General features: G+C 35.8%; 1 long non-coding RNA gene across 2 annotated transcripts; it reads right to left on the reverse strand.

The window, feature by feature from the left end:
- Window positions 1-10356: 10356 nt before the first annotated feature.
- On the reverse strand, window positions 10357-52639 carry LOC105485536 (uncharacterized). 2 transcript variants are annotated; one of them, XR_011619474.1, is made up of 3 exons: window positions 52429-52639; window positions 51997-52110; window positions 10357-10516 (listed from the first exon to the last, which is right to left on the reverse strand). It is a non-coding gene; the product is annotated as an uncharacterized lncRNA (long non-coding RNA). The 2 variants fall into 2 exon arrangements; XR_011619473.1 differs by lacking the exon at window positions 10357-10516 and adding an exon at window positions 41774-42872.
- Between the last annotated feature and the right edge of the window lie 19450 nt (window positions 52640-72089).

A 72089-nucleotide genomic window follows, 5' to 3' on the forward strand; every position in this document is an offset into this window, starting at 1 on the left:
AACTCCTGACCTCAGGTGATCCGCCCACCTCAGCCTCCGAAAGTGCTGGAATTACAGACGTGAGCTACCGCGCCCAGTCCATTTATGATTTTATCTGTTAAAATATTCTGATACCAACTGTGTTCATAGACTCTAGCTTCTTCATTTAAATAATTTACCAACTAGTGTGAGACAGACTAACAAGTATTCAAATGATAGTAAGGAGCTAAAAACTGATTGAATTGGGATATAAACTAAAAGTTCTGTTCAAATTTATTGTTTGCCTTACTTGTAACACTACACTCATTGTTTTAATTTGTCTCATCAGGTTCAAGTAATGTGTCTTTGTCTATTTTTATTTATGTATTTAGAGATGGGGTCACATTTCGTTGCCCAGACTGCTCTCAAAAACCTGGGCTCAAGCAATCGTCCTGCCTCTGCCTCACAAGTAGCTGTGACTACAGATGTGCACCACCATGCATAACTTGTGTTTTTTTAAAATCCAGAAGTGAAAATAGACAGATGTTGACTGAGCAGTAGGCTAAGAAAAAGTCCATTTTGACCTACACTAAAATAGCACTAAGCCACAATGTCTAACGTGAAATATAATTGGAATTAATCTTTTCATGTCATCACAACTTATTTTATTCTTCAATGTAAATGCGTTGCTTCTGATATATAATAAAACCACAGAAGCAGTGAAGAAAGTATAAAAAATTGATTTATGCTTTTTATGTTTTCTTTCCTTAAAAGAGTGTCTTCCAGACGAGACACTTCAAAATGTAAAATCATCATATATTAAAAACTTCAACTTAAAAAGTATTCAGATACCACCCTATATCTTTCATACAAGTGCACTGAGGTTGAGAAAATTTAATTGATTTTCCCAGGATTACAGAATTAGTGTGAAAAAGAATTGGAAATGGAACTCCTGGGATGAGAAGAATGCCTCTTCAATAGCATGCGTGAATAAAATGCATGTAAAATAGGTAAGAGGGAGAGGGAAGATGACAAGAAAGTTATAGTTGGAAGATTCCTTTTTAGTGTCATTTCTTTGCCAGTTCTCTTAATAATTTGTGTAGTTCTGAAATTGGTAAACCAACATTCATTGAGGTGACAAGGCAATGCAGTTGATGGCTAGTGTCATGGAGGGATGCCCCAGAGTGATTAATTTCTGGATACGAAGGTTTGTTTCAAGTCATTTAATCTAGACCATATTTTTACCACCTACAGCTTCCACCACAGAGAAAGAACAGCCTAGTGTCTTGGTTATACTCATTTTATAAAGTAAGTAGTAAAATGAGAAAGGATTTTACATTTATTAAATCACTAATATGGTTCAGGCACAATGTTAAATGTCTTACATATTTTATTGTGCAAAACCACCTTTTATAAGTTCGACATTTCCCTTAAGCTATGCCTCTACTCTTTGTTTTTCTTCATCATCAAACATCATTTTGTAGTTCTCAATTCATCATGTCCAAATCTGTTTTCAATCAACTGTAATCTTCCTTCGCTTACATGTATTATATTAATATTAGTCTTCAGTTTCCAGTTCTGCACTTCTCAATGTTAATAATGGCATAAATATCGCTGAATAAAGCAACGCATTTACTGTCTCACCTCATGTTATGCAACTTCTAGGTACTATAGCCACATTTGGTTTATATTGCCTGTGGGGAAACATCCTTTTTGCCTACCATAATTTCATATTTTCTTCCTCCAGTCATACTAGCCAATGTTATCTGTACTTCATTGGGATTTTAAATATTAAAATGCTAGGGCCACTTTTTTACATACAGATTTTCCCTACAAGATACTAACTTTTCTCATGGCTTCACATATCATCTAGATATCTCTTCTGAGATTCAGATATGGATATCAATATTTTTATTTATTTGTATTACAATCTCTAAATTGAGAACAAATCCATGTATTCTCCAAACATTTAACTTTATCCACCTCAGTGTGCCTCCTGCCAACACTCTTGGCCTCACCAACATGATGTCACCCCTTAACCATCCTCTGTCTGAGATAGTGAAATGAAATCTCATACCTGGTCAGCCCCGCTTCCATTCTTCTAACTGTTTCTCAGTGGAGTAAGATTATTCAATTGAAAATTAGATCTATCCCTTTTCCCCGACCTGAACACCCATTGATCTTCAAATAAAATGTAAGTTCCTTTCTAGGCATAAAATCTATAACTGGTCTCTACATATCCACACCTTCTTTTATTACACTCAAGCTACACATGCCTTATTACGGCTTCTTAAGCAAGTCACTTTTCTTCCTACTCCTTGGATGATACTATTTATTCTATTTGAAGAATTCTGTCTCTCTCCCCTTCCTTGTTCTTCTCGTGGTTTGCTCCTTCAGACCCTTCAGATTTAAGTCCTCAGAAAACTATCTGGCTTCTGAAAGGCTGCTGCACATTCGTCCATGTGAAATAGATTTTCCCCACGTAATTCTATTTCTTAGCAACCTGTTTATTTCTGTTTTATAATGCATTGATATTTGTAATGAATTTTTTGGTCTTGTTTATTTTGTTGTTATCTGCTGCCACACTAGATTTCAAAAAAGCAACTTGCAAATAGTGGAAGTATGTATTTGTTATTCATTCTAACCTCCTCCACACCTATGCAACAAACACACACTACGTTAATCCCCAGTGAGTCACATTCTTCTATTATCTCTTTACCTAAGTTTCTGTAATTACCAGCAGAACTTAAGACTTGTTTCTAAACAATAGAAGAGGCAAAGATAATAGGATATCACCTCCATGATTATGCATGTTATGTAAGACTCTGTCTTAGTGGACTGCAGCAGGAGCTCCTCTTTCTGCTCTTGAGGAAGAAAGCAGCCATGTTGCTAACTGCTTGTGGACAAAGCCATGATGCCAGGCAGTGTGAGTCACCTCTGGGCTCTAATGGTGATCTACACCCAATAGCCCGTAAATTCTGGGCTTTTCCTTGCAGCTGCAAGGAAATACATTTGGCCATCTCCCTATTTGAGCTTAGATGTGGATTATTCCATTATTGGGTGTCCAGATGAGAAGGCAGTCCGGCTGACATCTTCACTGAAGCCTTGTGAGACGCTGAGAAGAGAACCTGCTTCACAGAAGGGGTAAAATAATGCATTTGTGTTCTTCAAAGCTGCTAGTTTTGTGATAATTTATTATGTGGTGTGATGGTTAATACTGAGTGTCGATTGGAATGAAGGATGCAAAATATTGTTCCTGGGTGTGTCTGTGAGGGTGTTGCCAAAGGAGATTAACATTTGAGTCAGTGGACTGGGAAAGGCAGACCCACCCTCAATCTGGGTGGGCACCATCTAATCAGCTGCTGGTGTGGCCAGAATAAAAGAAGGCAGAGGCAAGTGGAAAGATGAGAGTGACTGAGTCTTCTGGCCTCCACCTTTCTCCCTTGCTGGATGCTTCCTTCCCTCAGACATCAGACTCCGAGATCTTCAGCTTTTGGACTCTTGAACTTTCAACCACAGACTGAGTGCTGCCCTGTCGACTTCCCTACTTCTGAGATTTTGGGACTCAGACTGGCTTCCTTGTCTCTCAGCTTGAAGAAGGCCTATTGTGGGACCTCACCTTGTGATCGTGTGAGTCAATACCCCATAATAAACTCTCCTTTATATATACATCTACACTATTAGTTCCGTCCCTCTAGAGAACCCTGACTAATACACGCAGCAACAGAAAAGTAGTGCAATCTAAACTGCCCTTCGGAGGTAATTGACCAGTATTTATGAAATACTGTATGCATTACCTCTAAACCTACTTAGAGTGAAAGGTTATGAATTGGTGTCCATTGTTTGTTATTAACATATTGTTTCACATAAAGTGTTTTTATCCTATTATCTAAAAATTGAATATCAGAGAGATAATCTTAACCCTTTTCTGATACCATTTGCCACCAAATAAACATTTTGGGTGATATCATATCATTGCCAATAGTTTAAAATAAAATAACATTTGGTGATATCACACATTTGTCAAGTAAGTAAAAAGCAAGTGAGAAAATAGGTTTTAGGAGACTCTAAATTTCTGTGTTATTCCTATATAGTGTAGTTGTTTCCAGGTACACTATAGAGTTGCTTTTCCAAAGGAAATCTGTTTTGCAATGTCTATGTGAATTGGCTAAGTTTTATTCTGAATAAAATGTAGTGTCTCTAGAAACATGAAATAATACTATTTTCTTAATAAATACATGTGTTCTTATTTCAAAATGAAGATTTTAAAAATTGAGGCCAAAAAACGTAAGTTAATGTAATAAACAGCTATTTGGTTAGTGTGTTTTCAATTTTCCACTTTCCAAAATTTTATGGACCTAGAATAAGTGGTCAATTGAAAAGTAAGTTAAACAAAACATTTTAAAATAATTTTCAAAAACCTGTTCAAACCATATTAAAATCAGTAAACTGACTATCTAGTCAATAAAGTAGGACTTTCTCTCTTTAACATTAACAGCTCTTAGACTGGAACACTCAGAATGAACACCAGATTGCAAAACTGACATTTAGAACTCAGCTCAGCTACAACAAAGATATACAAAGTGAAACAGAAAATGAGAATGAGTGAAGGGTAGCTTTTATTGATCTCAGAGAGTGTATTATATTGGCTGCTATAGCTTTGAAATCTCTTCTCAAAATTGATTGCATTACTCTGGTTGTGGTCAAATAGACAAGCTGGCCAAAGACCAAAAAAGTCTCAACCAAAGGATTTATTTTCTCTTATGTGTATAAACTTCAATCTCAGTACAAGAGAAAGTGCAGAAGGAACTTTGAATATGAAAATATATATATAAAAAAACCCTGCATATGTGTAAACTCAATTTTCAAAAAGCCTAAGAACACACACGTAAAACAATATGCTGTTATGATTAAGACATTGTTGTCATTAATATGGAAATAAGGCTATTGTTTTCTGTCATTCACGTCCGTTTGAAGAGACCACCAAACAGACTTTGTGTGAGCAATAAAGTTTTTTAATCACCTTGGTGCAGGCAGGCTGAGTCCAAAAAGAGAGTCAGAGAAGGGAGATAGGGGTGGGGCCATTTTATAGGATTTGGGTGGGTAGTGGAAAATTACAGTCAAAGGGGGTTATTCTCCGGCAGACAGGGTCAGGGGTCACAGGGTGCTCAGTGGGGGAGCTTCTGAGCCAGGAGAAGGAATTTCACAAGGTCATGTCATCAGTTAAGGCAGAAACCAGCCATTTTCACTTCTTTTGTGATTCTTCAGTTACTTCCAGCCATTTGGAAGTTTACGTGCAGGCTTGGGCTCAAAGGCCTGACATTCCTGTCTAATAATGATAAAATAAATTAACAAAATAGTATTGAAGTGTTGAGGCAGCAAAAATTTTGGGGGGATAGTGTGGGGAGATAATGGGAGATGTTTCTCAGGGCTGTTTCAAGCAGGATTAGGGGCAGCGTGGGAACCTAGAGTGGGAGAGATTAAGCTGAAGGAAGACTTTGTGGTAAGGGGCGATATTGTGGGGTTGTTAGAAGGAGCATTTACCATACAGAATGATTGGGGATGGCCTGGATGTGGTTTTGTATGAATAGAAAAATTAAATGGAAGACACAAAGTTCGAATAAGAGAAGGAGAAAAACAGGTATTAAAGGACTAAGAATTGGGAGGACCCGGGACATCCAATTAGAGAGTGCCCAAGGGGGCTCTGCATAATTACTTACTTGGTTGGCAAGTTTTTAGGCTCTATCCTTGAGTTTCTTTTATGTTGTCATATACCAGGACAGATAGATTTAGGTAAAAACAACACTCTTCATTTAAAAATATACAGAGTCCCTTTTTTATTTTTAGCAGTGAGTAAGTCGAGGCCTCAGCGATTTTGGAGGAAAGAGAAATGCAAAGCCAGCAATTGTTTGTTAAAGAAGGATTAGAAACGGCTAGGAGAGAGTGAGTGAGATTGATAGTGTGGTGGAGATGGCTGGGAAGAGGTAGAGGGTGGCATAAGAAGGGGAATGAGAATAAGAGTGAATATAAAAGTAAAGAATAGGACTTCATCAGGGTGAAAGTATTGGAGTGTACCCTGTCATCAAAGATCATCTATTCACTTTAAGAGAGACTTAAGGGTGACGGTTTGAGGTAAAACCAGGAGATATCAGTTATGATGGTTTGAAGGAGAAGTGTAAACCAACAGTGTAAACAAGGGTAGGGTATTTACTAGCAGTTGAGAATGGTGAATAGGAGTATGACTAGACAGAAGATAGTAGGGATGACAAGTTTTTGGGGTGCAGTTCAAATTGGGCTGGTGTCTGGAATGAGACTGGGGCCTAATAAAAAGGAGCATCCATACAGGAGCTCAAATGGGCTGTGCCCTGTAGCATCCCAAGGACAGGCCTGAATTCTGAGAAGGGCAAGTGGTGAAAGTATTGTCCAGTCCTTTTTAAGTTGGTGGCTGAGCTCGGTGAGGTGTGTTTTTAAAAGACCATTAGTCCGTTTTATCTTTCCTGAAGTTTGAGGACAGTAAGGGGTATGAAAGTTCCACTGAATACCAAGAGCCTGAGAAACTGCTTGGGTGATTTGACTAATAAAGGCTAGTCCGTTATCAGAATATATAGAGGTGGGAAGGACAAACCGAGGAATTATGTCTAACTGAAAGGAAGAAATGACCATGATGGGCTTCTCAGACCCTATGAGAAAGGCCTTTATTCATTCAGTGAAAGTGTCTACCCAGACCAAGAGGTATTTTAGTTTCCTGACTCAGGGCATGTGAGTAAAGTCAATTTGCCAGTCCTGAGCAGGGGCAAATTCCCAAGCTTGATGTGTAGGGAAGGGAGGGGGCCTGAACAATCCCTGAGGAGTAGTAGAATAGCAGATGGAACACTGAGAAGTGATTTCCTTAAGGATAGATTTCCATGATGGAAAGGAAATGAGAGGTTCTAAGAGATGGGCTAGCGGCTTGTGACCTACATGGAAGATGTTATGAAATGATGACAGAATAGAATGGACCTGTGAGGCTGGAAGGCGATATTTCCCTTGGTCTAAGAACCATTTGCCTTGTATGGGAAGAGATTGATAGGGTGATGTTTCAGTGGAGGAGTAGGTGTGAGTGACCAATGAGAAGGAGAAAAATTGGCCATGAGGGACCAAAGTTGGAACTCTGGTTGCTTCTTTAGCTAACTTATTAGCATAAATGTTGCCCTGAGCAATGGGATCTGACACCTTTTGATGGACCTTGCAGTGAATGACTCCAGCTTCCCTTGAAAGTAAAGTGACCTTGAGATGAGTTTTTATTAAAGAGGCATTAATGATGGAGGACCCTTGTGTAGTGAGGAGACCTCTTTCTGCCCATATAACAGCATGGAGGTGCAGGATATGGAAGGCATATTTAAATTCAGTATAAATATAGTCAGAAAGGCTACAGTGTGATGTACCAGCTCTTGTTTAAGAATTTTGACTGTACAGTCCTGTACTTTGGCTGTGTGTAATGCAAAGGGTTGGTATGAGTTAGGGAGAGCTAGTGTGGGAGCAGATTTTATGGCTATTTTTAAGGAATGGAAGGAATGGAAGGAATGGAAAGAGGAGTGATGAAAGGACATAGGATCTACAGGGTCAGCTAGGTTTGCTTTTGTGAGTTTATATAACGGTTTAGTCAGGATGGTAAAACTAGGTGTTTAAAGGTGGAAGTACCTAAATATGCCTAGGAAGGAAAGGAATTGTTGTTTTGTAGAAGGGGTTGGGCTTTGGGAGATTAGCCAGACACAATTAGCAGGGAAAGCACATGTGTTTTCTAGAAGAATTATGCTGACATAGGTAAGGATGAGGAAGAAATTTGGGCTTGACTGAAGTAATGGGGGCTGTCTGTGAAGCCTTGTAGCAGTATAGCCTAGGTAATTTGCTGAGCCTGATGGGTGTCAGGGTCAGTCCAAGTGAAAGCAAAGAGAGGCTGGGATGAAAGGTGCAAAGGAATAGTAAAGACAGCATGTCTGAGATCCAGAACAGAATAATGAGTTGTGGAGGGAGGTATTGAGGATAAGAGAGTGTACAGGTTGGGCACCACAGGGTGGATAGGCAAAACAATTTGGTTGATAAGGCACAGATCCTGAACTAACCTGTAATACTTGTCCGGTTTTGGGACAGGTAAAATGGGGAAAATGTAAGGAGAATTTATAGGTTTTAGAAGCCCATGCTGTAGCAGGCAAGTGATATCAGGCTTCACTCCCCTTAAACTGTGTTGTGGGATGGGATACTGGCATTGAGTGGGGTAAGTGTGATTGGTTTTTAATGGGATAGTAATGGGCATGTGATCGGTTGCAAGGGAGGGAGTAGAGGTGTCCCATATTTGTGGGTTAAGGTGGGGGGATATGAGAGGAAGACAAGAAGGAGGCTTTGGGTTGGGAAGAAGGGCAGCAATGAGATGTGTCTGTAGTCCAGGAATAGTCAGGAATGCAGGTAATTTGATTAAAATGCCTAGACTTAATAAGAGAACTGGGCAGGTGGGGATAACTAAAAAGGAGTGCATAAAAGGATATTGTCCAAGCTGGCACCAGAGTTGGGGAGTTTTAAGAGGTTTAGAAGCCTGGCTGTCAATACCCACAACAGTTTTGGAGGCAAGGGAACCATGCCCTTGAAAAGAAGGTAATGTGAAGTGGGTAGCCTCTGTATTAATTAAGAAGGGGACGGACTTACCCTCTACTGTAAGAGTTACTAAAAGAGTCTGTGATGGTCCAGGAGGCTTCTGAGGAGATCGGGCAGTATCAGTCATCAGTCACTAAGCCAAGAAGATCCGGGAAGGAGTCAGTCAGTGAGCCTTGGGCCAGAGTTCCAGGGGCTCTGGGAGTGGTTGCCAGCCAAATTGGACAGTCTAATCTCCACTGGGGTCACGCACAGATGGGACATGGCTTAGGAGGAATCCCAGGCTGTGGGCATTCCTTGGCCCAGGGGCCAGATTTCCAGCACTTGAAGAAAGATCTTGGGGGAGGAGGTCCTGAAGGAATGCCTGACCACTGTGGTTTAGGCGTTTTGAAGTTCTTGTGTGCAGGAAGTGCAGCTGGGTTTTGTCTCACAGCAGAGGTGAGTAATTGTAACTCTTCTCTATTATTGTACATCTTGAAGGTGAGGTTAATTAAGTCCTGTTACGGGGTTTGAGGGCCAGAATCTAATTTTTGGAGCTTTATTTAATGTAGGGAGTGGATTGGGTAATAAAATGCATATTGAGAATAAGACGGCCTTCTGACCCTTCAGGGTCTAGGGCTTAAAGTGTCTCAGGGTTGCTGCCAAATGAGTAATGAACTGGGCTGTGTTTCTATATTTGATGAAAAAGACCCTAAATGCTAAGTGAGTTGAGAGAGGTCAGATAAAGGAAAAGGAGCATTAACTTTGACTATGCCTTTAGCTCCAGCCACCTCTTTAGGAGAAAATTGTTGGGTTGGTGGGGGAGGGCTAGTCACGGAATGAAACTTTAAGCCAGACCAGGTGTGAGGAGGGGATGTGATAGAAGGATTATAGGGTTGGGGGAGCAGAGACTGAGGAAGAATTGGAGCCTGATTCAGCCTGGTGGGGAGTGACCTAAGGAGCAGTCTGGGGAGGACGGAAGAGGTCAGATGGGTCATTAGAAAAGGAAGATTGAAAAGACTCAGTGATGCTTGGTGTTGGGACTCAGGGGACAGGCAGGAGGGAAAGAAGGAAGATTTGGGATGAGTTGCATTGGGAACAGAGACTAGGGAGGAACCGATGTGTAAAAGAATGCCTGCACATCAGGCATCTCAGACTGTTTGCCCATTTTATGACAAAAATTATCTAGATCTTGTAGGATGGAGAAATAGAAAGTGCCATTTTCTGGCTATTTGGAACCATTGTCGAGTTTGTACTGGGGTCAAGCAGCATTGCAGAAGAAAATAAGGCATTAAGGTTTTAGGTCAGGTGTGAGTTGAAGAGGTTTTAAGTTCTTGAGAACACAGGCTAAGGGAGAAGAAGGAGGAATGGAAGGTGGAAGGTTGCCCACAGTGCAGGAAGCAAGCCCAGAGAAAAGAGAGGGTAGAGACACAGAGAGAAGGGTTGTGGGGTACTTGCTCCCCCAGGAAAGTGGTACTTGCCACTTAGGTGAAGGATCAAGGCAGGCATCCCTGCAGTGATCAGACACCTCTGAAATGTGGCAGAATAATCCAGCAGTCGTCTCTGCAGTGATTAAACACCAAGGGAAGACTGTCTTCCCGAGTCCGTGACCAGCACCAGAGTTTTGCGTTCACAGATAAAATACGTCTCCTCTGTTCCTACCAGAAAAGGAAAGGAACTGAAATTAAGAGACGGGAGAGATTGAAAGGTGGTGCCAAGATTGAAAGCAGAAAGAGTTTGAGGGACAGTGAGAGAAGTTGGAGAAGAGAGTAAAGAGAGTCCACTTACCTAATTTAAAATTGGTGAGATGTTCCTTGGGCTGGTTGGTCTGAGGACCAGAGGTGGTAGGTGGATCTTTCTCATGGAGCAAAGAGCAGGAGGTCAGGGGATTGATCTCCCAAGAGAGGTCTCCCGATCTGAGTCATGGCACCAAATGTCACGCGAGTCTGTGCACCTGGGTGCAAATGGGATGAGTTCAAAAAGAGAGTCAGCGAGGGAGATGGGGTGGGGCTATTTTATAGGATTTGGGTAGGTAGAGGAAAATTACAGTCAAAGGGGGTTGTTCTCTGGCAGGCAGGGGCAGGGGTCACAAAGTGCTCAGTTGGAGAGCTTCAGGAGAAGGAATTTCACAAGGTCATGTCATCAGTTAAGGCAGGAATTGGCCATTTTCACTTTTTTTGGGATTCTTCAGTTGCTCCAGGCCATCTGGATGTCTATGTGCAGGCTTGGGCTCAGAGGCCTGACATTTTCTATTTATGATGTTCATGTAGAAAGCTGTATATACATATATACACACAAACACACAGCTGTGTGTATATATATATACACACACACACAGCTGTATATATATACACACACACACACACACACACATTTGTATATATGAAATACATTGCATTGGGGTCATGAAAGAAAACAGAATATAGAATATTGACTATAAAATTTATATTATCAAACTTTTCAGGCACTATTTCAAAAATATTTGCTTCATGAACTTTCATGACTACCATGCTCTTCTATGACTTTCTAATTCTCTGCCAAATTTTTTGTGGTTATTTCTTTCTCTTCAAATACAATCCTGAGTAGAAACTCTAATATGTAAAAGTGCTAAAAATGACACTGCTTTAGTAGAAACATTAGCATTTAAATGAAGTGACTGACAGTTTGGCCTTTATCTCCGAAGTGACCTCTGAATTTTGAAAACTGTGTAAAGTTTATTTTGTAAACAATTATTTTGTAGCACTCAGCTTATCCCTAACATTTACCAATAAATTTTCTTTTCTTTGCACTAGTTCTGTCTCCTCAACTTGACTGTAAATTTCCTATAAACAAGAAACAAATCTTCATGTGCAATTGCCATAGAATCTGAAATCTGGACGAACCATTTCTCTAGAGGCCTGAGAGTACTTTCATGGTAACTAGACACCTCAAACTTCAGGAGGTGAACATACACAGAGAATAACACAGCATTTTACTAAGTGCAAATTGGCACCATCAAGTGGTGAGGTCATTAAACATATTCACCCTCTTCTTCAGCTTTCTAGCTTCTTCCTCCCATAATGCACAATCACCACTCATGCCATGTACCTTGCAGAAGAAGTATTTCAGTGCACAATTTACCTTCTTATATGTGAATGGTTGCTTAGGCATCTATTTGAGTGAGCCATGGGTTACCCAGATTAAATATCATTTCTGGGTATGCCTATGAGGAGGTTTCCAGATGAAATTAGTAATTTAATCAGTGGGTTTAATAAAATAGATTGTCGTCCCCAATGTGGTTGGTCATTACCCAATCCTTTCAGAGTCTGAATAGAATAAAAAGTCAAGGAAAGAAGGAATTTGCCCTTTTTTGCTTCCTTCCTGCCTGCTTATTTGAGCAAAATACATCAATATTTTGCTGCTTTTGCACTGGGTATATGCCATCATCTCCCTTGGTCATCAGGCATTTGGATTCAGAGGATTACAACACCTACTTTCCTGGGCTAGTAGATGGCAGTTCTTTGGACATCTCCACTTCCATAATCAACTGAGCTAAAGCCTCATACTAAATCATTCTCTGTCTCTCTGTCTCTCTCTCTGTCTCTCCCTCTCTCTCTCTCTCTCTCTTCTTTCTCCTTTTGGGGAGCAAAGAAGATGGCCAACTAAATGCAGCTGAAAAGTACCTCTCCCACCGAGAGAAATCAAGTATCAAGTAAACCATCATACTTCAAACAGATCTTTTGAGGGAAAATAGAGTCAATATAGAGGCAATGCAGACATTCCCCCAAACCTGCTCTGACTCTGCCCAGTTCAGAGGACCAGCAGGTTCCTGAGGAGGTGTGAGTTCCCTATTGATCTAACCTTTAGCTCCAGATGGCTCTAGGGGAGCGGAGAGTGCAGTCCACCAGAGTCTGGCTTAGGTCTAAGGAAACACAGGCATGGCACCAGTGATTGCAGAGGAGTCCCACAAGGCTCAGGAATGGACTTGGTGAGGCGATTATCTCTTGCCCCTCTATTTCCCACTCCAGCTGTATGTACTCCATATGTACAGCTGAATGTACTCCAAAATACAAGAGACACAATGCTGATCAAAAGACTATTTGCCAGCCCTTCATCTTAAGCACCATTTACTGTATCATAGCCTGAATTACCTCACCAAACAAAATTGAATTCCTTTAGCCCTCAACACTTGTAAAACCTAATGCAGGAAACTAGCCACAGCTAAGAAATTGTACAGAACCTTCATTCTCTGAAAGTACTCAGAAACGAAGCCAATCAACTTTACACAACACACACCTCCGTCAAATGCCCAAGAGAAAAAAACAAATTGAAGCAAAAAAACCACCCAAACAGTCATTTCCAAAACAAAAAGAAACACAAGCCCCTCAAATGAAAAGAAATCAGAGAAAGAATTCTAGACATTCATAAAGTCAGAGTAGTTCTATACCTCTAAAGGAGTACACTAGCTAAACAGATTGCAATGCCTGAAAAGACAGACACAGAATTCAGGATCTGAAAGAGAAGTTCAAAGATATTTAAGAGCAGGTTGAAATCCAATCCAAGGAAGAAAGTAAAATGATTTAAGAGTTGAAAGATGACAAAGTCGTTTCAAGAAGGAACCACACTAAACATCTGGGTTTAAAAAATTTACTACAGGAATTTCAAAATACAAATGGGAACCTTAACAACACAATAGACAAAACTGAAGAAATGATTTAAGACTAGTCCTTCGAATCAGCCCAGTCAGTTAAAATTAAGAGAAAAACAATTTAAAACATAAGCAAAGCCTCCGGGAAATATGAGATTTTGTACAAAGACCAAACTTACACATCATTTGAATTTCTGAGATATAAGAAGAGAGAATTAGCAACTTGGAAAACATATTGGAAGATATAACCCATGAAAATTTCCTCATTCTTGCTAGAAAGGTCATCATCCAAATGCAGGCAATTTAGAGAACCCCTCCAAGATACTATATAAGACAACCATTCCCAAGACACATGGCCACCTGACACTACAAGGTCTATATGAAATAAAAAATATCCTAAAGCCAGCTAAAGATCACTTACAAAGGGAAGCTCATCAGGCTAACATCACAATTCTCAGCAGACACCTTATAAGCCAGAAGAATTTAGGGGCTCTTTTCAGCATTCTTAAAGAAAAGAAATTCCAACCTAGAATTCCTGTCCCACCAAACTAAGCTGTATAAGCAAAGTAAAAATAACATCCTTCCCACACAAGCAATTGCTAAGGACATTTATTTTGACTAGACTAGCCTTACAAGAGATATTTATGGGAGTGATTAACACATAAATTAAAAAAAAATCTACACTGACAAAAACATACTTAAGTACATAGCCCACATTCCTATAAACTACACAATTGAGACTACAAAGCAACCAGCTAACAATAGCACAATAGGATCAAAACCTCACATATCAATATTAACCTGGAATGTAAATGGTCTAAATGCACCACTTAAAAGGCAAAGAGCAGGAAGCGAAATAAAAAATAATAAGACCCAACTGGCTGCTGTCTTCAAGAGATCCATACCACATGTAATAAATCCCATCAGTTCAAAGTAAAGAGATCCATCATGCGAATGGAAAACATAAAATAACAGGGGTTACTAGTCTTACATCAGATCAAACAGGCTTTAAATCAATGACAGTAAAAAAGAACAAACAAGGGCATTACATAATGGTAAAGGATTCAATTCAACAAGAAGACTCAACTATCCTTAATATACATACATCCAACATTGGAACACTCAGATTCATGAAACAGGTACTTCTAGACCAACAAAACCACTCAGACAGCCATACAATAATAGTGGGAGCCTTCAATACCTCACTGACAGCATTAGACAAATGAAGGCAGAAAATGGGCAAATGAATTCTAGACTTACATTTGACACATGATCAATAAGACCTAACACAGATCTACAGAATACCTCACCCAACAACCACAGAATATACATTTTTCTCACCCACACATGGATCATACTTTAAGTTTGAACAGGCTTGGCCATAAAGTGAGTCTCAATAAATTTAAAAAAAAAATCAAAATGTTACCAAACATATTTTCAGATAGTAGTGGAATAAAAACAGAAATCAATATCAAGAAGATCTCTCAAAACAACACAAGTACATGGAAACTAAATATCTTGCTCCTGGATGGTTTTGAGGTAAACGCAAAATTAAGGCAAAAATAAAAAAAAAAATCTAATATGATTAATAATGACAGGCCATATTAAAATCTCTGGGATGTAGCTAACGCAGTGTTAAGAGGAAAGTTTGTAGTGCTAAAAAACACCTACATCAAGAATTTAGGAAGATCTCAAATTAACAATCTAACACAGCACTAAGAGGATTTAGAAAAATAAGAACAAACTACCCCTAAAGCTAGAGGACAAAAATAAATAAATAAATCAGAGTAGACTGAAGGAAACTCAGACCTCAAAAGTTATACAAAGGATCAAAGAAACCAAAAGTTGATACGTTGAAAGGAAAAACAAGGTCAATAGACCACTAAGTAGATTAGTCAAGAAAAAAGAGAGAAAACTCAAATAAGCAAAGTCAGAAGTGATAAACATGACATGGCGACTGAACCCAGAGAAATGCAAAAGATCCTCAAAGACTATTATGAACACTTCTATGCACAGAAACTTGAAAAATCTAGTGGAAACTGATGAATTCCTAGAAACAGAAAACTTCCCAAGATTGAGTCAGGAGAAATTGCAATCCTGAACAGACCAAAAATTAGTTCTAAAACTGACTCAGTAATAAAAATTCTACTAACCAAAAAAAGCCCTGGATCAGATTAATTCACAACTAAATTGTACCAGACATACAAAGAAGAGCTATTAGTAAGCCTACTGAAACTATTTCAAAAAAAAAAAAAAGGCCGGGCGCGGTGGCTCAAGCCTGTAATCCCAGCACTTTGGGAGGCCGAGACGGGCGGATCACGAGGTCAGGAGTTCGAGACCATCCTGGCTAACACGGTGAAACCCCGTCTCTACTAAAAAATACAAAAAACTAGCTGGGCGAGGTGGCGGGCGCCTGTAGTCCCGGCTACTCGGGAGGCTGAGGCAGGAGAATGGCGTAAAAACCCGGGAGGCAAAGCTTGCAGTGAGCTGAGATCTGGCCACTGCACTCCAGCCTGGGCGACACAGCGAGACTCCGTCTCAAAAAAAAAAAAAAAAAAAAAAAAAAAAAAAAAAAAAAAAATTGAGAAGGAGGAACTTCTCCCAAACTCCTTCTATGAAATTGGCATCATTCTCCTACCAAAATCTGGTGAGGACACAACAAAAAGAAAACTACAGGACAATATGTCTGATGAACAGAGATGCAAAAATTCTCAACAAATTACTAGCAAACTGAATTTAGCAGCAAATCAAAAATTTAATTCACCATGTAAGCTTCATTCTTGGAATGCCAGGTTGGTTTAACATATGCAAAACAATAAATGTAATTTGCCACAAACAGAATTAAAAACAAAAATCATATGATTATCTCAATATATATAGGAAAACCTTTGATACAATTCAATGTCCCTTCATGATAAAAACCCTCAATAAACGAGGCATCAAAGGAACATACCTCAAAATAATAGGAGCCATTTATGACAAACTCACAGCCAGAATGATAATGAGGAGAAGGTGGAACTATTCCTCTTCAGAACTGGAACAAGACAAGGCTGCCCAATCTCATCACTCCTATTCAACATAGTATGGGAAGTCCCAGACTAAGTAATCAGGCAAGAGAAACAAATGAAAGGCATTGAAAGAGGAAAAGAAGCAGTCAAAATATCTGTGTTCTCTGACGATATGATTGTATACTTATAACATACTAAACACTCTACCAAAAGGCTCGTGGAAATAATAAATGACTTCAGTGAGGTTTCAGGATACAAAAATCAATGTACAAATATCAGTAGCATTTCTATACAACAGTAATGTTCAAGTTGACTGCCAAGTCAAAAATGCAATCTCATTTACAATACCTATACAAAAATAAAATATTGAGAAAAACATTTATCTAAGGAGGTGAAACATATCTGTTAGGTGAATTATAAAACACTGCTGAAAGAAATCATTGATGACACAGACAAATGGAAAACACTCCATACTCATGGAAAAGAAGAATTAATATCAATCAAATGGCCATACTGCTCAAAGCAATCTTCAGATTCAATGTCACTTCTATCAAACTATTAATACCCCTTACCACAGAATGAGAAAAAACTATTCTAAAATTGATACGGGACCAAACAAAACCCCAAAACTACTCAAAGCAATCCTAAGCTACAAAAACAAAGTCAAAGGCATCACACTGTATGACTTCAAAGTATAATACAAGTTATAGTAAACAAAACATTATGGTATTGGTATAAAAACAGACACAGAAAATATTCCAGAAAATATGATACTGTTGTGGGAGAATGAGATGACTTCAGCTGTTGCAACAATGTTGGAATAAGTCATACATACATTTATCATGTTGAAGATGGAGGGCACAGAATGAGAAATATGGATTCTTATTTTAATAATATTGAGTTGGAGACCAGCCTTGGCCAACATGCTGAAACCCCATCTCCACTAAAAATACAAAAAATTAGCCGGGCATGGTGGCAGATGCCTTTAATCCCAGCTACTTGGGAGGCTGAGGCAGCAGAATCACTTGAATCCGGGAGGCGGAGGTTGCAATGAGCTGGGATCACACCATTGCACTCCAGCCTGGGCAACAAGAGTGAAACTCCATCTCAAAAATAAATAAATAAATAAAATAATAATAATAAGGTAATCGAACTGCCAATTTAGCCATTATCTTATCTCAAAACTCCTAGTAATATGACATAATATATTTTTTCTGAACTTTCAAATTAGATGAATTAGAATTTTCTGTTTTATGTAGACGAAATCAACAGATATCATAATCTATCAGGTATATGTTTTAAAAGTTGACTAGAACAGATATAAATATTTTTTAGATACAGAGATGCCAATGCACTATGTTAACACCAGCAGATATTGAATTATTTAGTTTGCCAAATGGCTATTTTGATAATATGGAAGATATGTGATTTTGTTTCTAAAAAACATAAATAAAAATAACTCAAGAAAATTGTATTTATTCAGAGGACACTTGATATACTGAACTCAATTAAGAGATGACAAATCACCCCCAAGGAAATAATTACCACATATTGTTCTAGGTAATTAATTTAAGACCTTTGAAGAGCATCTTTTTAAATCTCTATCATTCATATAATTTGTCTCAATCACAATCATTAAAATTATTATTTTAAACTGCCATGTGAAAGAACTCAATTCACCCACATTGGGCCAGTTTTCTTTCCTTATTCCAATTATTGTTGTCAAAAATTCAATTAACCGGCCGGGCGCGGTGGCTCACGCCTGTAATCCCAGCACTTTGGGAGGCCGAGGTGGGCGGATCACGAGGTCAGGAGATGGAGACCATCCTGGCTAACACGGTGAAACCCCGTCTCTACTAAAAATACAAAAACACTAGCCGGGCGTAGTGGCGGCGCCTGTGGTCCCAGCTCCTGGGGAGGCTGAGGCAGGAGAATGGCGGGAACCCGGGGAGCGGAGCTTGCAGTGAGCCAAGATGGCGCCACCCACTCCAGCCTGGGTGACAAGGCGAGACTCCGTCGCAAAAAAAAAAAGTTCTGTGATGGCAAAGACTTAACAATTTTATAGAAAAACTAAGATACCCATGGTTAAAGATTTCCTCATGTGATTTTTTTACCAGACCGCAAACATACTATAAAACACAGTAAAGATAAATACTTTCATAAAAGGAAAGGGGGAAGAAATGGAAAGAAAAATTGGCAAAGCATAATATTTAAAATACTCTTGTGAAAAGTTTTATAATTTTTAGCATAGAGCTTATTATTAGATTAAATAAAACAATGAATTTGTGAAAATATATTTAATAATCTAATAATGTAAGAAGTATCAAATCAATTGCTTCTAAAAATTATGCTTTCTAAACTATTAGCAGAGTGATCTTGATAAAGTCTTAGAAGTATAAATGCCTTTTGTGATTACAATATTTCAGTGACTTCCTGCAGCTCTAAAAGTGTGAAAGATGAACTCATCTCCAGAAACAGAGGGATACTTTATGTTTTGGAATGTCCTGTCCTCTCTAGCCTCATCTCTCATTACCATGCCCCTTGTATTTCATACCACAGCCATCGTAAACATATTTGTCAAATAAAAAATAAATAATATATTTTAATAATGTTTTAGTAAAAATATTCAGAAAGTTTTTCATTGACCCAATATTATAATTTTTCTGTGTTTGTTTCTCTCATTTGAACCCAGATATAGGCTCTAGAGGACTTTCATGGGATCCTCATTGCTAATCCTCACCAGTATTACAAAGGTCATAATTGAAAAGGATTCTACATGATAAGCAAGGGTTCAGAAAGTGAATGCTGTCATAATTCTTTATATGCCCATACACAGTCATATATACTAACGAAGGACTTTGGGAAATGCTACCCCCAAATATGCCACTTTGGTATATTTATTACTTCAAGCGGATGCCATCTGAATAACAGTAAATGCAGGGAGAGGCTATCTCTGAACTCCCCTTCTCGACTTAAAGACAGATCCTCCAAAAGAAACTCAACTGTCATCAATCTCCTCCCCAAAAGTTACATCAACTAAGGAAGATTAACTCTTCAAATCACAGGAGAACAGACTAGCACCCACACTTTGAGAGAAACTATCATTTCTTCTTTTAAGGGTTTATTCATCTTTTCTAAAAATCATTTCCCCTCAGCTAAATTCCCTACATGCTCCCTCCCCTTTCCACTATGAAGAGGGCATATGAACTCCTAAATCTTACTTTTGTTGGCGTATTCATATAGTAAATTTGCAAACCTTTTCTCCTGTTGATCTGCCTTGTTTATTTCATTGACTTGGTTACTGAAGCCTCAGAGGTTAAAGGGAAAGCCTTCCCTCCTACATCATATATAACCATAATATGCAATTATTTTAAGAGATAATATGAAGTTGGTAAGGAACTGTGGTTAAAATAAAGTCAGCAACTCATGACTAGATGTCTAATTTAAAGTTATTGAGTGATTACTCATAGAGATAAGACAATTATATTATGTTTATTGTGATAATTTAATTTGCTCTTTAATGATTTAGTAAGTGTAAATTAGTAGAAATTAACCCTGGTAACCTCATTCTTTCCCACTACTTGATCTGGAATATCAGTTATAACTAATCTATATTGTAATTTCCCTACCTTCCAAATAGCCTCCACAGTTACAAGTAGATGAATCAATGCTAATTAGGAAAAAATATAGCTACTGATTATTTCAAATAGTTCATTATTCAGATAAAATGGGCTCTGGGTGACATAAGTAATGGCACATGTATACATATGTAGCAAACCTGCACGTTGTGCACACGTACCCTAGAACTTAAAGTATAATAAAAAATTTAAAAAAAAACTGAGAAAGATACCTGAACACCATTCTTCAGATAATTAGAGTGTTAACTATAAAAATTATTAGTGATGAGATAACATGGTTTTTGTCAAGTGTATGAAATTTTTTTGGGCTATTACAGTCTTATAATTTTAGAACTGGGTCCAACACTTGCATATTAGTGGTTTGCAGCCTAAGGGGAGTTTCCTTCAAAAGAGTGTTTGAAAAATAGAAAGAAGTTTTTGATTCTCACAATCACATTTGGGTCCCATTGGACCTGACTGCTCAGGTGGCCATTGTGCTAAGTGCCGGCACTATGCAGTAATGCACCTCACAACTAAGAGTCATCATGCTTCAAATGCCAACTGATAAATCACAAATTTAGAGACCAGGAAAAGAATAGAGTTTGAAGATAAATGCTACAGGCTTCACGTTTGTATTTCCTTCAAATGCTTATGCTGAAATCTAATCATCAGTGTGATGGTAGTGGAAAGTGGGACTTTAAGTTGTGAGAGGAGAGTACTCATGAATGGTTCTAGCCCCCTTATAAAAGCAGCCCCAGATAGCTGCCATTCCTTTTTTTGTCATGTGAAGACACGGCTAGAAGACACTGTCTTATGAATCAGAAAGAAGTTCCTCAACACTCATCATATACGTCAGCATTTTGATTCTGGACATCTCAGCCTCCAGAACCATGAAAAATAAAATGTCGTTGTTCATATGTTGCTCAATCCATGGAATTTTGTTAATATAGCACAAATGAACTAGGACAAGAAGAACAGTGGGAGAAACAGGATTGGAACTGTGTTCTGTTTCAGCGGGAAAAAAAAAAGACATTTCAGTATTTTTTTTCCTATGAATAATATGAATAGAGTAAGATCTAAATAAGGGTATCGTTACCTTCAGAGGGAAATTTTGTACTCCCACTCCATTCTTCAGCTACATATGAAAATTTTAAATAGCTATAGGTACCAAAAGTTTCAAATTCCTCTAGTCTGGTTTTTGTCTCCTGACTTTGGCCTTCACTGGATACTCTGCCTTCAAGGGACCCTGTGACCTGCAGCCCTTTCTGCCCTTTCTGCTACAACTGTTGTTTTGTGCTGGAGTCCTGCCAAGGTAATGGTAAGATATGAGGGTTAGGGCTTGGAGCTGTGACATTCACAAGTGTTTCTCCAGTACTGTTGTTTGTTTGTTTTTCCTCATGCCCACCCCCACTCCCTTCCCTGGCTGCAAGACTTCCAATGTATTTTTGAAGCCTTGATACCTGTTGAAATGATTTTTTCCTCCTCAGGTAAAACAGCAAGACTGAAAGCAGCTGGAGGCAGAGAAATGTCCTTTCCCAAAGCAGACCATTTTTATAGTGAAGACTCTGGATCTATCTAAAGGATGACTCTTCTCCTCCTCCTTGTCAGATCCAGGAAAGGATCTTTCTCAGATTCTTACGGGTATGGCTCCTGCAGGTAAAGCCCACAAAAGTGTAGGGGCTGCAATAAGACTACATCACCAAGAAACTTTTTTATTCTTATGCTTGTCTGCATTCAACATTTATATGGTCCTATTAGTTTATGGCTCCAGTGACTTCTCCTCTGGATAATAGATCTCAGTTTCTGTATATCTCCCAATTTTAGAGTAGTTGAATGTCCTATAACATCTGCTTCTCAACAGATACAAGAAAAGTTATTTTAAGTTTTATTCTTGAATAACCAAGAGTGACAACTTTTAAGCTCTTTGCTTGTTGGATTTTGTCGAAGCTAGAATGAAAAGCTGTTTGTTTTCTGACTGCTTATAAATTTTTTTCCTCTTGCCAGAGAGAATTAACAAGTACAATTCTGACATTCCTCAGTTACTTATGAAAACTATTGTCACATCTTAAAAAGAAGTAAAGTACAGCAGGTGTGGTGATTCACGCCTGTAATCCCAGCACTTTGGGAGCGTGAGGCGGGTGGATTACCTGAGATCAGGAGTTCAAGAGCAGCCTAGCCAACATGGTGAAATCCCGTCTCTACTACAAATGCAAAAATTAGCCAGGCATGGTGATGCATGCCTGTAATCCCAGCTACTTGGGAGGCTGAGGCAGGAGAATCGCTTGAACCCAGGAGGCCAGAAGGTGGAGGTTGCAGTGAGCTGAGATCTTGCCACTGCAGTCCAGCCTGGGTGACAAAGCAAGACCCTGTCTTAAAAAAAAAAAAAAAAAAAAAAAAAAAAAAAAGCAGCAGCACAGTGTGGGCATATGAAATGTAAGCTAGCTAGCTCAACAGCTTGGGAAAATCGTCATAAGAGAACTGGCAAGCAAGTAATTGGTAACAACATAATATTAAAAATATAATGCAAAACACAATCCAAAATGGGTGTATGGAACAGGCAAAATATCAACTTATGTGGGAAAAGATAAACCGCAGATGTTACTACAGCTATGAGACTGAGGGTGGAATTCAATAACAGCAATTTTCAAGCATCCATTATAAAAGTGTTCCAACAAATTGCATAAATACTCTTGAAATAAATTGAAAGGTTGAAGTCTAGTAAGTAAATACATACTGCAACAAACAAAATGGAAATTTAAGACTTTTAAAATATAATAACTTTAAAAAAATAAAACCTTGAATATATCAATAGCAGCATAGCAATAATGGATATAAGACTCACTAATCTTGAAGATAGATTAAAAAAAATCAATTAAATAACGGATATAGAAAGGTAAAATAAAACAAATAAATAGTTTCAGAGACTTGGAGGAAAACAACATAAGGTCTAATATCTGTGTTGTTGATGGTCCAGAGATACAAGCAAAAGGATATGGTATAGGAAAAAAATATGTGAAAAAATAATGCCTGAAAACTTCTCAAATATGATAAAATTTATAAACTTGCAGATTAATGAAGCTCAGAAAGGCCCAAACAGAATGAAATCCCCCAAAAACCTTCCTGAAATATCGTAACTGTGATAACTAATATTGAGTGTCAACTTGATCGGCTTGAAGGATGCAAAGTATTGTTCCTGGGTGTATCTGTGAGGGTGTTGCCAAGGGGATTAACATTTGAGTCAGTGGACTGGAAGAGGCAGACCCACCCTCAATCTGGGTAGGTACCATCTAAATAGCTGCCAGAACAACTAGAATAAAGCAGGCAGGAGAAGATGGAAGGGCCAACTTACTGAGTCTTCCAGCCTTCATCTTTCTCCTGGGCCGAATGCTTCCTGCCCTCGAACAACAGACAGCACCTTTTGGACTCTTGGACTTACACCGGTGGTTTTCTAGGGTTCACAGGCCTTTTCCACAGAGTGAAGGCTGCACTGTCAGCTTCCCTACTTTTTAGGTTTTGGGACTGAGACTGATGCACCACTGGCTTCCTTGCTCCTCAACTTGCAGACAGCCTATCATGAGACTTTGCTTTGTGATCGTGTGAGTCATTTAATAGACTCCCTTTCACATATGCATATATATGACTCCCTTAATAGACTCCCTTTCATATATGCATATATCCCATTAGTTCTGTCCCTCTAGAGAACCCTTACTAGTACAATAATTAAACTTTCAAAAACTAAAGGTGAAATGAAAAAACTAAAGCTAAAAAAGGGAAACAGAAAATTCTCAAAAGCAAAGAAACATCACACACTATTTATAGGAGGACAATGGTTTGCATGAATATAAATTTCTCATCAAAAACGGTAAACCCAGACTTCTATATCCAATGAAAATATACTTTATGAAGAGCAGTTAAATATATTATCAGATGAATGAAAACTAATAGAAGTTAATGTCAGTATAACTGCTCTATAAGAATTGCAAAAAAAAAAAAAGGGTTTTCAGATGGAAGAAAATGATATGAAAAGGAAACTTGGAATACCAAGAATTAACAACAACAGCGGAAATATTAAGTATCCAGTTAAATATAATAGGCAGCTTTTCTACTCTATAATTATTTGAAGTCTGTATGGCTATTGAAACCATAATATAAGAAAATTTTCAGTAGATAAATATATATTTATGTATATATTGAATATAAAAACGTGTATGTATATATAGTGTATATATATGTAGTGTGTATATATAGTGTGTATGCATACACATACACACATACACACACACAAAAACAATATATAAATGAACTAAACACAAAGGAGGGAAAGTAATGGGACATTTTTAATTTCAAGGTTACTGCATTCTACTTGATGTACTAAAATACAGATTGTATGTAAAGTGTGAAGTATGTATAACACTTAGAGCAAACTCTAAAATGTTTGACTGAAATTTAGCCTGGAAAGGGAAAGCAGAAGAACCACAAGTGTGTGTGTCTGTATAAATATATTTATATTTATAATATTATATTTAATTGGTGAGCTTAGGTCATTATATTTTAATACACTTTGTTGTTTGATTTATTATTTTCTGGTTGTGTCCTCTCTTTATTAACTAAATGTAATTAGTTATATTCACTATCAATAATTTAATTACTAATTAATTAATAATTTAATTTTAATTTATAATTAAATTTTAATTATTTATTAAATTTTAACTATTTTAATTATTAATTTGATATTAATTATTAATAAACACGTAGATAGCTAATAAAAGAGCTTCAAAATGCAAGATGGAAAAACTCACAGAACTGAAAGGACAAATTTACTGATCTATAATTATAGATGTAGGCTACTTTTCTCAATAATATATAGAATAGTAAACAGAAAATCTGCAAAAGTATAGAAGAATTTAATGGCATCATCAGTCCAGGATTACAATTGACATGTGTTGAACACTTCACCAAACAACAAATAATGCACTTTCTCTATATTCTAAAGTTAAACATTTAAAAGAATGAAAAAAAAAAATCCTGAGATATTCTCTGACCATAATGGAATTAACAGAAAGGTAATATAAATATATACAATCATTTTGAAATAAAACAACCTACTTCTAAATAATTCATAGGTCACTAAAGTAATTAGAAAATACTTTGAACTGAACAAAGATAGAGCCATAACCTATCAACATTTATGATTAATGTTTAGAGTAGAATTTGTATTATTAAATGCTTATACTAAAAAAAGAAAAGTCTGGTTCAATAATCTAAGCTTCCACCTTACAAAACTAGTAAAGAAAAGCAAAATAAACCCAAGTTTGCAAAATGAAGAGAGTAATCAAAATGGAAGCAGAAATAAGATAAATTGAAAACAGAAAAACACTTTGAAAAAAAATCAATAAAATAGATGACCCTCTGACAAATGAATAAAAAGAAAGTGAGAGGTCAGGCACAGTGGCTCACACCTGTAACCCCAGCACTTTGGGAGGCTGAAGTGAGCGAATCACAAGGTCAGGGGACCGAGACCATCCTGCCTAACATGGCAAAACCCCGTCTCTACTACAAAAATACACAAAATTATCAGGGTGTGGTGACACAGGCCTGTAGTCCCAGCCACTCAGGAGGCTAAGGCAGGAGAATTGCTTGAACCTGGGAGGCAGAGGTTGCAATGAGTCAAGATCATGCCACTGCACTCCAGCCTGGGTGACAGAGCAAGACTCCGTCTCAAAAAAAAGAAAATGAGAAGACACAAGTTGACAACATGAGGAATGAAGGATGTGATGCTACTACAACCCTACAGACATTAAAAGTCTACAATTAATACAATTAATAACAGAACTTAATTATTTTTAGACATCCATAAATTACCACAAGTCACTCAAGATAAAATGGATAACCAGAATTATCCCATATCTAGTAATGCAATTAAATTTGTAATTTTAAATCTTCTCAAGAAATCCTAGCCAACTATTTTCCAAAATGGCTATATTACTTTGCCTCAGTGCCTAGGGACTCAATGTATAATAATCTTCCTTCCCTAGAAGTAAGTCTTTTTTAAAAGTGTATTTGTTGGCATTTGATTTTTGTTTTTTGCCGTCGTTTTTTTCATTCTTCCCTCCACCTTTCTGCAATGATTTCCCACCAGTCCCCTGGGGGTAGTAGTACTTGCCATTCTTTCCCCACACATTAAGGCTTTCCTACTTTCCCCACACATCAAGGCTTTCCTACTGTAGTAAAGGCAAGAAAGCAATGTTCTGGTAACATTTTTTTTGCCTCTTCCCAATAGCTGCTTTTTTATACTGTCCTGCTCTCCAATATTCAGTCTTCATCAGTGTGTCCTATTTCCTAGCTCAACTCTTATTTGACCTCTCCCTTTTTAGGCACCATCTCTCTGGACTTTGAGCTAGTCAGTTGCTCTGTAAACTCAGGTCTCTGAAGGGTTAAATAAATCGTGAATTTGAATGTTGTCCATTTTTTTCTTTGTGTCAACATGAGGATGACTCTGTTTCCAGTACTACAGACTCTAGGGTAAAAGTCTGAGGCTGAAACTCTTTCTTTTACTAATATATTTTATAGATCTTTCTCTACTTATAAACATAAATCTTCCTTTCTGTAGTGCTATATAGTATTTATCAATACAGATTTATACTATGTAATGTAACCATTTTGTGAGTGATGGACAGTAATTTTTCTCAATTTTTAAATCAAGTATTGCCTCTACAGATATCTTTTGAAATATCTCTGCATAGTTATCTCAATAGAATAAATATATGGAACTTAGGGTATTGGCATCCATAGCCCAACTTATTTTCCCAAAATACAGGTCTAATAATGTGTTTCCTTCAATAGTCTTCCAATGATTTTCCTTAAAATTAAATTAAAATGCTTTTACTTATATATCTGTATCCAACCTAACTTTCTGCACTATCTTCTATTTCATTTACAGTATTATTCTATCATTAATATGAAAAGAAACTCAATGGTTCTTGTTTTAGAACAAGAAGTCTTCACACTTATGCTATAATATGATTTTAATCCCACACAGATTTTCTCATAAAAAATTGATTCTGCATTTATGCTTATTGTTCTTATTGTGAACAGACATAAGAAACAACTAGATGAAAAACTGATCGAATATATTGTGACACTGATATTGAAGGCATGTTCACTAGGCTGTTCACATACATTTATGTAACGGTTATCTGTTTACCAGTAGAGCCAGGAAAAGTTTCTTTTCTTTCTTTTTATGAATGTATTTACTTCCTTTCATGAGATGATGAGAGAACTATAACTTACCTCTTTTCCATTTCTGTTTAGATTGATAGAAAGTCTTAGTGAAATTTTGTGTTCCAAGTTATACTACCAGCCTAGATTTTATTGGTACCTCTTTCTATAAAATTATCGACCAACTACAATATTCAAGACACTATGTTAATTATAGCATGTACAAGTGAGTGTAGCTCAAATCTTTTGTTCTTGCAGTACTCATTTACAGCTAGCTTGGGGAAAAAAATGACCCAAAAATCAGAAGCAGTGGAATACAATATAATGCATAAGAGTTCAGGAAAATGAATTACTGTGGCCTGGAAGAGTTTTAAAAAATATCAGCAGATTTTATATTTCATAGTGAATAAATTAAGAGGAGAGGATGAGATTAGGAATAAGAAACAGAATATGAGCATCTCCAAGACATGTTTGAAGGACAGCAAGATGACTTTTTATTCTTATAAGTAAAAATTTTAAAAATAAAATACAATTTGGCTTTGGTTATAATTAATAAAAATTATTTGTTATAATAAGATTTCAAGGACCAGAATCTTATAAAGTCAAATGCTGTTAATTTTCAAAGCACTAGGCTATAAAATATCAATAAGATAACGTAGAGGAAGTTATAGAACATACATACTCCAGAGATTATGAAAGAACAAGAAATTAGGGCTAATTATAAATAAGATACATTAAATGTACACGACTGTAATTCTTATTATCTTCAATAAGGCAAGGCAATAAGTAGAGATTTTCTACTTCTTTTTTTTTTTTTTTTTTGACAAAGTATCACTCTTGTCATCCAGGGTGGAGAGTGCAATGGCATGATCTCGGCTCACCACAGCCTCCACCTCCCAGGTTCAAGCGATTCTCCTGCCTCAGTCTCCCGAGTAGCTGGGATTATAGGCATGTGCCACCACGCCCAGCTAATTTTGGTATTTTCAGTAGAGACAGGCATTTGCCATGTTGGCCGGACTGGTCTTGAACTCCTGACCTCAGGAGATCCACCCGCCTTCGCCTCCTGAAGTGCTGGGATTACAGGAGTGAGCCACCGTGCTCAACCGAGATTTTCTACTTCTTCAATGCAAGTTATTAGCTGGAACAGGTTTTCAAGTATTAAACAAAAATACTTTTGCAATTTCAGAGGAAACTAAACTCATCTAGAAGCATATCAAATATATTTTTTCTTTTAATTTATAGAACATGTATGATGCAGAAAAGGTAACTTGTGCATCAAAATGGTGAATGTGTAAAATCAGACTCTTGCATAATCAAGTATGTTGACTCTTGAATCAACATAAGAAAACTCAGGTTCCTTAAGTCCCCTTGCAGACCACATTATAAAGTGTGCTCTACTGATTAAAACACAAAGGCGACACAATGCTTTGACTGATGGATTGACTGCTTTCAAATATGAAGAAGTAAGACGAAATGTATAAGCGTTAGTTAGATGACTAGTGGTAAACCTGGGAACCCCAGGATAAGACATTTTGGCATCCTCGCATATGCAGAAATATCCAACAGAAGTATGACATTGAAAGCTAAAGGCATTCATATCATTTGTATCTTTGCAGGAAAAGCTGAGACGTTCATTCTTTTTAGATATGAGCTACCAATGGCCTCAATTCCATAAATAGCATAAGAAAAAATACAGGAAGACTGCCATAAATATGTCACAAGTGAGTACAAACTAGTTAATATAAGATTTCATTTTCCATGACATTCAAAATATCTAAAACTACACACTTTCTGTGCAACAATTACCTGGACATGAGTAGTAGCTGCCTCCTTTACAGTGGCAAAAATATATGTTTAGCCATACTCCTCCGAACATTGTGTACTGCACATCAGGCTTGTTTCATTCGGTTATTTCATTTTCCTTCAATTCTACTGTTTTCTAGTCTATTTTGGTATGTGTCTTTGTTGCCCTGGGTTTAAATTCATCCTTGTGAATATTTTAAAATATCACCTTGGTGTCAGTCAGGGTGACATGATCTATAGCATATAGCAAAATGAGACTTGCATAATAAAATACTCTAAAGGAAATGGTCTGTGGGACACAAATGTAGATTTTCTTGAATATAAATGTATATACTGTTTTCTAACCTGGATTTTACACAATAGGTTTAAATGCCTAACATTCCTGAAGAGGCTACTTTGCAATAGGTGCTAGGCTAGATGCAGATACACAGATAAAACAGACTTCCCCGTGCTGATAGTATGTGGGGCTATAGAAGAAAACACCTAATGCAAATGCAACAGAAGGGTGCAGTAGTACCATGTTATCAGTACTGGGAGGAAAGCAGCTTATTATGCTTAAGTGAGTGTGTGGTTTGGGGCAGGGTTTCAGGTGAGAATGTTCAGAAAGGCGTCTCAGAGAACGCAACACTGGGACTATCCGGAAGAACTACAATTTTAAAAAGACAAGAAAGCAAAGGGCAATTTGGACAGAAAGAACACTGGTGTCCCCTGATACACTGGTCATAAACTCTCAATGATAAAAAGGTGATGTTGGTATTTGCACATGACACAAATGAAGATTGTTGAAAAATAAAATAGCCAATTTACAAACTATTCTATTTGCTAAATAACAGCAGCAGTTCTCATAATAATGGTTCTTTTCTCTGAACATGACGATTCTTATTGGCTTCTTGATTATTTTTAAAATTCTCCAAATGCACTTAAATAAATAGTCATTAAAAAAGAATCATTAGGAAACTCTCACTAACTATAAACCAAATGTCTTATTGTACTATTTTCTAAGCTTCTTCATGAGAACAGTCTTTTTCTGCCTCTCTTCAGAAATTGTACACCTTTAACATTGTTGCATATATAGCATTTCCAATTTTTAATTAGATTCTTGTTTAAAATAAAAGACATGGTAAGGGAAAAAATGACATTTACAACCTATTTCAAAATCTATTTTACCTTCATCTGTTACTTGTATTTTATTATCAATATAAGTTTGTTTGCAAAGCAATGCATTTTAAAACATCCCTCCTTTACACTTCTTTCTTTATTAAAGTCAGTAGTACAGAGGAAAAAAAATCAAACTGAAAGCCTCAGGTTTTTTATTTTATTTTATTTTATTTTATTTTAACTGCAATGTCTTTCTTTTAGCTATGTTGAAATTCATTAAAGTGATTGTACCAGAAGATTTGGCAGAGTTAATGTCAGGCTTTAATTTATCAGGGTAAATTTTGTAAAAAAATAATGCTGTGCTTTGTCTAAGAAATGCTTTGACATTTTATGTATGATTAAAAGCTAACGTGATTTAGTTTGGAAAGAGAATTATGGAACATATTGTGTGAAAACAGATTCATGCCATAAAATGTTTTAAATAAAAAAAAAGTTGGTGTAATGCTTCTTTCTCTTAAAGTAATATGTTGATTTCTAATTCCCTCTCTCTCCTCCTCCCTCTCTTAAGATGTGAATGCTTAAATTAGATAAATTCAATTATGCCTCAATTTGTCTTTTGCCTTTCGAAAAACTAATTAGAAGTTATTGAGTTAAAAACCGTTAGTGGTTTCAAAATATATTAGAACTGTGGAATTTAAGACACTGTTGGATCCATAAACTTTCTGACTTCGAATCTGCCCATGCATATGTTGTTCATTGAAGCAAATACATCCATTATAAGAATGGTGTATACATATCTAAATATTTTAATGATTAGCTGAGGTGAGTCTAAGAATGGAAGTGGAATGAAAAGTTTAGGCAGAGGTAGCATTGGGTACATAAACTTTCTGACTTTTGATCTCCCCATGCATATGTTATTCACTATAAGATATCCATTATAAGAATGACAAATACATGCCTAATACATTAAGGATTAGCTAAGGTGAGTCTAGGAATGGAAATAGTATAAAAAAATTTAGACAGAGGCAACATTGGGACAGTGAATTCTATTTATTTGTTGATGCAATTTGTTGAGTTCTTAGTGTGCATGAAGCACAGTTGCAGAGTCTAGAAACAGAGTAACAGGCATAATTTTTGAACTCACAGAGCATATGATCCAATAGAAGAGACTTGATAAAAATGATATTTTAGGCTGCTGGCCATTCCTCATTTTTATGATGGAAGTATGGAGGCTTTGGTTCTTCCCCAGTGGGTAGATTCATTGAAATTTGCACAGAACATACCTGAAAACATGAGGTAAGCATGGAGATGTTTTAAATGTCAGGCATGCATGACACACATTAAAATGATACTAAATCTCTCCTAGTCCAAGGGAGCCCAGACCCCCAAAACACTAAAGTCATGCTCTGGTGTTTTGTTTGCTATCGTTTAAAAAAACTGTCTTCTCATACATTTATTAAAATACCATACTTATCAATTTTGATAAACTATAAAGTAAATGTGTCATGAACAATTATAGAATAAGTGGGAATTCTGAGTTTTGGACAATAGAGAAGGTTATTGAGGGAATGATATTCAAAACTTGCAGAAGGAGGAGCCATTGTTTAGTAATAAATGGGCAGGAAGGCATGCTAGGAAGAAGTTAGCCTTTGAGAAAAATCCAGAGTAAAATGGAGAACTGTGCTTTGGAGGAACTGATGGAAGACCATACTGATGGAAGGAGAAAGATAGGCAGGAGATAGATAATAGGCCAGGTTGTATGTGTATATACGTATATACACTGATATGGATCGGCTCTCTGTCCCCATCCAAATCTCTGTTGAATTGTAATCTCCTGTGCTGGGGGAGGGACTTTGTGAGAGATGATTGAACCACGGGTGTGGTTTTCCCCTTGCTGTTCTTGTGCTAGTGAGTGAATTCTCAAAAGATCTGATGGTTTAAAAGTGTGGCACTTCCCTCTTTGCTTGCTCTCTCTCGTGCTCTCTCATGTGCTCATGATAAGACATACTTGCTTCTCTTTTGCCTTCCACCATGATTCTGTTTCCTGAGGCCTCTGCAGTCATGTGAAACTGTGAGTCAATTAAACCTCTTTTCATTATAAAATGCCCAGTTTTTATAGCAGTTCTTTATAGCAGTTCTTTATAGCAAATAGTTCTTTATAGCAGTGTGAAAATGGGCTAATACATAACACATATATGCACAAACATGAATATATGTATGCATGTATATTTAAAAATAGCAAAAGGAAGCAGCAGCTCAAAGATTTTAAATAGTGTCATGAGATGATCTCGCTTGCATTGTGAGTAGATCTCCTGCTGGCTGTGTGAGAAATGGATTAGGAGGGCTTAGAGTAGATGTGAGGAAAAGAGAAAGGAAGCCATTGCTGTAGATGCTAGTCTCTTAACCTGAGGATAATTAGATGGATGTGAAACACATTTAGAAAGTAAAAATGAAAAATTTTGATGATGATTGCATGTAAGAGACAGAGAGAGGCTGTAAAGATTGTGTTTATAACTCTAACAAAGAAAAAAATCTGTAGTATGTCTAGGTCAAACAAAGTATGTTTTGCTTATCATAAGGTATATTATCACTTTGAAAAAAAATGTTAAGTCAAATAAAACTCAAAATCAAAATTAGGATATGGTTCTCCGTCTGGTTAATGTACCATAGGTCCTCTTAAGAAATGACCTGGGTGCACTGGCTACTTGTGAAGTTGAATACATTATTAAAAAAAAATAAAACTGCACAAAAATTCCAATGGACACACAAGTATGGATACAGTTTTTTTTTTTTTTAGATTCTCCATCAGCAATTTAAAAAATTCCCTGTTTATTGAGGTAGCTTTTCAACACAAACAAAACAAACCAACAATATAAAAAGTAGTCACAATTTTTTACTGCATCTCTAACAAAGTTAGCATAATAGAATTTCACAGTATCTTCTGGTCTAGTCAGCTTCCTTTAGGCGTGTGCCATATTATCATACCTATGCCTTATTCATTTTTGTATCCACAGTGCCCACAGCCTCCTGGACACATCAGTGTGAAACGTTAACTAGCATTCAAGTGGGGAATGTCAAGTAGCTCAATCAAGGTCATAAGGCTAATTAGAAAGATTTTTTTTAAAAAAAGAAAAATAGGTGTTTTGCCTCCTTTGTCTTAGTGTAATATTCTTTCTGATGGGCTTAACCCATGAATCAACATGCTCTTCCCCTCCTCATTTAGCCAACTCCTATTGCTATGGACATATTCCTGGGAACCTCTGGAATATTCAGACTTTTCTTGGAATGAGATAGCCTGACATTGGTTTGCGTTATTTTACAATAAATAAACAATAAATAAATAAATATTGGCCTTCATCTTGCTTCATTAAACCTTTGCATTTATACCCCTGTGAATATGAAGATTAGTGTTTTATAGTTATCGGGCCTTGAAAATTTTGGATTTATCTACAGCCCCTTTCAGTAGCTGTTAGTCTTCTGTTGTTCAGATGTCCCCACAGTCTGACTTCGCCAAGTCCTGGGCCTATCCTAGTTACTAGTCAATGTATTCAATTGCCCTCCTCTCTCTACCACAGTTTGACCTGCCTCAGAAATGGAAAATCTATGACAGTCTATAATACTTTAAGGTAGAATTGTATACTAATGGTGACAATTAGATTAAGAATCGCCTGAATAATGAATGAAGAAGAAAAACTCTTATAAAGTCTTCAAGAACAAGGGATTATGGCTGGAATAAATAGTGCGCCTCACCAAGTTTATCAAATGTGCAATATATGCTACTTACTTTTTCAATAAATAACAGTTTTCCTTTTTATAGAATACCATCCCCTTCTCTAAGATTCTTTTCACAAATTTAGTGCTTATATTACATTCTGTTTTTGGCTTGGTGGCTAACTAATACCAGCTGAGATCTTAACTGATAATTCAGATAGAAATGAATGATGTCTAGGAGTATTACTAATCAAAAAATATTTTTATTTTAAGAGAACATATTAAATTTTAATGAACAAAGCCAAGGAACAGGATTTCTGGCCCCATAGGCTGTAACTTTTAGGCAGAGAGAAATTTTCTCACTTATCTTAGATTCTTTTATGCATTTTAGGCTTAAACTAGAAGGCTACATTTTGTGGTTATTTGAGATGGATTAGGATAATGTCAGACTTCCTTAAGGATATACCTACAAGTTGCATAGAAAAACTTTTAGAAAGAGACTGAAGTGGGTATCTAGAAAGAGATGACAATCCCTGAAATGTTAAAACCTCCTGGATGATAATGTTTCATTTAGGAATATTTCCTGTTAGGGGAAAAATAAATCCATATAAAATAATTTGAAGTATGGCAGTACTTCTGCATTACTGGTAAAACTGGTAAATATAGTTAGTTGATGAAAAATAGAAATTGACTCATTTTAAACTGTTCCCTTATATATACTGAATCATTCCAGGTGATTATAAAATGTTATGTCACATCTTTCACGTTTCTTAAAAAAAAAAAAAAAAGGTGAACTATTTTAAACTAATGCTGTTAATATACCACAAGTTAAAGTAAAATTCTGATCACTATGAACAGCATTTCAAGAATATAAATGTTAGATTCATTCATTGTTTCATAACTTAATGAGAATTGATCCAATATATTTTTCCTTTGTCTAAGGTAACATTTCCTATTCCATTCCCTACTGCATTGTAATATGGCACCATGGTGCTCGATCATATTTCCTGTTTACCTCCAGCAGTTACCAGGACATCCTGAAATTAAACCATGATAATGTATACTCTATGCCTTTACATTTTTTCATTCTCTCTGCAATATCATCACTTCCCCAATTTCACCTTCTTTGCACAGGCTAGGGTTCTATGTCTATCTCCCATCCCAGAAGAAACTGAAACAGGCAAAACCTGAGTCTTATTTTATGGATACATAAAAGAAGCATTTCACAGCTACTTAGCTGTTGATGGTCTTTTCATCCTTGAAGTCTTAATACATAATTTTATATCTAATAGCATAAACCTTTATGAAAAGATTCATTCATGTTAATAATTATATCCTGTAAATTTTTATCTTTTTTTTAATAGGCAATTATTTTATATTCTTGTTCTGTACCTGACATCACCTAGAATAATGATTGAATGTTTTTTGATAAATTACTCTTTATCTTCTGGAGCACACATGGCTTTAGCACATGCAATTCAGTATAATTATTCTTTCTGTACCTAGCTGTATGCTAAACTCTGAGAGGAATTAAGAGACGTAAAATATGCTCCTTTTGCTTATGGAAAACAAGTTATATTTGGAAAGAATATTACATAGCAGAGAAATAGTCAATAACAACATATTCTATTCTTGAAAAATCCTGGAGACAGTAGATGTAAACTGTTCTCACCACAAAATAACTATTATAACTATCTGATAACTATGTGAGGTAATGCGCATGTTAGTTAGATTTAGTCATTCCATAACAGATATACACTTCAAAACATCATGCTGTATATGATAAATACATATAATTTTATCTGTCAAATTTTTAAATTAAAATGTAAAAAGAACAAACAAGAAAAATTCCAAAAAGAAAAAAATACAAATATTATATAGTTAACATTTTATTTCTTTAGTATTTTTAATTTACTTAGGAAGTATTCTCAAAAATATTATTGAATTTAATTAATAAAAATATTCTAACATAAAAAATGTGTATTTTACAAATTGACACTGAATTTTTTTAACTTAAGCAACTTTATTAATTGTACAAAGGATTTCTAATTTAAAGTAAGTTTTCTTTTTTTTTCTGTGATAGAGAAATTATAATTCTAAAAGGATTAATTTGTATTACACTTTTGCTTTAATATATTAATAATCTAAGAATGTACATAAGTATTCACTCATTTTCCAGGATTCAAATTCTGTAATCCCCATGAAAACTTGAGTAACTAAATACCATCATTGTTAAACAAAATTTTTCTTCCTTGTATATAATTAGCACTATTGCATCAACCTATGGTGATTTTACCTTTACCCTGACCTTTATAATTTTAGAAAATATGGTCAACATAATTTTTATAATCAAGCGTAGTACACTTGAAAATCTGTATCAAATATCCCCTTAACCTTCTATTTTGTAATCTAAATATGTATCATGGTTACTGTACATTTTTTCATAGGACCATTTTTTCTTATCTTTTTAATTATCTTGGTAATCTTTTTTACACATTTTGAAGTGGAGGAAACATTACTGAGATAAATTCAAAGTACATTACAGGCTGGGCATGGTGGTTTACGCCTGTAACCCCAGCACTTTGGGAGGCCGAAGTGGGCGGATCACCTGAGGTCAGGAGTTTGAGACCAGCATGGCGGACATGGTGAAACCCATCTCTACAAAAACACAAAAATTAGCCGGGTGTGACTTTGGGTGTCTGCAATATCAGTAATGGGGAAGCTGAGGTGGGAGAATCACTTGAACCCGGGAGGTAGAGGTTGCAGTGAGCCAAGATCACGCCATTACACTCCAGCCTGGGCAACAGAAACTTTCCAAAACAAAACAAAACAAAACAAAACAAAACAAAACAATTACAAACAAAACTTACTTGGGTTTTTCAATATATTACAATACTTTTTAAAATAAAACTTTATATTACATTTTAATAGAGTACACATTTTTAAAAAATGTTTAGAAAAAAACAAAAACCCAATCAATACCCACCAAACGGCTACTAAGCTGAAGATACTATCCTATGGGTCTTGAAGGTGCAATTAAAATTTAGATGCACTCTTACTCAGAAAGTATTTGTATTTTAGTCCTGGTAACATAGTATAAAGCAGCAAAAAGGTAAATTGAAATATAAAAATAACATAAAAAGATAAAAAAGAGTGGAGGTAGGAAGGGAGAAGGGAAAAAGTCAAGAAGGCAGTAAGATTGTTTTTGCCAAATCAGTGACTCTGCCAGAACAGTTAAACAGTCCAGAGTTGAGAGCTCCCAGGAAAGGAGAGTATTAAAAGTTTCTTTTATTGTTTTTATTTATTATTTATTCCATTCCTGTGTTGTTCTGATTACTCAAGACCTAGTTCTTCAGTGAAGATGTCTTCTCTAATCTCTCTCTGAATTCATGATATTTCTTCTTTCCACTCTTCACTATATGTCACCCACATTTTCTCCTCTAGAAAAGCCAAACTCATCCTTGACTCAACTGTTTGTGTGGTCACCTTTACTGAAACACATCTGACTTAGATCCTCACATAGTTGAATTATCTTGCCACTCTTTTTTTCTGCTCAAATTCCATCTCTTCAAAATCCTTTATTTTCCCACTTTATCTAATTTTGTCAGCCTTATTACTACCACTGTTATTCTTTTCTTATATTTAATGAATAAAAAAAAGCTGGAGTAGCATTCAAAAAAGTATCTTTAAATAAACTAAAATGAGCACATAGCAAAATTTACCGATTTTTTTTTTCTTTTGGTATATGGTCTATGAATTTTAATAAATGAATAGATTTGTATACCCATAAGTATAATGAAGATGTGAAATTACTCAAAAATCCACAAAAGTTCTTCATACTTTTTATTCTTTTGCAGTCACACACTCCATCCATCCCAAACCTCAGGCATTCCCTGTGCATTAATCATCACTATCACTGCCCATCAGAATTTCTGTTAAGTGGAATCAAATAGTATGTAACATATTGAGACTGTTTTCTTTTGCTCAGTGTAATCTCGTTGAGATTTATATAAATTCTTATTTGTATCAATAGTGCATTCCGTTTGATTCATGAATAGTATTCCATTGCAAGTATGTACAATTGTATGCATATTATTTGCCTGTTTAAGTACATTCATGTTGTCCAATTTTTAAAATTATGAATAAAACCACTATAAACATTTATGTGCAGATTTTTGAATAGAAACAAGTTTTCATTTTCTCCAGAGTACATGACTGAAATTTATATAGCTGTGTCGTAGAGTACCTTCATCTTTCAATTTGTAATAAAAATTACCAGTTTTTCAGAGTAGCTCTATCATTTTATATTCTCACCAGTACAGTAAAGCATGAGACTTCCAATTGCTCTGTATTCTCACCAATATTTGGTACTGTCTCTATATATTTTTTAAAACTTTAGTTATTCCAGAATGTGACTATTGGTATCTCCCTGTGGTTGTAATTTGCATTTCCCTTAACTCAGATGATGTGGACCATCTATTACATGCTCATTTACTATCCTTACATCGTATTTGGTAAAGTGTCTTTTCAAGTATTTGTATACAGTTTTAATTGAGTTGCTGCTTATTTTCTGAGATTAGTCCTTGTATATTCTGGAAAAGTCTTTCTTACATATGTGATTTGAAAACATTTTCTCCCAGTATGTAGCTTATATTTCATTCTCTTTAAGGTTATTCTCTCTTATATTGTTCTGATTTTATTTTTCATAAAACTTGACATTGTCTGAAATCCTTATTGCATTCTATACTTTCCAAAACGTATAAACTTTATGTTTGCAGATAACTTCTTTATTCCTACAGTGATGAAATACTGTTAGCATTATTAGCACATAATTATTAACAAATATATAAAAATGAATTTAGGAATACATCCTTGACTGCCCCAACAAATTACCACAGACTTAGTAGTGTAAAAATAACACACACTCCTTCACAGTTCTTGAGATCAAAAATCTAAAATGGGTTTTACTGGGTCAAAATCTAGGCTTTGGCAGAGTTGTACTCTCTTTGGAGTTTCTTGAAGGAAATCAGTTTCTTTGCATTTTTCAGTTTCTGGAGGATGTCCTCATTTTTTGATTCATGGTCCCTCATCACATTGACTTTTGCCCCTTGTTTCTATTGTTACATTCTTCTTATACTGTAGCCAAATCTCCCTCTACCCTCCTCTGAAAAGGATACTATGATTACATTCAGAGCTAGCCCAGACAATCCAAATTAATCTATCCATCCATCCATCCATCCCAAGATTTATAACTCAGTCATATTGGCAAAGGCCCTTTTGTAATACAAGGTAACATTCACAGCTTCCACAGATTATAACTGGATATCTTTAGGGTTCATCCATAAGCCTATTATATATCCCAAACTATGGTGATCCTTCCCTTACTTAGATTGCATGTGATTATACATTTTAACAATTTATGATCTAGTTATTATATGTGTCTTAATAATTTTTTTCTCTCTAGTGAGATTGTCTCTTAAAAACCAAGTTTGCACCTGCTACATTTCCAGTAATCAACAAAGTAATATTTTTAGACCAGACAACGGATTAACAATCTGAAAATCAAGCACCTGAATCCTTAGTAAAGCCAGCATTTATCTAGGACTGCAAATCTTCCTAGGCTCCAAACTTATGAGTTGGGATTAATTTTTACAATAAATTTTATTTCATTGTTTATTTTCCTCACCTACAGACTTCTTTCCTTCCTTCTATTTTTCCTCTTTATATCTATCCCCTTCTTCTTCCTTTTTTCTCTCCAAGATATGAGACAAATTCTAGTTATGAGTGTATTTTTATTTGTTAGACTTGATTTACAATTGATGCTATTATTCCTTTGACCTACCTCCCCAAAAAACAGTTTCATAAGAATGAACGTTTATTATTTTTTCTCAAGAATATCATATTTCAATTTCATCAGATATCTGACTGTCCCTATATAATAAATACAAATAAAACAAAAAATGCTTGGTCTATAATTTTCATCATTCGAACTATATTTTCAGATATCACAGAAAGTATATTTCAAGAGTATTAGCTTACATAATTATTATGTAACCTATTCTCTGTCATCTTCTAAACTTTCTTAATATAGGTAATGGATGTGTTGTTGAAAAACAATATGATATAACAGTAAAAATGACCTTTCACACATTTCTAATGTAACCATAAATTCATACTATTTATTTCAATACATATGAATCTAATTTTCACCTTTGTGTCAGTGAGTATGCTTGTATAAAGAAATAAAAGAGAAGTATGATTAAAACATAATTATAATTTTATCTATTAAAAAATAATTTCAAAATCATTTTTAAATGTTATCACTATTGGCCTTTGTTATTGGCAATCTCAAGTGAGAGAATTTTGTATTTTTTAACAAAAATTTACTTTCTACTGTTTGTATATCTTTGAGTGAATTGAAAGTTCAGAGCATTGAATTTCAAGAAATATCTAAGAATATTTCCATCCCATATAGGGTTATAACCCCAGGAATATATTTTTCTATATTAAATGAAAATTTAAAAGGCAAAAGTCAAGTAAACAAGATTTTAGAAATGAATGAATAATCAAATAAAAATATATTCATAGTTAGTTCTTCTTCTCAATCTGTCATCATGGTACTTAACAGATGCATTGTCTGAAGTGGTATGAAATCACTTGGTCATATAATCTAAAATATAAAATGTGTAATGTCATACTCTTTTTTCTTCAACAAACAGGAATCCTTCATTACATTTTAACTCACATTGACAAATTCACATAGTCGAAAGTATTATTTGAATAATTTCTTCCCAGATGTTACATAAAGTTTGAAAAGTTGTCCCATTAAAAAGGTATAGAACTGACTTCTTGAGTAATGAATACAACAATCTCAGCAGATGGAAGAGCAAATAAAATTTGACTTTCTTAAAAAATTGCTTTATACATGATATCTAACCATTTTTATTCTTCTTTTTAACATCTGAAGTTTAAAAAATGATGTAGCTACTTATTTTGGAATCCCGTAAATACAGCAGATAATTCTTAAAATGCCAGGGAAAATTACAAGTATGTTAAGGTAGTTCCTTAAGAGAAAAAGAATAATCCATAATTAATTTCAATTAGAAAACTGATTTTTTTATGGAGTATATTAACAAAAATGAAGTAGACAATCTTATTTTATATTTAAATTAATTTAGATATCTCATATAATTTTTAAAGAAATATATACTCTCATTTCTGATGGATATTAATATTCACAGGGTAGTTGTACCAGAATGTGTATTGTTACTTCCAGTCAAAATCAATAGAAGACTTATGAATTCATTAAATGTAGGATGTGCGTCCAAGTGTTAAAAAGACAGACAGTTGGGTTATCCTCATAACAGTTTAATAGGGACTATAGACTTCAGGAAACTGGAACTGTGTCTTATCAATTGTGCATCTCCAATACCTCTTACCGCAAAGAAAGAAGTGCAGAAAGAGAGAAATAAGACCTACTGGGAGACTGGGGCTCAGGTGTAGGAATCAGTCATAAGGGAGAAATACAGTAGGCAGATCTGAGATTCCATTTCTGAGAGGAAGACACAGGAACCCAGGAATTTGGTTCAGGTTTTCTGAAAAATTGGTTATGATAGTCAAGATAGAACTTGTACCAAAAGTATGTTGCAGTCCTAAGGTTACATTACTTCCAGTGACTCAAACCCAAATCAATCACTCAGTTCGGGAACGAGACTTAGTCTACACCTTGTATTGACTTCAATGGATCAGGGAATTTGCCATCAGGAAAAGTTAAAAAGTAAATAAATAAATAACCACAGTGTGTTAGATTAAAAAAAACAAACACACTTTGGAGTGCAATCGTGTTTGTGTCAGCGCACACAAAGGAAAGATCACCCTTGAGAAAGTTATTTATATTCTCTCTGAATCTCAGCTTCTTCTTTTATAGAAATTGAGTTAAGAAAAGATGTAGGTCAGAACTCCTTCAGGACAAATAGCTCTACTCAATATAGCTTAAAGAATAATAATAAAATGGTGACGGGAGGTGGGAGTGAGACAAATAATCTGCTAAACCACTTGTAGAAGAGAAAGATGTGCAATCCTTTGTGTAAAGAAAATGAAAAACCTAATATGATCAATTGAATTTTTTATTTTCTCTCCAAAGTCAACACTGAAATTTTAGAAATATACTTAGAATTTAGACTTGTCAGTACAAAAGCGGCTGAGGAAAACAAGCCCACCAAACTGTACAATTTTCTCTTATTTTTTCTCCCTTTCCATTAACAATTTCAATGATTAGCTATATGATATGACATAGAATTGACAACGATTTCTGAAAATAAATATTTCAGAATTCAAAGCATAGCAAAGAACAGAACGTATTCAACAGAAATTTATACGTTGTACTTTTCTACACAGCAAAATGCTACATAAATCTTCCTTTTGCTATTACAAGGTACAATAAAATGCAAATGAAAATTGCTTTCACACAAGGTAAAATACAGGAAGCTTGCAGGAGTAATAAGTGATTTTTGCAGTTGTTTTTGAGGGTTTTGTGTGTGTATGTGTTTTTGGGGGGCTCTATTTGAAGATAATGTAAGAAATAAACAAGGTACTTCACTGCTTCTTCAGGAAAATTTCTCACCGTACTTTTTTTAAAGAAATAATAATTTCTTATCAGTAATGAAAAGTTCTATGTTGTGCTATAGAATATTTAGTGTCATGTCACAAGGCTCCATCAATCAACTTTTCATTTTTACTTAGCCAAAATACATGCATAGAAGTGTTTTTGAGTGTGTGTATATGTGTATGTGAAGAGAGAGAAAGAGAGAGCGAGGAAAGGAGAGGGAGAGAGAGAGAGAAAGGTAGGAAGGGAAAGAGAAAAACAAAAGGCAAGAAGCAAGCATGGAGGGAAGGAGCTAAAAAGAAACATAATTACAAAGAAACAAAGAAATCAATTAAGATTTAAGAAACCTGATATTGGGCCTGGCTGGCTGACTCCTGTAATCCCAGAACTTCAGGAGGCTGAGCTGACGGATTACTTGAACTCAGGAGTTCCAAAACAGCCTTGGCAACATGCTGAAATCCCATCTCTACTAAAAATACAAAAATTAGCCGGGATTGGTGATGCATGCCTGTAAACCCAGCTATTTGGGAGACTTGGTAGGAGAATTGCTTGAATCCAGTAGGAAGTGATTGCAGTGAACCGAGATTATGCCACTGTACTTCAACTTGGGTGACAGTGAGGCTCTGTCTCAAAAGAAAACAAAAAGAAAATAAAAAGAAACAGATAGTGGAAACAAATGAAATACTTTTGGTTTTAAAAATGATTTCATTAAAATTATGTGACTGAAATTGTGAAAATAAAATTGCCTCTGAAATATAAATCTTTAGTGATTATTTTATTAAAGTAATATGTTTCAGAGACATAGGATACTTCTTTATAAATACATTATTTTCAAATTAGGCTACATTGTGAAATGAATAATTTAACTTCTGAGAAGAAAACAAAATGTTAGCTAGAAAATATGAAACATCTGCAAAGTGAGAGACCTTGAAGATCATACTATCAGATAAATATCTTTTATTTTTTGGTAAAACACTCATGGAAACACAAAAGAAAAAAATGTAATTTTGTAGTATAATACAACTTTGACTACTTGAATGTTGCCTAACTTATTTTCCTATATGTAATAAGTCTTTTGAGTACCATTAATTATAGTGATAGGGCACTACTTTGGGGGGCAAAGAAGGAAAACTACCTAGGCTTCAGCGTACAACTCGAATTTGTTTCACTTCTTAAGACTTACATAACTTGAAAAAAGGAAGATATTTTATTCTTAGTTATTTTATTCTTGATCAATTGTAAATTAAAAGATGAAATTACTATATATTTCAGAGAACTGAAGAGCTATCTTCTTTGGATATCTTTGTGGAGCTCTTTTGCATTTCATGTTCCTAAACATAATAAACAATTTTTAATGTCAACTTACTTTGCTTTTCTGCTGCATTCATTGCATTCCTTAGTTTCTTGGCTCTTTAGATACCTACATACAATGTTAACCAGTCCACCTCCTTTTCTGCTCCTCCCTCAATTAACCTACTTTCAAAATACTCGGGACTCTGTTGTATGTCCCGGACCCTCTACTGACCCATTTCCACACTTTTACTCTAACTACATTATAAGCCAATTGCTCCTGCATTTGCCTGGTATCTATTGCAAAACTGAAGAAACTAATGTTTATTTATTTCTCCAACGACTCTGCACTTAGCTGAAGTTCTACTCAGAACAGTTTGATTTGCCTCCAATTTGTGTATTGCTCAGGCTTGCTCCATGCTTCCTCATTCTCCTTGAACTGACAGTTACTCAAGGTATTGTTCCCTGATGGTAAATGGCAAAAAGAGCAAGGTAACAGCATTGACTGAGAAAGCATCTGCTTGTATTACCTTTCTTACTGTTCCATTGGCCACAGCAGGGCATATTGACCAAGTCTAAATTCATTTGGCTAGGAGTACTTAACTCACTTATTCTACCAGGTCATATGGAAGAGGAGGGAAGTGAAGAACAATTCACAATAATCCAGTATACAATTCACCTATATCTATACCCATTTTACTAAAATTTACACTCAAATATCCAACTATGCTATGTAACATGTAATACGCATCTAAAATAAAGTGGCAAAAATCAATTCTTGATTCCATCCCTACCTAGCTCTTATTTTCTGCTACTAAATTGTACCATATCAGGCCCAAAGTTTATCTACAGTTTTTTTTCCCTCAATTCTTGCAATCATTACTGTCTGCTTTATCTCAAAAATATATTGGAAATATCTCTAAATCTCTTTATCTGTATTGCTACCACTCCAGTCCAAATCAACTTCATTTCTTTTCATGACTGTACCAATGTGTTTCTAAAATAATTTCCTAACATTCTTAATCTCTTAGGTATAAGTTGTTCTCTTTATAGTAGGCATATTGGATTTTTAAGGCATTTAATATCTAATTAACAAATCAAATGTATTGGCATTCCTAGAAGTCAAACAGTGTACACATTGTTAGGAAGAGCAAAAAAAATGTATTTTGTAAAATTTTACACTGTTAAATTTGAATATCCTGAACAGTAGTAATTTAAAGTTTTAAATACCAGAAGTATGAATAAAATAATGGTGTTCCCTCATTAGACCAGATAAACACTGAAAACAACAATAACAATAACAAAACATACAAGCCGTAGTTTGGGCTAGGAGCTGTGCTTTCAATTTGCAAAACTGATATGTCAATAAACCAAAATAATGTGAATTAATAAGAAACCTAGAATTATGTATTCATCATTTTGCAAAAAAAAAAATTTTTTTTTCATCTAGTCATCTATTTAGCTCTAATGATGATTAAGGTGCTTAGAAAATAATATTGTAGAAGCAAGAAATAAAAAATAAAATTGGATGAGTCAGACTAAAAACAAGAATCTGAAAATACCATATACTATAGGACCCAAAATAAAACAAAAGAAACTCTATTATTACTATAAATGATGTGCCTCTGTTAAACAACAAGAATATGTGGCTTTTATGAAACATAAGATATAAATAGTGAGGAGAGTGTGGTATGGAAATATAGAATGCGCTATAAATGAAAATGATAGAGAAAGAAAGGTTGCAATGTAAAATGTAAGACAAGAGTTAAAACCCACAAAGAAGTGGTGGAATTCACGTTAGGGAAAAGAAAATTAGTACAGATCAAGAAGACCTGTGATGTTTTCTGAAGATGCAGATAATTCAAAAAAAGTTACAATGATAAACATGATGAGTAACACGGCAAATCTAGACAACAACAAATGGAGAAATTATACATGGATCGTAAGTGTACTGAATAAGATTTCAGTTCAAAGGAATAGAAATATCAAAGATAAAAATGAAGACTGTTACCAATTAAATGGCTCACTGGATGCCAAACAAACATTTAATAAAGAGTCCTATTGGCATCATTTTTGGAAACATATAGAAAAAGAAACCTGAAAAGGAAACATGAAAATATAGCAGGCTACATGGGGAAAAAAGATTATTCTCACAATTCCCTGCTTCATTAACAAATTTAAGAATAAAATGTATATTGGGCCGGGCGCAGTGGCTAACGCCTGTAATCCCAGCACTTTGGGAGGCCAAGGTGGGCGGATCACAAGGTCAGGAGATCGAGACCATCCTGGCTAACACAGTGAAACCCCCGTCTCTACTAAAAATATATTTTTTAAAAAATGAGCCGGGCGTGGTGGCGGCGCCTGTGGTCGCAGCTACTCGGGAGGCTGAGGCAGGAGAATGGCGAGAACCCGGGGGCGGAGTTTGCAGTGAGCCAAGATATCGCGGCTCACTCCAGCCTGGGCCACAGAGCGAGACTCTGTCTCAATAAACAAGTAAATAAATAAAACTTTAAAGTTATTTAAATGGTTCAACAGCCTAGAAAAATATAGCAATCCATCCAATTTATTCTATAAAATAGCATATTCTTAATATCCAAACTGGATAATATTAGCACAAAGAAAAAACTATTGTGCAACTATTGATTAAATGAGTTGATGTATAGAAAGTGTTTAGAAAATTCTTGACACATAATTTCCTGGTACCAATTATTTCAGTTTTGAATTGAGTACATGTCATGTATTAAGGCAACAGAAAAACCTATTCAGAAAATGAAAGGCATAGAAAACCTTTCATAATCTAAAAGAATAAAAAGAGCCTTAATTTCTGCATTCAGAATAGAAGGGAAACTGTGTTATGTAAAAGACAAAGTTGTAACATTTAAAACATTTTCGGGTAACATGGAAAGCTTGATGCCTAAGCCATTGCCTCATTATGATTATATTGTCATATTCAATTTTAAACTGCAGAAGAAGAAGAACATATCCAAAGATTTTATCAGGAGGGGTAAAATGTTTTTATAAAGACTGAAAAGGAAGGGCAGCATAGATAAATGTAATTAGGAGTAGGCATAGATAATATAATTAGAATTGCATCTATTTGATAATTGCATGTGTATTCAAAATATTTCCCACAATGGAGACCTCAGACTAAGATGATTCCAGTGTTGAATTCTATCCAATAGTTCAGGATAACAAAACATTATCCTTGGACAAATCCTTTTTTATATATTTTCCAACTTCCTCTCCTACTTTATTTTCCACATCGTATTTATCATTCTCCCTGTGAAGTAGGCACCACATGTTTTATTAGGTGATTATGGCCATTCAATATATTACTTTGGGTTTAGTTGGAACAGACTTAATATTTTGGAAAATTAATTTTCATTTTTCAACCCCACTGTAAAGGGTCAGTACTTATTACCTAAATCAATGAAAGTAACTGGGTGTGCAATTTAATAATAAAATAACTACTATTTGCCTCTTTGGCATCATTAGGATTGACTGTATACTTTTTAGGTATGTTGAAGTACACTAGTGTTTTATCAACATTTCCTTTTTCACTAAATGATAATTTTGCTTTTTCCTCATTTGGATCATGTATTACAGGAAGTTAAATAGTCTGTTCAAAATGAGAAGGAAGTTTCTAACAACATGATATTTTTTTTCCCTGATAAGAGCCATGTACAAATCATAAGTTGATCAAATCAGCCTCTCATTGCTTCAAATTTATTTTCATCTATTCCAAGGATTGGCAATTTCTCCTGACATAGTGGCATTACATGGTTTGTAATAGAAAATATTTCACTCATATGTAAGTGAAAAAATATAACATAACGTTGGGTTAAAAAAAAAAAAGAGTAAGCTTCATGCCTTTACATGATTGTTGTAACCCTGATTGTTTTCTTTGTTATTGGTATTGCTTTCTGTTTGCTCACTTGATACTGTTTTTTGCATTTTTTTTTTGAGACTGAGTCTCGCTCTGTGGCCCAGGCTGGAGTGAGCGGCGCCATCTTGGCTCCCTGCAAGCTCCGCCCCCCGGGTTCCCGCCATTCTCCTGCCTCAGCCTCCCGAGGAGCTGGGACCACAGGTGCCGCCACGCCCGGCTAGTTTTTTGTATTTTTAGTAGAGACGGGTTTTCGCCGTGTTAGCCGGGATAGTCTCCATCTCCTGACCTCGGGATCTGCCCGCCTCGGCCTCCCAAAGTGCTGGGATTACAGGCGCCGCCCCCACGCCCGGCTAATTTTTTGTATTTTTAGTAGAGGGGGGATTTCACGGTGTTGACCAGGATCGTCTCGATCTCCTGACCTCATGATCCGCCCGCCTTGGCCTCCCAAAGTGCTGGGACTGCAGGCCTGAGCCACCGTGCCCGGCCCATTTGATACTGCTTTTACCTATGGCTGGCTAGGATCACTTGGGCTGACTTCAAAATCACCCCATATTCATTCCCAGGGTAGGATCAGCACATGATCTCTACTCTGAAGGAAGTATACCTTAAAAAACAGGAGCCAGAATATCATATGAGATTCAGTTTAGCGGAATGCCATATAAATTCCAAGCAAATTCTCGTTTTATATAGCAGAAGTTTGATTTTCTCTTACATAAAGGAAGTCCAGAGAATATCGGTCCAAGGCTGGTGCCATGAAGGAATTATGTTCCTTCTCTCACGTTCTGTCAGACTTTACTGCTACTGAAGTAAAATAACTGTTCGACCTCTAGGCATCACCTTGTATTCCATCTAACAGGAACTGGGGGAGTGGGGAAGGAAAAATAAACGGCCTTCTTTTTACAGACACTTGCTAGAAATGTTACATAGTACTTCAAATTACAACATGATGGCCAGAAAGACTGATGAACATAGTTGTTGAACTCGGTGGCTATGTTCTCAGCTAAAAATCATCCTTCAACTACTCAGGGAAAAGCAGAGAATAGATATCAGGAAACAACTAGCAATTCTGCCCCAATGCCACACACGTAATCTCTTTCTCAAGTGTTAATCACATAAATCCATTCTCCCAGGAAACAACAGTGTTAAGTAATGCACCCAGATCAATGGTCCACAGTGTTGAGGAATGTTGGAAATCTTTACTAAGGCTCTATTATGGCTCCCTGTGGGTTTGTCTGTCTGTTTGTTTGTTTTCGTTTTTAGTTGTGGGGGTACAGAGTAGGTATACATGTTGAAAGGGTACATAAGATGTTTTGAAGCAGGCATGCCATGTGAAATAAGCACAACATGTAGAATGGGGTATCCACCTTGTGGTTTGATGACCAACAAATTATACATGTATATACAGGCGGTTCTCTAGGTGACCTTGGACCAACTCAGTTCTCCCTTTTCTCACTTGCAGTTCTCAAGAATGACTGTAGAATATTCCGGGAATGCAATATCCTGAGATAAGGAGGAGCTTATTGGAAGACTCTAGGCTCTGTTCCAGCTCTTCACTAAAAGCAGCATGTTCCTCAGTGTTTTAGCCCAGCATCTCACATGTGCCAGAGTGTAAACCCCAGGTGGGCAGTTCTCCAGGGTTTCTCAGCTGTGGTACAAATGGAGCACATATAGATGTGACTTTATCTGACCCAGAGAACTTTCGTGAGCCTGCAGGACCAACTCACAAGGAATCCAAGGCTTTTGTCCTCCCTTGCTGCCTAGCTGTTAAGTAAAAACCCTACTTAATCTATCTTGTGTTGCTGTGTCTCCACCTCAGTGGACTCAGACAAGTTGATAACCAGTGTACAACAAGCCTTCTTCACAGGATACCTTATCAGGAGTGTTCAGGACAGTGCCTGAAAGATAATAGGGAATACATAAATACTTGTTAAATAATTTATTATAACTGGAGATATAAATTATCACCTATTTCTTGAATAGGTGTAATATAGAATTAGATATCAAAGCATAAAAGAAAACTGTTCAATTCAAAAAGTTCACTTCTTTTGACACCATTTCACTAAGCTACAATTCCTATAGAGCCAGGAAAATTGATGCCATAGATGTGTTTTATTAACATAGAAATATGTATGCCATAAATTTTGGGAAAAGATTTTTATAAAGCACATGTCCAAGTATTTTAAATACTTTCTATTTCTCTCTAACACAAACGGGAATTGAATGTATAGTAAGGGTGTTGGTATAAGATTTAATATTAAAAGTAAAACAAACAAACAAAAAAGAAACAGCTTTTGTATGTCTCCAACAGAAAAACCCAGAACCACCTATAAAGTAATCTTGCCCAAACTTTCAGACTTGAGTTTGTTCAAGAGCCTAAATCCAAATATCAAATTATAGAAATAGAGAACACAGAGGAACACTACATTAGAAGATACAATCAGCAAAATATGGATTGTAGTAAACTATATGAAAACATCCCTGTTTCTTCAACAAATATGTAACAAGAATGACAAACAAAAAATGGAAAGGAAGCCTAAAGATTGTGACCATATTTGGAGCTTGATTCAAAAAATACAATTAACTGTAAAAACCAAATCTGTAATTTGTATGAGATAATTGAAAGTTTCAAGACTGGATAATAGATGACATTAATAAATTGTTACAATTTTTTTATGTGAAAATGGCATTTAGATTATGTTTTAATGATAGAGTTATTCTATTTTAGATTATTTCTGCTGGTGTGGGGAAGCCACTTTCACTGGGGTTGGGGAGGTCCATTTCACTGTCAAACAATGCTCACCAGAATTTAGGGGCTCAGGGTTCCCATTTTCATCAGGGTCATTTCATACATTTCCATCTCAATTTACAGGATCCTGTTATGTCCCAATCACTGCTCTCACTTTCACATTAGATACCTTGTGAGGCTAGGAGTTTAACCTGCCTTGTAATTCAGCTAGTGGCAAAATGAGATTCTGCACATGATTTTCAGCAATTTCAGCCCTGTGGCTATAGGAGATGAGGTTCTACTTTAGGGCCCAGATATATGCCTTCAGGTCATTTATGCTGCACTTACACTAGGAATTTGAAACCCTGAGCTCATCTTTTTTTCCCCCTACCACTTCATACAGTGATTTTAAGGGCAACATGCTAACCTAATTATATTCCTCAGTTTTCCAAAAAATGTTCTTAAGTTGTATGTACACAGTCACTCAGCTCCTTCTTATAAGTGGCTGATTAGGAGTATTTGGTTAAGATATTCTGCATATCACTTATACCAGTTTACAGCATGAACAAACAGTGCTTTCTTGACAAGCGGAAATAAAGTTATCAATGTCTTTAAATCTAATCAGATTAGTAAACAACTTCAACAAACCCCAGAACCAATTCAGAAAGCTCATCTTCAACATTTTGTTATCTAGAACCACTCTTGACAACAAAATCTATATTATTCATTGTTTTTGAGGAAAACCAATATATTATATAAACACAAAAAATATTATTTGAAATTGGCTCATCCAATTATACAACCTGGGAAGTCCTGTGGTTGGCTGTCCGCACACTGGGGACCTAGGAAAGCCAGTGGTATAGTTCTAGTTTAAGTCTGAAGACCTAACACCCAGGAGCACCAATCATATAAATTCTAGTCTGAGCGCTGGAGATTGATGTTGCAGCTCCAACAGTAAACCAGAGAGAGCAAACCTGTGCTTCCAGAGACTTTTTGTTCCATTTAGGCCCCCAGTGGATTGGTTAATGCCCACCCACACTGGGGAGGGTAATCTACTTTACTGTTAATTCGAATGCCAATCTGATGTAGAAACTCCCTCAGACACAAACCTGAAAATAATGTTTAATCAAATATCTGGGCACCCCTTAACAGTCAAGATCACAGATAAAATGAACCATTGCACACATAAATGCTGAAATATTTAAGGTGGAGTCAAAAAGAAATGCTTGTTAGGAAACAAATTTAAAATCACAGTATTGTTAAGATACAATGCATATAAAGTATAGATTATTTGTTTATTCAAAATTTACCAACCATCCATTTCTTAACTATAGTTGATGATAGAAATGAAGATGGGGTGGTTTTAGATAACAAAAAAGTGGAATAATTTCTTTGTACAAGAAAGATACTGTGCAATTGCCTCACAGAGTATCCTATTTATTCTAAGTACAAGGTGCTATTACATCTTGAATTTTGAAAACAAAAATAACACCACATCACTCTTCAACTTTGTTTAAGAAACAGATATCAAAATAAAATATAATTATGGGAAAAAGTGTTCATTTCATAACAATTATTTTATGTCTGCTTTTAAGATAGAAAAAGTTCATATAAAACATAAGCCATAATGCTAACCCATTTATGTTAGGCAAAATTCTAAAACGGGCTCAAAGATTCTGGCCCCCTGGTATACATGCCCTTCCCTCAATAAAGGAAAAACTTGTGAAGATGATGGCATTTGAAGTAACTATGTTACTTCGTAAAGGAGAAGAGATTTTTCAGATGTCATTACTGTAACAAATTGACTTCCAGTAATTACAAAGGTAAATTATCCTGTGGACCTTACCTCCTCAGATGAGTGCAATCCCCTCCTGAAGAAGAGATTCAAAGGCTCAAAGAGCCTATGGAGGGGGCAATGTGGCAAGAAACTGAACTCTCGGCCTCTAGAAGTTGAGAGTTCCTGTGAGGGAGAGAATGGGAGCCTCAGTCTTACAATCACGAGAAATTGAAATGACGATAGGATTTTTAAAGCAGGCCTGGAATGTCAGCAAAGAATACAGCCCAGCAGATATTTAGATCACAAGACCTTGCAAGACAGCAGATAATCAGACTCAAAGTCCTGACACTCAGACACTGGGGGTTAATAAATTTGTGCTGTTTATGCTGATAAGTTTATGATCATTTGTTTTGGGTTTTTAAAAAAAATTTTTGATAACTTGTTAGGTAGCAACAGAAAATAGAGATGGACTTTTAAAGATATTCCGAACATATTGCTTACCATTGACTTTCGGTACTACTTTGAGAATATTTTGTTTGTAATGTAGTTATGTCTCAGTCTCCATGAAGAATTGGGTTCAGGACTTCCTGCGAATATTGAAAGCTGCAGATGCTCAAGTCTGTAATATAAAATTGTGTTGCACCGGCATATAACCCTGGTGCATCTTCCTGCATGTTTTAAATAATCTTCAGATTACTTGTAATATCTAATACAATGTAAGAGTTATGTGAATAGTTGTTATGCTATATCATTTAAATAATAATGACAATAAAATAGTTTGCACATGTTTAGTACAAATGCTTTCTTTTCCCCAGCTACGTAGTAACTATAGTTGGTTGAGCCCATGGATGTAGAACTCACAGATATGTAAAGCCAACTGTACTTTTAAGAAAAGTGTGTGCATTTAGACGGGCCGAGCAAGATGGATGCACAGAACCCTCCAGTAGTCATCCCCCTCACAGGAACACCAAATTCAATTGAATCTGTGCAAGAAATGCCTTCAGAAAAACAAAGTATCAGGTGAGTGATTACAGTACCTGGTTTTAGAATCATATAAAGAAAAGAGGCCGGGCGCGGTGGCTCAGGCCTGTAATCCCAGCACTTTGGGAGGCCAAGGCGGGCGGATCACGAGGTCAGGAGATGGAGACCATCCTGGCTAACACGGTGAAACCCCGTCTCTACTAAAAATACAAAAAATGAGCCGGGCGTGGTGGCGGCGCCTGTGGTCCCAGCTCCTCGGGAGGCTGAGGCAGGAGAATGGCGGGAACCCGGGGGGCGGAGCCTGCAGGGAGCCAAGATGGCGCCGCTCACTCCAGCCTGGGCCACAGAGCCAGACTCCATCTCAAAAATAAATAAATAAATACAAAGAGAAAAGAAAAGAAAAGAGGTACTGAAGGGGGTAGGAAAAGTAGTCTTGCATTGCCTTCACCACCCCTCTCACACTCCCCCAGAGGCAAGTGGAGAGAGAATTTGTGTGCATGGGGGAGGGAGAGCGAAGTGATTATGAACCTTTGCATTAGAACTCAGTGCTGCCTTGTTACAGCAGAACACGACACAAGGCAAAATCCTGCCAGTGCCCATTGTCTGGACGGAGGGAGGAGGGAAACAAAGAACAAAAGGGACTGAGATGGCGTATTTCCAGGTTCTTCATCACCAACTTTCCCGCGCCCGGGGAAAGACACAGGTCAACTGCGCAGGTGCAACCTGACGTCCGACCGAGGAAACCGAAACCTACCTGGCCGCGCCTACCACGCAGCCCCCAACCCGCCCATGTCCGGCCTACTGCCCTCCCACGCCCAGGCCCAAGACATAAAGCCGCTCCCGGCAGACACGCGGCGCGAACTTCCTCGGCCCCTCCTCGTATGCGGACCCAGGAACTTCGCCCGAGAACGCCGGAGACCGGTGAACTTCGCCCTTTCTTCTTTCACATTGGCTAGCTAATAAAGTTTCTTTTTACTTTGCCTACTAGCCTTTTCTCTGGCGCCTGCTCTGGTGGTCGCACAAAACAAATCACCCATGAAGGAAGCATTTAGAAAAGCCTTAGCCAGAAAAGATTCTGCTCCAGCCATAAGAAGCTGAGTTCTGGCTAGCTCCACCACTGGCTGACTAAAGTGCCCTGGAGTCCTAGAGAAATGTGAAAGGCAGGCAGGCCACAAAAACTGCAGTCCTCGGGAAAGTCCTGGCGTTGGGCTTGGCTTGGAGCCAGGGGGCTTAGGATACAGAGTCCGGTGAAACACAAGCTGTGGCAGCCAAGGGAGTGTGTGCATCAGCGCTGTCCCAACACTAGGCAGTGCAGCTTGGGGAAATACTTCTCTGCTCGAGGAAAAGAGAAGGAAGGGTAAAGAAAGCACTTTATTTTGCAACTTGGGTACGAGGCTCCGCCATAATAAAATAACGCATCACGTAGCTTTCTGAAGCTCTTTATTACAGGTGCCAACTCATATATGGCAAGTCTAGACCCAGCCTGGGAATCTTCTACCCGAAGAAAAGGATCCAGCAAGCAGGATTGTCCACCTGCTGACTAAAGAGCCAGTAGGCCTTGAATAAACATCAGCGGTAGCCAGGTAGTAGTCCCCTTGAACCTTGGGCAAGATCCAGCACTGCTCTGGCTTCAGATGTGACCCAGCGTAGTCCTAGCTCTGGTGGCCATTGGAATGCTTGCATCACCTCTCCCGGAACTCCAGACAGCCAAGCACATAGACACAGGCTCTTTCTATTTGGAGGAAAGTGAGCCAGGACTATAAGACTCTGCCTGGTAATTCAGGGAATTTCCCGGATCTTAATCAAGTCCACCAACCTGGTAGGAATCAGCAAGAGTCACAGTGATACTGGGCTTGGATCATGCCCTAGTGCAGGTGTAGCTACACTGACCGTAGACTAAGATCACAACACTCAATGTCCTTTGAATATCTGGAAAGTCTTCTCAAGAAAGATAAGTATAATCAAGCCCAGACTATGAGGACTAGAATAAATCCCCAATTCTCCAACGCCTGGACATCAGTGAGCATCCATAAGCATCAAGAAACCCAGTGCTGGGTACAGTGGCTCACAACTGTAATCCCAGCACTTTTGGAGACAAAGAGGGGATCTCATGAGGCTAGAAGTTCAAAACCAGCCTGGGCAAAGTAGAGACCCCATCTCTATAAATATAAATATAAAAATAAACAATTAGTCAGGCCTGTTGGTGCCTGCCTGTAGTCCTAGCTATTCAGGAGGTTGAGATAACAGGATCACTTTTGCTTAGGAGTTCAAAGTTACAGTGAGCAATGATCATGCCACTGCACTCTAGCATGGATGATAGAGCAAGACCCTGGCTGTAAAAAATAAAATAAAATACATTTTTTAATAAAAGAACATCCAAGGAAACATGACCTTACCAAAAAAACTAAATGTGTCCTTTAAATTAAACAACATTTTATGTAGAATTTAATTTTTCATTAATCAAACACAATGGAGTGACATTAAGCCTTTAGTTGGTCTTTGTCACCAAGGTAAATGCATTGTTTTTTTAAAAAAATTATTTCAATCTTGGCTGGGTGCGGTGGCTCATGTCTGTAATCCCAGCACTTTGTGAGGTCGAGGTGGCCAGCTTACTTGAGATCAGAAGTTCGAGACCAGCCTGGCCAACATGGTGAAACCCCATTTCTACCAAAAATATAAAAAGAATCAACTGGGCATGTGGGTCCCAGCTAATTGGGAGGCTGAAGTGGGAGGACTGCTTGAGCTTGGGAGGTGGGGGTTGTAGTGAGCCAAGATTGGGCACTGCACTCCAGTCCTGTGAGACCCCATAGCAACAAAATAAAATAAAATAAGAATTGTTCATAATAAAGACTAACAGAACCTGAAACATGAAGATAATCAACAATCTGTTTAACCAGCATTTGCTGATTTTAGAAACATTACTTTAGAGCCATATTTATTCTGAAATGATTAAATACCTAACAGTGGGCTAGAGGTTTCAGATGGAATAAAAATGAGTAAGGTAAAAATCTCCATCTTTAAAGTACTTGCTAGTTTAATGGCAAAGACAGGGGGTGGTGGAGAGATGAAAATAAGACAAAGCAATGACTCTAAATGCAGATATTTGTAGGTGTCATAAAACAAGAGGAATATAGAGGAAGAAAGAACAGAAATTCTCCAAAGATCAAGTAATCTTGTTATACAACTGATATAAAAGAAATGAAACAAAAGGGACATAACATATAGAATAAAGCAATGGGCAAAATTCTTGTTCTTAAGGCTCTCACTGTGAATAAAGGAAGTGAGGAAGGGGAGGCAGATGAGTTATAACAAAGAATGAGAAGTCTTAAGAAATGACATGTAGAGTATAGTTAAACAGATGAGGAAAGTTGGGAAGCAGGTTTAATTAAGAAGACTGTATTTTTGGTAGGTTTTTTAAAGTATGAGATGGAATTGGTCAAAGAATTGACTATTACAAATGGAGGAACAAAAGTGTCTTCAGTCTCCACAATGCAGAGAACTTCATGTTGGATATGTTAGTGACATGAAGGTGATAACAATTGAAAGTTAAGCTAAGGTAAGATTTTAAAAGTCTGTGAGTGGGAAAGCATAAAAGCTGGTGCAGTTTCAACGGCAGATGAGAATACATAATTAAGAATTAAGTTTGGTTTTAATTGCTCTCACGTTGTTTAATAACAGACTAATAAGCCATATAAAGTATACTCAGTAGGTCAAGGGTGCAAATGAGTCTATAAGGCATCTGTAATGGTCTTCCTTGTTTCACAAAAAGGCTGTCACTGGGAATTAACCAGATAGCATTTATGGAGTGAGAAATCTGCCAAAACTAAGGAACCAGGAATACCAATAGGATAAAGGTTTGGCTCTGTCAGCAATAAAGGTTCTATCTAATTATCACATAAAATATTCCATGGTGTGTGCTGCAGTTAAATTTACCTGTTTTGTTTCTTAATGCACCACTGGGACTTGCATAGTAGACTGGGCATATCCTCTCACCATTCAGGTTGCCAATTTAAGGCATAAAAGTATTATTTAAAATGCTATCATCTGAATGATATAGTTTGAACAGTTAGAAATATAGTGACATGACCAATTTTATCTTCTGGTAAGACAAAGCAAGCTGTGTCATCTACTAATTTGAAATGGAACAGGGGAATGGGCTGAAGATAGACACTGAATTGCAAAAATAACGCATGGAAAGGTCTAACATTAAGCCAGTGGAGGTGAAAATGGAGAAGTTAGATGTGAAAGTCATCTGTGAATGTGAAATGATAGAATGTAATGAACATGTGGATAATAAAGGAAGAGAATAATAATTCTTGTAGTTTGAGAGAATGGGTGGGTCACTAGTAGAAAATCTATTTTCTTCAAAAATGTTGGATTTGATAAACACCTTGCAGAGAATAAATCTATGCAATAGTATAACTGTAGTACCACCACTTTGGTTGAAACTCTGGCACTAGCTTTACCATTTTCCTGTGTGACATTGAGCAAGTTACTTGACTTTCTTGTGTCTCTATTTGCTTAACTAAAGTAGACAATAATAATTTAACTAGTCAAAACTTTTTAGGACATTAAATGAGATAATATATATAAAACATTTAAAACAGCAAGAGAAGCTTAAGACAGAGGAAACATTCTTTTGAGATTTGAAAATTAATGAATATGAAAATGAGATTATAAGATCACTAGTGGTTGAATGAGAAATACGATAAATAACAGAACTTATATAAGCTTCATATTTAAGAATTTCAGGTAAGAAAGAAAAATATTTCAAATTAGAAATTAAAAAGTTAGAGAATTAGGATGAGAATCACGAGAAAGTGATAAAAAGCCAGTGGGGAGGCCATGGACTGGTAAAAATGCAAAAAAAAAAAGGGTTTTGTGAGAGAAAAGAAGCAAAATATACTTCAAAAATTTGGACTTACTCTAAAACTATGCAATATTCGGTAATGTATCAGTAAAAAGAGCAGTTGTTGAAACTTAGGAATGCAATCTCTAGTAAATAATTTTTTAGCATATTGGTAAGCCGAATAACAGGTGATGGTGATATAATATTTAAAATCATAAAATGAACAATTTTAGAAAGAAATGTGAACAACTTTTATATGCCTTGGCATCTCTTCCAATAGTGGAAATACTGTAGCTGTCGTTTCAGAGTTGGGAAAATACACACACAGGAAGTAAACAAATTAGATAAGCAAGAAGGAATAATCATTAAGAAATACAAGATTTGAGGAGGGATTTTTTTGGAGGTACTGTATTTGTCATTTTTAATATTTATTTGAATATTCTATTTAACAATTTATGTCCTAAAATTTGGATCACTGATTCAGAATACACACACTGTTATATTTTGTCTTTGCTTATATAATGTAACTGATGGTACATAGCATAAATATAGTAAGTGCAAAAATCTTTTCATATCCAAAATAACCAAAAGTTAATATTTGGTTCACTTTCCCCAAATGTCTTTCTCAAATAGTCTTAATTAGCAATGTCTAATTCTATTCTTTTATTTTTTTTTTCCGGTTTTAAAATAAACAACCCTATTAAGATCTTTGCACTGAAAATCTTTAAAAAAATAATCACTTCATTAGGAATATTCAGGCATTCATGAAGTATTGAAATATGGATAATGACTTGAAGATGTCACTAAAATGATCATCTGTCCCCAATTAATACTGATATATTACAGTCAAGAGGTCTTTTAATGAACACATTACTGGGAAATTATTGCTACTCATATAATTTGTCCTTATAATCATGTATTTATCAAAGATACAAAAGACAAGTCTCCCAGGAGGCTTATTAACATTCTTATTCTCCTTGATTTTTAATTGGTAAAGAAGATACTTTTTCCTTTTATTTCTTCTGCAAAACCAACTGGGTTTTCATCAACATAAGTATCATTTAAAATTATGCAATTGTCATATACATAAATCTCCATTTTCAAAGGGCAGAAAATAATATGCCAAAGTGAAGAACCACTTTAAAGCTCTGTTCCTGACTATTAAGTTATAATCAAATAAAGTGAAACATTATTTATTAAATATCTATAGATGCTAGGCAATTTATTAACCACTAAATTTACATGGTACTAAAATAACAAGGTAAAGTTACATTGTAGAAAACCATTTTTATATAACGTTTATATTTGCTTCAAAATTATTTTTGTAAATGTTTTTAATTTCAAATAACTCCAAATTACTAATTTTTGGAAACTAAATTTCAGATTCTACGAATTATGTTTGATTCCCCAGGATGCTCCCCAATATTGGCAAAATCTCTAGCAAGACGGTACCTTAAAATACAGCCATTTTATAAAATCCTTTCAGGCACGCATTCTCAGTTCTAATGCCTTGGTTTATCTGGTGTGTAAGCCTGCCAACAATATTGACACCACGTCCACAAAATTTTTGTTTTATTATTTATTTATTTATTATTTATTTAGAGACTGAGTCTCATTCTGTCACTCAGGCTGTAGTGCAGTGGCATGATCACGGCTCACTACAGCCTCCATCTCCTGGGAGCAAACAATCCTCCCACTTCAACCTCCCTAGCAGCTGGGATTACAGGTGCACACAACCACACCCAGTTAATTTATGTATTTTTTGTAAAGATGAGTTTGTGCCATGTTGCCTAGGCTGGTCTTCAACTCCTGGGCTCAAGTTATCCACTTGCCTTGGCCTCCAAAAGGGCTGGGATTACAGGCTTGAGCAACCATGCCTGGCCCCACAACAACTTTTAGATACTATTGCAGGTTGGTAGAGTAACCAATTCAGAATAGCAAAGGATTTATGATTTCCTGTTGGCCCTAAGCACTGGTGAGGTTTCTGCAATGTAAAGTTACTCTCTCCCCTCCTTACTCCCTCTCTGCCTTCCACAGGGTACACTTGGAAGTCAGTATGCCCAGCCCACACCTCAGGGGTGGGGAGGAGGGTTATACTCTCCCACTCTGAGGGTAGAGTCCCTACATAAAGTATTTGAAATGCTTCCTTATCAAAGATTGGTCTCTTTTTCCCAATTTGTTAATTTATAATTTATTGACGAGCTATATGTGTTCGTAAGAATTTATTTTATACTTTGTGTTACAATATTTTTAACTTGCTCAAAATTTTATACCTAAGACCTCAAAACCACAGGCAACAGAAACAAAAATAGACAAATGAGACTATAATGAACTTAAAAGCTTCTGCACAGCAAAGGAAATAATCAATAAAGTGAAGATACATTCTGTTGAATAGAATAAAATGTTTGCAAACCATTCATCCAGCAAGGGACTAATATCCAGAATATGCAAGGAACTCAGATTAATCAACAGCAAACAATACAAAGAATCCCATTAAAATGTGGTTTCAGAATCTAAACAGACATTTCCCAAAAGAAGTTGTACAAAATGCCAACTATTTATGAAAAAAATGCTCCACATGACCAGTCATCCAAGAAATGTGTATCAAAACAACAGTGAAATACTATCTTTCCCCAGTTAGAATTATTACTATGAAAAGACAAAAAGTAACAGTTAATGATAATGTAGAGAAAAGAAAACACTTACATACTGTTGGTAGGAATGTAAGTTAGTACAGCCATTATGGAAAACAATATGGATACTTCCCAAATAATTAAACATAGAGCTACCATACAATCCAGCAATTCCACTACTCGGTATTTACCCAAAGGAATGAAAATCAGGGTATCAAAGAAATACATGTGCCCTATGTTTATTGCTGCACTATTCACAATAGCACAAATGTAGAATTAATGGATAAAGAAAATGTGCTATACTTATGAGGGACTATTACTTAACCATAAAAATAAGGAGGTCATTTATAGCTACACAGATGAAACTGTAAGGTCATTATATTAAGTGAAATAATCCAGGCACCAAAAGAAAAATATTGCATAGTTTTCTCTTTCATAGATGGGAATTAAAACCAACTCATGGATGTAGAGTGTAAATTACAGTTACCAAGGACTGGGAATGGTGTTGGGATGCTAAGGTGAGGAGAATTAAAAGAGGTTGATTAATGGGTACAAACATACAGTGAGATAGAAGGAGTAAGTTCTAATTATAAATAGCAGAGTAGAATGACTATAGTTAAGGAAAATGTATTATATGTTTCAAAATAGCTAGAACAAAGAAGTTGAAAATTTCCCAACACATACCAATAATAAACACTTGAGGTGATAGATACCTCAAAATGTCCTGATAAGTACACATTCTATACACATAACAAAATATCATATGTATAACATGTACCCCATAAAATGTATGTTACATATTAATTAAAAATTCAAAAAAATTGTATGTATTTAAACCAACTCATATATATACACACATACACAAATACTTCTATATGTAACCATTGTGTCTATATTAAGCTCAACTTGAATTTATACTGATGTGTCCAATTCATTACCACATCAATCATTCTAACTTTCTGCCTTGGCTTATCTGCAAACTCCCACTCCAACAGTGAATATCCTGGCTCCCACCATCTGCCGTCCATTTACTTAATTGTTCCATTCCATTATACATGCATAGCAACATCACCAGCCATAAATTATGATGATAAATATGCACATTTGATAAGTTGTAATGACGGTGACATTTTACCTCTGCAGTCTTCTTTGCAGTAACCCATAACCCCAATCATTCTACAAAATACCTGATTACTGCTCAAAACATTCAAGGTCATAAAAAGCAAGGAAATTGTTCTCACGTATAAGTGGGAGTTAAATGATGAGAACACTTGGATGCGTAGAAGGGAATAACACACACTGGGGCCTTTCAGAGGGTAGAGGGTGGAAGAGGGAGAGGATCAGGAAAAATAACTAGTGGGCTCTAGGCTTAATACCTGAATGATTAAATAATCTGCACAACAAACCCCCATGATGCAAGCTTACCTACGTAACCAACCTGCACTTGTACCCCTGAAGTTAAAAGTTAAAATATTTAAAAATGTAAAATAAACAAAGAATGGGCCAATGCCAAGAGAAGCCTAAACAGATGTGAAAATTAAATGTAATGTGATACTCTGGACAGTCACTTGCAACAGGAAAGGAACATTAGGTTAAAACTAAGGAAATCTAAATAAACTATGGCTTTAAATTAAAAACAATGTATCAGTATTCGTTCATTAACTGTAGCAAATGCATCACAGTAATGTAAATTTTTACTTACAGGTGAAATGGAGAAATCTGTACTATTTCCCCATTGTTTGTACTATTTAAACTATACTATCTTCCCCAATTTTTTGAGGTATAAAACTATTCTAACAATTAATGTCTGATATGAAGATTTTTTAAAACAACGCATTTCAATGTGGCTCAAAGTATACTGCTTATGTACATAAATATCCGTAATTAAATTGTGGTACATGATAAGAAGCAAATAAAGAACTCTTGTTAACTATTTAAATAATGCCATGTATGTAATATGATTTCAGGAAAAAAAATCATTTTTTAAAACCATTTTCAGTATAAATTGTTGACAGCTGAAGCATGGCTCTGTGGTAGATTTCATATTTAATTGGCATCAAAAAAGCTCATTAATCATAGAATAAAAAACTGAAAACTCAAAATCTTAAAATATATGATGAGTAGTTTTATACTGTATAAAACATTTAAACTAAAAACTAGGTGTAGTTTCAGTATACAGAAGAATATTTATTAGGTCAGTCAAAACTTTTATTACCTTGGTGTAGAGTTGATATAATTATAATATGTATGTATTAGTTGTCTTTGATGTGTAAGAAAAATAACACCAACTTTGCACTTTGAAATAACATATGTTTATTATCATAGTTTATATGGATCAGTAGCTTGGATGGAGTAGCTGGGTTCTCTTCTCAGGATCTTTCAATGATGCAATTAAGCTACTGTCTGGGCTTTGTTCCTTCTGGAGCTTAGGTTTCTCATCCAAGCTCACGTGGTTTTTGGAAAAATTTAATTCCTTGCAATTGTAGGGCTGAGGTTCCTCATTTTCTTGCTGACTCTCAGTTGGGACTCCTCTCAGCTCCTAGAGGGCCCTGGATTTCTAGCCATGATCATTTCACAGGTTCTTGTGGAATGAGGCAACTTACTTCTTCAAAGCTGGAAGAATCACTCTCAACATGAATTTCTCAATTTCTCTTTAAAAGCTTTCATCTGAATAAATCAAGCCCACTGTGTTAGTTTGTTCTTGCATTGTTATAAAGAAATACCTGAGGCTGGGTAATTTATAAAGAAAAGAAGTTTAATTCACAACTCTGCAGGCTTTACAGGAATCCTGGTGCTGGCACCTGCTCGGCTTCTGCTGAGGCCTCAGGGGGCTTACAGTAATGGCAGAAAGCAACAGGGAACCAGCATGACACATGTGAGAACAGGAGTAAGACAGCGAGTGGAGGAGGCCCAGACTTTCAAACAACCAGATCTCATGTGAACTAATTGAATGAGAACTCACTTCACCAAGGGGATGATGCTAAACCATTCTTGAGGGATCCGCCCCCATGATCCAATCACCTTCCACCATGACCCACTTCCAACACTGGAAATCGTAGTCTAACATGAGACTTGGAAGAAACAAACATGCAAACCGTATCACCTACTTAGGATAACCAGTTATTTTCATTAACTCAACATTAATTGATTTAGGACTTTAATTACTTTGTCATGATCCTGTCACTGTTGCCATATAAAGTAACACAATCATGGGAGGTTCACCTCATCACATTTATAAGTCCTCTCACATTCAAGGGTGGAGATTACATGCACATCAGGGGATGAATCTGTTGTGGCTATATTAAAATTCTTTCTGGCATGTATGTATTTACTGTTTAGTGTGAGAGATGTTAGGCTGTGTGTGTGTGCACCTGGTGGAATGTTTCATTTTAATTTACAGTGTCATTCTTGTGAACTTGTTGGGTTCTATGATGTAGGTAATATTAAAATGCTCATCTTAAAAATTAAGAAACCATACAAAGATATATTTAATAATTTATTCACAGGTACAGAGCTAGGAAATGATATAATGTGGATTTGAATTCAAATCTCTGAACTTCGATTTAAACTTCTGTGATATCAATTACCTATTTAATTATTCACCAATTATTACTGTAACAAGTGTGTAAAATGCTATACTATGTAAATTTATTAATATTATTCATTTTCTACTAATAAACAGCTTTCAAAATTTATTCTATGTGTAAAATGGGAGGATGACTCAGTTAAATGTAAAAGAATTCTGATAGAATTATTAACGTTAAAATGTTTCAATTGAAATTTTAATTTTTAAGATTTGATTGAAAATAACTTTAGATTTATTGAAAAGCTGCAAGAATAACACTATTCATCTAGGCACAGGATAGATTTCTAAAGCATCAACATGTTACTAGTGTGTAGATCGTAGGAAACCAGGACATTCTCTTAGATAAACACATCATTATCAAAAGAAGAAAGCTAACATTGACACAATACCTTATCTTCTCTGTAGGCCTTATTTATAGTAAGTTCTAATAGTTTCACTTAAATCAAAAGGAAGTTCCACATTAGCTATTTTATTCCATTGACAAGACTTGTTTCTTTAATCTCAAGCAGTTTTTCCTTTGTCTGTTATGACATTAATATTTTTGGCCAGTTATTTCATAATATATTCCTCATTTTTGGGTTGTCTGATTATCTCTCACTATTAGATTCAAGCATTACATTTATGGATTGAATAGTCCAGAAATTATGTCATGTTTCTTTCAGTGTATTTTCATGAAGAGACTTATGAAGCCTTTTGGCCCTACTACTGTAGATCTGAATTTTAGTCATTCAGTTAAGCTGATGTTTGCTAATCTTCTCTACTCCAAAAGTATTATTCAACCCAGTCTAATTCATAAGTATTTTGTGGTGATATATTTTAGGATGTTTTCTAATAAGCTATTCCTCTTCAAACTTTCAAATGCTAATTTTGGTATTCACTGATGATTCCTAACTGAGTCAGCCATTATTATTTTTATGGTTTTCAAATGACAGTGTTTATTATTCTGTCAATCCTCCTACATATTTTATTTATCTTTCCACTGTAAGAATCTTATTACTTATTTATTTTTCTGTTTACTAATTTATTTATATCAATATAGGTTCATAGATTCTTATTTTATTCAATGTGTTATAATTACTTACCTACATTATTTATTTGAAACTCAAAATTTCCTGAATGACCCACTAGACACTTTCTTCCATTGACTTTCATGTCCTTTGATGTATCCCTGTCATTCTTCAAGACTGCATTAACAGACTTGTTGGCACAAAACGTTTATCTAGAATTATCTCATCAAGACCTAGAATCAACCATTTCATGAAAAATCTCTAGATCACTTTAGTAGAGAATTATATGCAGAATCCAAAATTTGGACACTAATTGTGCTCAGTGCTACTAGAGGTCATTTCTTCTAAGCTATCTTGAAAGATAGACCCAGGAGGCGGATGAATGTATAGGCATACATTCACATGTATTTACAAACATCTCTTCTTCTATAATCAATATCAATGTCTTTCCATCTGTCTGTATCTATCTATCCATGTATCAATTGTAATTCAACATCCTGTTTCTATATTTTAGCTCTGTCTCTGATAGTGACAAATCTGAATGATATTTTCCACAATATATTACTCAATCCTGGAGTACATGGTGCTTTTCTCGTTGTGAACAATGAAAGTATAGAAAAATGAAGCAGCTAACCAAAGTACAGTATATATGTTTACTAAGAGTATATAGTTCTAATACTCTTAAGGTTTTTTTCTTCCTCCTTTAGTATATTAATCCTATTTTTTGAAAAACACTTTAATTCATGTCTGTTTATATGAGTACGTTTTACTATTCCTTTTGTTCTATATGTTTAAATTTTTTTCAGCTGTTGAAACTACATAAATTTGAAAATCATACTGTTAAAAGGTCTATTAACAGAAGTTTAATTCCCAATCCTTATCACTTCTATTTTTTCTACCCTTTACACATCCATTCCAATGTAAGTAACTAATATTATTTCTCTCTGGTTTATGTTTCCTGTGTTTCTTCACCACTTTATGCAGGAGCAAATACATACATATTATGTTATCCCTAATTTTTCACAAAGTATTTCTCTGTATGTATAGATACTATTTTCCAGTTTTTAAAATAACTCATCAGTTCATATAGATCTTTTCATCCATTTTGCAGTTGCATAATGATTTTGTGAATATAACACTTTATTAACCACCCTTCTAGGCATAGCCATTTAAACTGTTTCCCTTAGGATGCGTTTACAAACAATGCTGTAATCCATAATTGTATGCGCCTATACTTTCATATACCGGAAGTGTATGTGCAACACAAACTCCTAGAAAGAAAAATTTTTTAGTGGTAAAATAAACGTATACACCATTTTGTTAGATAGTTCCATTCTACTCCGTAAGTATTGTACCAATTTGCATTTTCACCAGAGATATATGAGAGTGTTCCCCACAGCTACACTGACCAATTCATAAAATGTTGGAACTGGCAGAGAATATAAGATGATTTATGTAAAAATTCTGTGTTTGCAGATGAGAAAAACATTTACTATTTAAGGCCAGCACTTTTATGTGTTAGTCTATTTTTGTTGCTGTAAAGTAATACCTGAGGCTGGGTAATTTATAAAGAACAGAGGTTTATTTGGCTCGTGATTCTGCAGGCTGTACATAAAGCATAGTGCAGGCATCCACTTTTGGTGAGGGCCTCAGGAAGCCTACAATGATTGTGGAAGGTGAGTGGGGAGCCAGTGTGTCACAGGGTGAGCGAGGGAGCAAGTGAGAAGAGGGGAGATGCCACGCTCTTTTAAACAACCAGATCTTTTGTGAATGTATTACCAGTCATTACTGCAGAGAGGGCACTAAGCCACTAATGAGGAACCCATCCCCATGACCCAACACCTCCTACGAGGCCCCATCTCCAACACTAAGGGTCACACTTCAATATGAGATCTGGAGGGGACCAATATCCAGACCATAATATTATTTCCCTGTCCCACCAAATCTCAGGTTCTTTTCATTGCAAAATGTAAACATCTCTTCCCAAAAGTCCCCCAAAGGCTTAACTCATTAAAGCATCAACTCAATAAAAAGTCCAAAGTGTCATCAGAGACTTGAGTTAAGTTCCCTCCACCTAGGAGCCAGTAACATAAGGTGTTTACTTTGAAGATACAATGGTGGTATAGGAACTGGTTAAATATTTCCATTCCAAAACAGGGAAATCAGCTAAACGAAAGGCACAGCAGACCCCATGCTAGTCTAAAACCCCATAGGGCAGACATTAAATCTTAAAGCCCCAAAATAATCCTTGATTCCGTGTCTCACATCCAGGGGAACACTGATGTAAATGGGCGGCTCCCAAGGGCTTGGACAGCTCTGCCCCTCTGGCTCTGCAGGTTGCAGCCCTGTGGCTGCTTTCACAGGGTCTGAAGCTGAGTGCTGGCAGCTTTTCCAGGCATAAGGAGTACACTGCTGGTGCGTCTACTATTCTCCAGTCTGGAAGGCAGTGGCCTCCTTCCCACAGCTCCACTAGGCAGTGCCCTGGTAGAGACTTCAAATGAAGACTCTGTCCCTGCAGCATGCTTGGTCCTGGGTCCCCAGGCCTTTCCATACGTCTTCTAAAATCTAGGTGGGAGTTGTCAAGCCACCTTCACTCTTGCATTCAATGCATCTGCAGACTTAACACCATGTGGAAGCTGCCAAGGCATATGGGAGATTGTGTTCTCCAAAGTGGCAGCCGGAGCTGTACTTGGGCCTTTTGAGCTGCGGCTGGAACTGGAGCTGCTGGAACGAGGTGAGTCCCAAGGCTGCATAAAAAAGTGGGACCTCAGGCCTATTCCCTGAAACCATTATTTTCTCCTTGGTCTCCTAGGCCTCTGATGGGACGTCCAGTCTCAAAGATCCCTGAAATGCCTACAAGGCCTTTTTGCCATTGCCTTCTCTATTAGCACCTGGCTCCATTTTAGTCAGGCAAAGCTCCCTAGCAAATGGTTGCTCACAGACCACCTACATTCTTCCCCTATAAATGTTTTTTCCTTCTTTACCACAGAGTCACACTGCAAACTGTCTAAACTTTTATGCTCTGCTTTCCTTTTAAATATGAGTTCAACTTTAAGTCATTTCTTTGCTCCTGTATTTGATCACAGTTTGTTAGAAGCACTCATACCAAAGCTTGAATACTTTGTGGCTTAGAAATTCCTTTTGCCCATACCACAAGTCATCACTACTCTGAAGTTCAGCTTTCACAGATTCCTGGGGCATAGACACAATATGACAGCCATATTCTTTGCTAGGGCATAGCATGGATGACCCTTACTCCAACTTCTTGACAACTTCCTCATTTCCATCTGAGAACTCTTCAGTCCGGGGTTTGCTGTCCATATGTCTATAGGTATTTTGGTCAAAACAACTTAACAAGTTTCTAAGAAGTCACTAAGTTTCCCTTATCTTCCTGTCTTCTTCTGAGTCCTCCAGACTCTTCCAACCTCAGCCTGTTACCCAGGTCCCAAAGCCACTTTTACATTTTCAGTTATCTTTACAGCAATGCCCCTCTCCTCAGTACCAATTTTATGTGTTAGTTCATTTGCATTGCTAAAAAGGAATACCCTAGGCTGGGTAATGTCCACAGAAATGAGGTTTATTTGGCTCACAGTTCTGCAGGCTGTACACAAAATTAAGTAAATAGTGCTGGCATCTGCTTCTGGTGAGGGCCTCAGAATATGATCAATAATGAATAAGATGTCACTTTTTTAAGCTCCAATTTATACAACAATATCTACCACAAATTTTAAAAAATAAAATTATTATGTAGTATGACATCTAAATTAATAGGTCTTATTAAAATATAGTTTTGCTTAAATTTTCTAAAGGCAATTTGATATTAACAAACTCATTTTATATTATTTAAAATGGTATTAACAAAATAAGACCTACTACATAAGAAGAAGAATAGAAAGGAAATATCACATCCTTTTGGATAGAGAAAATAGATTTTTTTTTTTTTTTTTTTTTTTTGCCAAGGAGTGCATGTATGCTATACATTTTTCAATTTTATTAATTCCAATAATGCCGTATCAAAATCGTCTTCAAATTTTTCATATAGATTTATAGGCTCAAACAGAGATGAAACACAATCTCTGAGTATAATTTATATATCCTGCTCTGTGTAAGCCTACACGTCTGATTTCCCTTCCCTAATGCTTCTGCAAGCACATTAGGACATGCTTTGCACGATACATCACTATTAGTAATTGAAGTATTGATGTTGTTTGGGTGTACTCATTACTATGGCCACCACTTTAGATATATTTTATTATATGCAAATAATTCAGTTCTGCAAAGATACAATGGTGATTTATTTGGCTTCTTGGAACCACAAAAGTCTTCAAAAGAATTCTTTTATTTTTTCTTCCTAATGAAACATCTAATGCATTACATTCTCATCCCCCCTTTAAATGCAATCTACATGTTGCACTTAATTTTACATGTCCTTTTGGGTCACACTTTGACTTTTACATTGTAAAATGCACAGCTATATTATCATTTACATATTTGATATTTGATAATGAATACATGAAAATTTCTGATTAAAAAATTTATGGAGTTAACTAGAAACAATTTATATATTTGATTTTTTTTCTCAGTGAATTAACACTATGAGTATATTATTTAAGAAACAAAATCAGACATTTATAATACTTTTTAAATAAATAAGTCAAATGTTAATTTAAGATGATCTCTATATTTAATTTAAAAGTCTTGCATCTAATATTTTTATTGCTGCTGTTTTAGTCTGAGAGCTCAGAACATCACTTTTACATTTTTCAAAGATACTGATTTTCTTTAAATAGCATAAAATCCATACATAATTTAACACATTGATATAAGAATTTTGATTTATTAGTTGTAAATTCAAGCAAAGTCTATATAATTATTGCTTTAATCTGTCTTTTCTCTTTGTCCTGTTTTCTTTCTCCTTTTCTTATTTCCGTTGCTTTTCTTCAAAGCTAATACATAAAATAGTGCAGATATTTCTGTTTTAAATTTTTTAAATGTTTGTTTTCAAAGAACAGCTATAGGCACATCACATTTTCTAAGATTTAAACCTTAAAGATTATTGAAGATTAAATTGTTCATCACATGTCACATGATTAATACCTTTGGTTTTAAAAATACTACCAGGATAAATAGAGTATTTTTAATTTCTCCAGTAACAATGCTTATATAATACAGATAAGTCCCTCTGCCATCGTACATATGAAAGAGAATTTTTAACGGATTGTATAAACCATACCATTAATACTTAAATATCATTACATAAGGACAGTTTCAATACAGTACTTCTAAGGATACACCTTTAGTTGACTAACCATTATATTTACAGCTAATGCAACATATCTTTGAAAATTGCATGCTTAGTACACGATTAGAAGATTAGTGGTTTTTGTAAATTTATTACAATTTCTATTATTCATTTATTTTAGCATACAGCGGCATGATATTACTTTAGGAGACATTAGGCAAGTCAATGAAAATGCAATGTAATTTTGTTCTAATTACACTAAAAAAATAAAGAATCAAAGCTTTATTCTCAAATTGAAACGATTGAGTTAAAAATCAATATATATTTTCCAACACTTTAGTAGAAAATTTTGAGTAGAAAAACTGCATATTTAACAATCTCTACCTACCCCCACCCCCCTTTTTAAAGAAAGAGATTATTTTGTGAATGTGTTTATAAATCATTATGTTATTTATTTGAAACAAAATTGTACATGCTTGTGAAATAAGTAATTGTTTTTATGTTTAGATATTATTTAAACTCACAATTTGCTAAAATAACTATTTTAATTAATTTCTATTTCAAGAATAATACTTTAGATTGCTATGACATTTCTAGTGTTTTCTCAAAATTCTTAAATTTATAGACTAAAAGCATACACATATATATGTATATATGAAATATTAAGAATAAAATTATCACTAATATTGTCAACTTCATAAGAATGTTAAATAATTGAGGCACAAATAACACATCTCATGATAAAAAGAATTATACATCAGATCATTAGAAGAAAAGTGTTAACAAAAGTTTGATCTAGAAAGTTTAGTTTATTTGATTAAAATCATTATCTTTGAGTCATAAGACTTTATTTCTTCTTTATATTTATCTATTTGTAGTGTCAGAATACACACACATACACACACAAGCATATATACATACATATGTGGATAGGTTATGTATTATTGGCTACTTTGTTGTATTTTTGTTTTGTTTCTATTTTTTGACAAACTGACACTTAAATTTTGGGTGTCCATACTCAATTCTTGTACTATGCTACATGAGTTAATTGGTCGATAGTTTAACCCATAAACAAAATATGTTTCAAAGTGTGATCTGATATACATTTCCAGGACATTATATGAATATATGTATATATCTCTATCTGTTGCTATTAAAATTAAAATGCATGGGGAAGAAAATTCCAGTTATTTTATTTTCTATTCATTGTAACTTAGTGTATATTGCTTCATAAAGTAAATCTTTAGTGTTTGGTTTAAATGATTTGTGTGCAAATCATTTTGTTACATCTTTTAGAAATGTATTCGTAAAGTAAAAGTAATTGTGCTATTTTTTAAAGTGAAAAAGCACATCTCTGTAATACTTTATTTTCTTTTTATTTCTATTTCTTACGTCTGTGTTTGACATTAGCACAATCTTACATGTAATTTAAAATGGCACAACATAAAATGGTCTGAGAAAATACATTTCTTTTAGAATACTATTCCTGATAAATAATGCAATCATATGTATTCTTTATTTCAGAATACTTTTTTCTTCTCTCATTCATTAAATTGATTCTATTTTGACTTTAAGAATATATTTTATCGCTGGGCGTGGTGGCTCACGCCTGTAATCCCAGCACTTTGGGAGGCCGAGGCGGGCGGATCACAAGGTCAGGAGATCGAGACCATCTTGGCTAACACGGTGAAACCCCGTCTCTACTAAAAAATACAAAAAATTAGCCGGGCGCAGTGGCGGCGCCTGTGGTCCCAGCTCCTCGGGAGGCTGAGGCAGGAGAATGGCGGGAACCCGGGGGGCGGAGCTTGCAGTGAGCCAAGATGGCGCCGCTCACTCCAGCCTGGGCGACAAAGTGAGACTCCGT

This window comes from Macaca nemestrina, chromosome 2, assembly GCF_043159975.1.
Source record: "Macaca nemestrina isolate mMacNem1 chromosome 2, mMacNem.hap1, whole genome shotgun sequence".
In the NCBI taxonomy this organism is placed as follows: domain Eukaryota; kingdom Metazoa; phylum Chordata; class Mammalia; order Primates; family Cercopithecidae; genus Macaca; species Macaca nemestrina.